General features: G+C 33.5%; 9 protein-coding genes and 1 long non-coding RNA gene across 12 annotated transcripts; 5 read left to right on the top strand and 5 right to left on the bottom strand.

The window, feature by feature from the left end:
- The first annotated feature begins 425 nt into the window (after nt 1–425).
- Nucleotides 426–8,579, top strand: LOC107491803 (protein HASTY 1). The gene is made up of 22 exons (XM_021126253.2): nt 426–463; nt 1,603–1,704; nt 1,823–1,966; nt 2,068–2,148; nt 2,256–2,325; nt 2,759–2,829; nt 2,909–3,072; nt 3,183–3,254; nt 3,361–3,598; nt 3,933–3,995; nt 4,093–4,362; nt 4,930–5,043; nt 5,177–5,303; nt 5,384–5,553; nt 5,634–5,735; nt 5,884–5,987; nt 6,094–6,388; nt 6,514–6,743; nt 7,001–7,504; nt 7,616–7,907; nt 8,007–8,190; nt 8,279–8,579. The coding sequence occupies exons 2-22, from the start codon at nt 1,696–1,698 to the stop codon at nt 8,356–8,358; spliced, it is 3,384 nt and encodes a 1,127-aa protein (XP_020981912.1). The 5' UTR covers nt 426–463; nt 1,603–1,695; the 3' UTR covers nt 8,359–8,579.
- Nucleotides 8,580–13,208: 4,629 nt separating this feature from the next.
- LOC107491856 (uncharacterized) lies at nt 13,209–14,012 on the top strand. The gene is made up of 2 exons (XR_001592680.3): nt 13,209–13,467; nt 13,550–14,012. It is a non-coding gene; the product is annotated as an uncharacterized LOC107491856 (long non-coding RNA).
- Nucleotides 14,013–14,907: 895 nt separating this feature from the next.
- On the bottom strand, nt 14,908–21,191 carry LOC107492080 (uncharacterized). Its single transcript, XM_016113050.3, has 14 exons — nt 20,762–21,191; nt 20,358–20,672; nt 20,049–20,156; nt 19,616–19,805; nt 19,240–19,502; nt 18,909–19,020; nt 18,436–18,515; nt 17,505–17,747; nt 17,351–17,427; nt 16,648–16,739; nt 16,065–16,147; nt 15,804–15,875; nt 15,454–15,579; nt 14,908–15,369 (listed from the first exon to the last, which is right to left on the bottom strand). Exons 1-14 carry the CDS (start codon nt 21,137–21,139, stop codon nt 15,337–15,339), a joined length of 2,172 nt encoding a protein of 723 aa, XP_015968536.1. The 5' UTR covers nt 21,140–21,191; the 3' UTR covers nt 14,908–15,336.
- A 1,140-nt stretch (nt 21,192–22,331) lies between these two features.
- Nucleotides 22,332–25,660, top strand: LOC107492081 (sodium/hydrogen exchanger 1). The gene is made up of 12 exons (XM_016113051.3): nt 22,332–22,508; nt 22,792–22,910; nt 23,303–23,400; nt 23,616–23,675; nt 23,763–24,025; nt 24,127–24,173; nt 24,290–24,356; nt 24,475–24,575; nt 24,674–24,775; nt 25,110–25,248; nt 25,330–25,392; nt 25,490–25,660. The coding sequence occupies exons 1-12, from the start codon at nt 22,332–22,334 to the stop codon at nt 25,634–25,636; spliced, it is 1,383 nt and encodes a 460-aa protein (XP_015968537.2). The 3' UTR covers nt 25,637–25,660.
- A 1,726-nt stretch (nt 25,661–27,386) lies between these two features.
- On the bottom strand, nt 27,387–29,799 carry LOC107492082 (superoxide dismutase [Cu-Zn]). Of its 2 annotated transcripts, none has more exons than XM_016113052.3 (8): nt 29,673–29,799; nt 29,130–29,220; nt 28,924–29,025; nt 28,697–28,792; nt 28,520–28,551; nt 28,216–28,291; nt 27,976–28,029; nt 27,387–27,612 (listed from the first exon to the last, which is right to left on the bottom strand). In XM_016113052.3, exons 2-8 carry the CDS (start codon nt 29,203–29,205, stop codon nt 27,590–27,592), a joined length of 459 nt encoding a protein of 152 aa, XP_015968538.1. In that variant the 5' UTR covers nt 29,206–29,220; nt 29,673–29,799; the 3' UTR covers nt 27,387–27,589. The 2 variants fall into 2 exon arrangements, with proteins under 2 accessions (XP_015968538.1, XP_015968539.1); XM_016113053.3 differs by lacking the exon at nt 29,673–29,799 and adding an exon at nt 29,599–29,633.
- Nucleotides 29,800–30,925: 1,126 nt separating this feature from the next.
- On the bottom strand, nt 30,926–36,443 carry LOC107491804 (coiled-coil domain-containing protein SCD2-like). The gene is made up of 16 exons (XM_021126255.2): nt 36,031–36,443; nt 35,195–35,273; nt 34,903–34,944; nt 34,757–34,819; nt 34,245–34,300; nt 33,773–33,800; nt 33,366–33,434; nt 33,152–33,232; nt 33,008–33,068; nt 32,604–32,714; nt 32,367–32,482; nt 32,101–32,170; nt 31,949–31,990; nt 31,753–31,793; nt 31,476–31,602; nt 30,926–31,171 (listed from the first exon to the last, which is right to left on the bottom strand). The coding sequence occupies exons 1-16, from the start codon at nt 36,282–36,284 to the stop codon at nt 31,044–31,046; spliced, it is 1,368 nt and encodes a 455-aa protein (XP_020981914.1). The 5' UTR covers nt 36,285–36,443; the 3' UTR covers nt 30,926–31,043.
- On the bottom strand, nt 36,319–37,146 carry LOC110272925 (coiled-coil domain-containing protein SCD2-like). The gene is made up of 4 exons (XM_021125670.2): nt 36,725–37,146; nt 36,555–36,608; nt 36,401–36,452; nt 36,319–36,350 (listed from the first exon to the last, which is right to left on the bottom strand). The coding sequence occupies exons 1-4, from the start codon at nt 37,031–37,033 to the stop codon at nt 36,319–36,321; spliced, it is 447 nt and encodes a 148-aa protein (XP_020981329.1). The 5' UTR covers nt 37,034–37,146.
- A 7,839-nt stretch (nt 37,147–44,985) lies between these two features.
- Nucleotides 44,986–46,982, bottom strand: LOC107492083 (acyl carrier protein 1, chloroplastic). Its single transcript, XM_016113055.3, has 4 exons — nt 46,788–46,982; nt 46,066–46,176; nt 45,406–45,528; nt 44,986–45,277 (listed from the first exon to the last, which is right to left on the bottom strand). The coding sequence occupies exons 1-4, from the start codon at nt 46,857–46,859 to the stop codon at nt 45,155–45,157; spliced, it is 429 nt and encodes a 142-aa protein (XP_015968541.1). The 5' UTR covers nt 46,860–46,982; the 3' UTR covers nt 44,986–45,154.
- Nucleotides 46,983–47,162: 180 nt separating this feature from the next.
- Nucleotides 47,163–49,384, top strand: LOC107492084 (uncharacterized). Its single transcript, XM_016113056.3, has 4 exons — nt 47,163–47,454; nt 47,720–47,837; nt 47,937–48,168; nt 49,070–49,384. The coding sequence occupies exons 1-4, from the start codon at nt 47,303–47,305 to the stop codon at nt 49,096–49,098; spliced, it is 531 nt and encodes a 176-aa protein (XP_015968542.1). The 5' UTR covers nt 47,163–47,302; the 3' UTR covers nt 49,099–49,384.
- A 3,618-nt stretch (nt 49,385–53,002) lies between these two features.
- Nucleotides 53,003–57,079, top strand: LOC107492085 (bifunctional 3-dehydroquinate dehydratase/shikimate dehydrogenase, chloroplastic). 2 transcript variants are annotated; one of them, XM_016113057.3, is made up of 10 exons: nt 53,009–53,300; nt 54,334–54,439; nt 54,515–54,742; nt 54,829–55,169; nt 55,249–55,312; nt 55,473–55,581; nt 55,765–55,914; nt 56,010–56,161; nt 56,594–56,756; nt 56,902–57,079. In XM_016113057.3, the coding sequence occupies exons 1-10, from the start codon at nt 53,086–53,088 to the stop codon at nt 56,943–56,945; spliced, it is 1,572 nt and encodes a 523-aa protein (XP_015968543.1). In that variant the 5' UTR covers nt 53,009–53,085; the 3' UTR covers nt 56,946–57,079. The 2 variants fall into 2 exon arrangements, with proteins under 2 accessions (XP_020981916.1, XP_015968543.1); XM_021126257.2 differs by lacking the exon at nt 56,902–57,079 and having other exon boundaries at nt 53,003–53,300; nt 56,014–56,161; nt 56,594–56,731.
- Nucleotides 57,080–66,016: the final 8,937 nt, after the last annotated feature.

The raw sequence follows: 66,016 nt of genomic DNA on the forward strand, positions 1-66,016 counted from the left end.
GCTTAAAAGTTATAACTTGTTAAAGGGGAAAATTTAGGCGCAAATACAGTTGATTTCACGTGAAATTAATAGGTGTGAGCTGTTAGATAATTTACGACTCTCAAGTAACGTGAAGTCAGTGTACCTAAATTTCCACATTTTTTAAAACATTTGATGAGGAGTGTAGTAGGGGCATCAGAATTTCCGAATTTCAAGTGGTCACTAAAACCCAACACCCACCTCTCTCCAATTCTCCATCTCCCCACTCACTCGTATAAAACGGAATCCCCCCCTCTCTTTCTTTGCCTCTTACTGTGATTGACTCACTAAGAAGAGTGTCGCTTTGAGTTTCTCTCAACATTCAACAAAAGCAAAACCAAAAAGAAAAAGGAAGGAAGGAAAGAGGAAGAAGGCTATTGCCACTGCCCTTGATTGGTCCTCCACTCCCGACGCTCGCAAAGCCGCCGTCTCTTTTCTCGATTCTGTAACGCCCCTTTCTCTCTTTCTCTCTCTTTAGGGCATCGCTGCTCAATTCCATTCTCCTTTCATCATGCCGATCGTCATGCATTGCATACATTCACTGTTATGCATAATCTCGCTGTTCCATTTTCCATTGTTCTGCGTTTTGTATCTGTTAACCACCGTAAAATCTCATGATTATCTCTGTTCATTTCTTTGCTTGTTTGTTTTCATTTTCACTGCAAAGGAATAACCCTAGTCATATATTCTATGCTGCGTTTGTAATTTTGTATACTGTATCAGAAGAGATAGAAATAAATTTGTTTATGAAGATGGAGTCAGAGATAGAAAACAAAACCGACCTTATATATTGATTCATTTGCCTTTGGAAAGCTTGGCAATCGTTCCTTGTAGACAAATCAACATTATGAAGCCCTAGTATATATATAACACACTCCTTAGAAAAACAGTTAGAGATTGTGCGGTGTTTGATTCAAAGGAATGGCACAGGCTCCCAGCTGCAATTATTAATCTATAGTTTGAAATCATCCAGCTTCTCAAGTTTTCTGGCATAAGTTGCTATGTAATTATTGGTTACTGTTGGGTGTATCTCTAAGTTATACTTTCCGTTGCCGATTAAAACAATTCATTAAGCATCAAAATTAAGATTTCAAGTGGCAACTCAAAATACAAATACCAAAAATACAAAAGGGAAATGAATTAAGGAAACCGAGCTTTGGGAAGAAACGAGTGCAGCTAACGCGCATCTAAGGGGAATCATTTTGTTGATTGAAATTAGAGAATGATAGATGGCAGGAATCACATTACTTTTATATATGTCTGTGTTTGATATTTTTGGGATGTAGTAATTGATTGCTTCATTTGATATTCTTTTAGAACAGGTTTATTTTATTTTATTTGCAATTTAAAATACAAATAAAGGATAACCTTAGCCTAATTGATTACAATTTTTTTAGGTAGCTTGTGTCGTCAATAACTTATGTTTCATTGCATTGTTGATGTAAATTTAATTTCTTTCTACCATTCTTGCTGGTACTAGTAGTGCTATTAGCCTATTAGAACTGCTACTCAAGGGTGATTAATATTTGTAGTTTGTTATTAGGCATTAACTATCGAATTCTAATCTATTTAACACTTCTTCAGATCAAGGCTGGTGATATTCGGATATTGGCAAACACGTCGTTCCTTTTGGTAAAAAGGAACTGGTCCTCTGAAATCCGTTTACATGCTTTTAAAATGCTGCAGGTTCGAGCTCAAATCCTGTTGCTCCTTCCTTTTCTAGGGGTTTTATCTTGCTTTTTAATAATAATAATTTTATTTTAGTCGTTACCCTTGTGCTTATAAAACCCATGTATCTTTACAGCATTTGGTGCGATTAAGGTGGGATGAATTAAGCCTCGCAGAGCACAAGAACTTTGCAAATCTCGCCATTGATTTAATGTCTGAGACTGCCGATCCCTCTGAAGATTGGGCTCTTAAAAGCCAGACGGCTGCCCTCGTGGCTGAGGTATTTATCATGATGCTCTTCATGTTCATTTATGTTGCTTGTTACTCTTTCACAGTCGCAATTGGGCATTGCATAATCTATAATTGGTGGCTCTTTCACAGATAATTAGAAGAGAGGGGCTTAATTTATGGAAGGAAATGTTTCCATCATTGGTTTCTCTATCCAGCAAGGGTCCAATACAAGTAATTTTCATTTTACCCCACTTGCAGTATTTTTATTGCCTCACTGCCGGAGTTCATTCTGTTTCAAATGCTTACTTTGCTTCTTACATTTTGTGATTATGTATCAGGCTGAATTAGTTTCAATGATTCTTCGGTGGCTTCCTGAAGATATTACAGTTCATAATGAAGACTTAGAAGGTTAACAATGCCTTCATTTTTCTAACCTAGGGGGTTGTGTGTGTGAAAGAATGTAATACACAGTTTTCTAGTTAAAACTTTGTACAGCCACTCTATCAATTAGGGGTTTTCCCCGTTAATTAATAATTGACTAAACATTATTTTGTATTTGTGAAATTTTTTCCATTTCTCTCACCAACACTCAACCCTCTACCATCCATGTGGGCGAACGACGAAAAAATAAAAGGAGTCAATGATGTGGCCATGTGGGAAGGGGCTGTTTTTAATGGGGTACATTAAAGTGGTGATTTTGGATCTTGGAGTGTGAGTAAACTAGGTGATGTAAAGGAGAGTATCGCATATACGATCCCAACCCAACACATGTGGTCTTGAGTGACTTCCCTTTCTGTGAAGTGCTAGGTGCCCTTCTTACTTGCAATTTTTATGTACTCAGGTGATCGCCGAAGGCTACTCTTGCGTGGGCTAACTGAATCACTGCCTGAAATTTTGCCACTCCTATACACTGTAAATCTCTTCCCCAAATCGTGTTAGAAGTTGTTGCCAAATGCAAGTACTATTGTTAATGTTGTGAGGCTTCCTGCAGTTACTGGAAACACACTTTGCAGCTGCACTAAATGAAGCTGGTAGAAACCAGATGGAAATTGCCAAACTGCATGCTGCTACTGTAACAGCTACACTAAATGCAATAAATGCATATGCTGAGTGGGCTCCATTGTCCGATCTTGCCGATGCTGGCATCATTAATGGGTAGATATCTTTATTTATAATCAAGCTCAGTGTAATAATAATAATCTTGGTATATAACCTTTTGTGCTTTTTGCTTTTCCTCCCAATTGGTTTCTGCCAACTCTCAACAGATGTGGTTTCCTACTATCTGCTCCTGATTTTCGGCTTCATGCTTGTGAGTTTTTCAAACTTGTCTCCCCAAGGTATGTATTGTTGTTATGTAATAGCTGAAATATTCTAGTTATATTATTCTTTTTTTCATGGTCACTGATCAACAGTATCATGGTTTACCCTAAATTGTCATTGTAGGAAGAGGCCCATCGATGCTTCTGCTTCTAAATTTGACCAAGCTATGATTATTATCTTTCAAATCTTGATGAACATATCTAGAGAGTTTTTGTACAGATCTGGCTCAAATCCAGGATCTATAGATGAGGGTGAATATGAATTTGTGGAGTTTATATGTGAAAATATGGTGTCACTAGGCGCTTCTAACTTGCAAAGTATTGCTGGAGATAGCAGCATACTTCCTTTCTATCTTGAACAGGTAGTTAGTTATTAGTTATAAAATATTGAATTAGATGTTCGGTTGGTTTCTCTTTGACAAATTTGTCATATATTCTTGTTTTTAATCTTAACATCATTCACATATCTGTTTGACTTTAGTTCTTGTGAAACTCGACTGAAAGGATAATTGCATCTTAACAGAATATCCTGACTTTCTAATACATTTACAAAATTTTGTCTAACAAATTTCTTTCCATGTGTTATATTTTTCAAGAGAAAATTTCCCCATATCATTTTACTACTATTTTACTGGAAATGTGCTTAATGTGGATTTTGATTTAACATTCATTTTGTTTCCATGTATTTCTCTCTAGATGCTGGGGTTTTTCCGACATTTCAAGTTTGCCATTCATTTCCAATCTGTGCACTTCTGGCTGGTATGTTGAATTGTTGTACAAAATCGCCTCTCTGGCTTTTTTAGCCAAAGCTGTGTACCAAATATTCATCACTGCTATTTCTTGCCCCAACTTGCAGGTGCTAATGAGGGATTTAATGTCAAAACCAAAAAGTTCCTCGCATTCAGCCATTAGTAGTTCAGGTTCTGGAGATGTTGAAAATGTAAAGAAAAAGATTCTAAGCTTTGTGAATGATGATTTCTGTGGTGCAATTTTGGAAACATCTTTCCCTCACATGCTCAAGAGAGAGAAAATCCTACCTGAGACTGCACTGTCTTTAGGGGTGTTGGAGTTGTGGAGTGATGACTTTGAGGGGAAGGGTGAATTCAGCCAATATCGCTCTAGGCTGGTATGTTTAACATTTGTACATTACGTTAAATAATACAGTCTGCTACAGTATGTTTTTTTTTTTTTCATTTTTAAGATATGCTTTATGTTTACCATAAAAATTTCAATTAGTGATTGTATTTGTTATATTCCTATGTTGCTGAATCTGGATGTATATATGGAAGTTCCACTAGCAACTTATTACTTTGAAAGTTCCCATTGACTTTATGTGAATCTCCGGGAAACTTTTTTATTCAGCATAGATTCAAGGAATTCTCACTTTGCGAGTTTCTAGTATAGAATACTTGTGGTCTATTGATATTCCTTGAAGCTTAAATGTTACTGTTTTTAGTTTTCCTTTTACAAAACTATTTTTTTGTTTTGTTTTTTAGTTTTGCATATGTACAGGAAACTTGTAAGTTTAGTTTCAGTGAACTCAAATTTTCCTTTATTGTTATTTCAATTTTACTTTATTTTCTGCTGTTATAGTTCTTTTTCTACCCATCGTTTTTTTTTCATATATATAGAACTTCAAGTCAGCTTAACCTTTTCAATAAAAATTTTGACCCCTGATTGGTTCTCAAAACAGTTGGAGTTGATTAGGTTCGTTTCCTCTTGCAAACCCTTGGTGGCAGCTGCTAAAGTTTCCGAAAAAATTGATGCAATCATCAAGAGTCTCTTGGTTTCACCAACTCAAACTCAGGTTTAAAGACATTCTATTTGGATTTTGAATGGACTGTAATATTGTTTAACATTTTATAATTTCTAATTGTCTTCTCAACTTCATTTCATGCTTGTGTAACTGACCATCAAGAATTGTGCTTTTCTCACTTTAGGACTTAGCATTGATGGAAAGCATGCAGTTGATTTTAGAGAATATTGTGAGTACAGTTTTTGATGAAGCCAATGATTTTGCCAAGGCAAATGCTGAAATGCAGTTTGCATTACGAAGAACATTTGATGGTTAGTTAATTCTTATTTATGCTGTTTTTAGGTATGTGTAGTTGGACCGCCTTAATATCTTTGGTTGCTGTGTCTTGAAGGTTTACTTCAGCAATTTCTTTCGTTGAAATGGACGGAACCTGCACTTGTGGAAGTACTTGGTCACTATTTGGATGCAATGGGCCCTTTCTTGAAGTATTCCTCAGATGCAGTTGGCAGTGTTATCAATAAACTTTTTGAACTTCTCACATCCCTTCCCATTGCAGTCAAGGTTCCCTCTATAACCCCTTTTCTTTATTTCCAACTACTGGGAAACTCTGGAGAGTTTAATATTGTATATTCTCATGTTAGGATACTTCGACTTCTAGTGCACGGCGTGCAAGATTGCAGATTTGTACATCATTTATTCGGATAGCCAAAACAGCTGATAAAAGTATCCTGCCTCATATGAAGGTGTATTCTTTAAACATCAGTTGTTCAACAATTCAAGTAGCTGATCTTATGGACAATTCATATAATCTTAAGTTGAAAGTGCTCTGATGTCCAGAGCATAGTTTGGGAGATCTAGTGTGTTTATTTACTCTTGCAATGTTATATGCAGGGCATTGCCAATACCATTGGATGTTTGCAAAGGGAAGGTTGTTTGCTTCGAGGAGAGCATAATCTTCTAGGTGAAGCTTTTCTTGTGATGGCTTCTGTTGCTGGGTAATGATTGTATATAACAGATAATTCTGTCAATATTCCTTCATTTTGGTGTATACTCAGTTAAGATATCTAATTAACCTTTTCTTGTTATTCCTTAACTGCACAGGATTCAACAGCAGCAAGAAGTTTTAGCATGGTTATTGGAACCTTTGAGCCAAGAGTGGACACATTCGGAATGGCAGGATAAGTATTTATCTGAACCATATGGCCTGGTTTACTTGTTCTCAGAAGCACAAGTTATGTGGTCAAGTTTCCACAGTGTGACATTCTTTGAGAAGGCACTTAAGAGGAGTGGAATCAAGAAAGCTAATTGGAATCCTGAAAACAGCTCAACACCGGATTCAACTCCTATAAATCCAATAGCTCCCCATGTATCATGGATGCTGACTCCTCTGTTGAAAGTATGCATTCTTCCCTTAAGAGGCTTGCCGTACTGTGTTTCCTCTATATTCTTCTGTAAAAGGTTCAATATCTTGCATGTTCACTAAGTACTTTGTATTAAGTGGTTTTTGTTCTTATTTCCCAGCTACTTCGCACTATACATTCCCTTTGGTCTCCATCTGTACGTCAAACTTTACCTGGAGAGATCCAAGCTGCAATGATCATGAGTGATGTTGAAAGGTTCACTCTTCTTGGAGAAGGGAACCCCAAGGTTCCAAAGGGTTCATTGGCTAATGTTGACAAGAGTAAGGAAGGATATGCTGAACCTAATGAATCAGATATACGAAATTGGCTAAAAGGAATCAGAGACAGTGGGTAAGCACACATATACATATTTACAAGAAAGGAAAAAAAATCTTTCTTTTCATTACAATTCATAATTTATGAGGAAAGACTTCAATGGTATTCCCCCTTCATTGTGTTGTTTTTGCAATAAGTGTCTAAAAAGACCAAAAGATAAAAATTTCCTGGTGAATAGAAGAAAGTTCTGTATCTGAGAGACTATGACGTCTTTATTATTGTATATATACTTTTTCTTTTTAACAATTGATCCTTGGGTTATACATGGACAGATATAATGTATTGGGCTTGTCCACAACAATTGGGGATTCCTTTTTCAAAACTTTGGATGTGCATTCTGTTGCGTTTGCACTAATGGAGAACATACAGTCGATGGAGTTCAGGCATATAAGGCAGCTTGTTCATTCCGTTTTGATACCTTTGGTTAAGCATTGCCCTTTGAATATGTGGGAGACTTGGCTAGAAAAGCTTCTGCACCCATTATTTGTCCATGCTCAGCAGGCGCTCAGCTGTTCATGGTCATGTCTTCTACAAGACGGTAGAGCAAAGGTTCCAGATGTTATTGAAATTGTTAGTGGATCAGACCTAAAAGTGGAGGTCATGGAGGAAAAGCTTCTGAGAGATCTCACACGAGAGATATGTTCACTTCTCTCTGCAATTGCTTCTCCTCCCCTTAATCCTGGAATCCCTTCTTTGGAACAGTCTGGGCACGTTAGTCGATTAGACACGTCTTCACTGAAAAGCTTGGACACATTTGCATCAAGCTCTATGGTTGGGTATGCTTTCTGCTTGTCATGTAATGTGTTTCATTTATGGAAGTTCTTTTGTATTTAGTAACTTAAGATTGAGATTCTATATTCTTTTCCTTACAATTTCTTGTGCGACAGTTTCCTTCTGAAGCATGGTTTGGCTCTTCCAACACTACGTATGTGTTTAGAGGCTTTTACATGGACGGATGGTGAAGCTGTGACAAAGATTTCTTCTTATTGCTCTGTGTTGGTATCCCTTTCAATTGTAACAAATCATTCAGAACTAGTGGAATTTGTCTCCAGAGATCTCTTTTCTTCAATTATTCAAGGCTTAGCCCTTGAATCAAATGCAATAATTAGTGCTGATCTAATTGGCCTTTGCCGTGAAATATTTGTGTATCTTTGTGATAGACACCCGGCTCCCCGGCAGGTAAGTTGATTTTCCAATGCTGCATTTGGTATACCCTTGCAGAGTATTTGACCCCGGAAAATTGCTATTGAGTAATGTTTCTTTCAAACTCGTTTTTAGGTTTTAATGTCTCTGCCCTCTATTACCCCTCACGACTTGCTTGCTTTCGAGGAATCTCTAACAAAAACATTGAGTCCAAAGGAGCAAAAGCAGCACATGAAAAGCTTGCTTATCTTAGCAACTGGTAACAAATTGAAAGCACTTGCAGCTCAGAAAAGTGTGAACATCATTACAAACGTTTCAAGTAAGCAATGGCTTTTTGTGCGTTAGTTTTTCAATCCTGTTTTGTTGGTATTATGTTTTTTTTTACATCTGGTACTTCTGCTTTTCAGCAAGACCACGCAGCTCAGGCAATGCTTCTGAATCCAGAGTTGATGATGGAGAACCTTTGGGATTGGCTGCCATAATGTAAAATATTCCGAGCTCAAGGAAGGTTTTGTGTACAGGGTGAGCTAATCATAATATTTTGGGTTTTTTTCTTATTTACTGCTAACAAGGGGTGACAGGAACATTTTCGCACCTGCAACCTTAGAAAGTGGGAACTGAGTGGAAGTAGTAGATTTTATGCGCTTCCTCTCTTGTTATAGCAAACACAACACATGAATCAGATATGTTATCGGAAAATCTTTTATATTTTGTATTATTTGGTTTTAGTCAGCATACATAACTGAAGCACAGTGGGGGTCATTGCAGCATGCCTTTTATTCTTTGGCATGCAGAGTCTTGTTAAATGTTAATAACTTAACATCAATTTGTCATATCTATCAAACAAAAAAAAATATCAATTTGCCATAACTCAGTTTGGCTGTATTTTATGATCCTTTTGTTCCCTTTTTTTTTTTTTTACTTTTTTTTATATATAATCTTTTCCCCCTTTACCCCATTTTTGAAGCAAAATTACAATAAATACTTGTTGCCGGTTGCAACATGAAAAATGTAAAATAATAATTAGGATAATTTACGCTAATAAAATGAATGAGTTTAAAATTATGTAGATGTCCTAAATTAAAATTAGTTACATGTTTTGTCTTGAATATTTCTATATAAACCAAAATTATGAAATGACCACCTAATATCATAATTTGGGCTTATATTATTTAATATTTAAATGTATATTCATTTAAAGTATTTATATTTATCATTTCTTTCAGGCATGATCGTGAAGAAATGAAACCCGTCATTAGGGAGTGTCCTATTTTCTGATATTGGGGAGGGAAACATAGCCAATATGATAATGCATATAATTTCATATAGTGCAACAATTTACTTTTTGTTTAAATCATTCAAAGCCAAACTTTTCGAAATATCAAAAATTGTAATTATTGTTGAGTAATAACCTTCAACTTAAGTATATGATAAACAAGATGGGGAGGGAGAAGCTGGTTTGAATTTTGAAAGTAAGGTAGAACTGAAGTTGAATATTAGGTGCGGGAACAAGTAGATAAATAGGTGCTTCGAGGCTAAGCTAACTAATTTAGTGTTCTATAAAAATCCCAAAGGAATCCTCTCTCCCTTGCAAGTTGCAACTCTGCCTCTTCGTTTCATACATCTTTTCATAGACTTTTCTTCTTTTTGTTGGTGTTGATCGTTTCAGAGTCTTGATTCTTGAAGGCTCTCAAAATCAAAGCCTTGCCCTTTTTCTTAGGTTCAGAGTCTTGCATTTTATTTGATTTAAGACAAATTCCCGCATAGAAATATGGGGCCAGGCGGTCCAGGCCCAGGAGGCCCAGGTCCTCCTGGTTGGGGTCCACCAGGCCCGCCAGGCCCAGGACTCTTCGGTGGCTTTTGCGATATTATTGGTTCTTGGTAAGTATGATTTGGACCTTTTTTGAGTTTCGAAAATGTAAATTGTATGCGAGGAGCAATGCATTATTTAAAACAAAAAAATGTTATATGCATTACATTTATGTACATTTTTTTTATATATTTTATACTTTTGATATTAAAAGTGATTAATAAAAAGAAGATAAAACGACTCTTTTATAGTACAAAAAAGGTATATAAAGAATGCGTATAAAAAAAGTGGTGTAAAAACATCATTTTTCTTATTTAAATAAAAAGCAGTGAACTAACTTGAGTTGATCGAGTATTAGTTTATTTATCTGTTTAAATAAGTATAGAAGTTTGAATTCTATTTTATGTATGTAACAACCAATTGTCCGATAATGAAAAGTAGTGATAAGAACTTTCACAAATTAAGAATCATAAGTTGACATTAAATGTTTATATAGAGATGATGTAGCTAAAAGAAAATTCTCTGCTTTATAACTAGTGAAGTTAATTTGCTTCTATCGTTATGTCATTTTGAATTTTGTGATTCCATTTGATGATGGATATTGGATATGGACAGCCTGAGCTGTTTGTGCTGCTGCTGGTTGTTTCAAGATTGCTTTGGGGGTCCATTTGGCCCACCTGGGCCTGCTGGGCCTCCCGGTCCACCCGGCCCTCCATGAGCTTCCCAGGTTCAAGACGCCGCCGCCTTCTTTTCGTTACCAGAAACGATCTTGAAATGTTCTTGTATTAGATCGAGTTTGCTCTCTCTGGGTCTCAACGGAGGAAGAACAAGAATAATTATTATTTAGCTTGTGTTATGTTATGTAATAACTAATTTCGGTTCTGCCATATTATACGAATGCATATTCACTTGATATTGTATTATGTTACACAGATATTTGAATAAATAAATCTGATTATATATTTAATTATTTATTGTGCCATAAGCTACAAACGAATCACCTTCATTTGCCTTGGTGTTCGTGTCAAATTGCAATTATAACACTGCCAGGGGAAGTGGGGACTGTCGCATTTGTTATTACAATAAATTTCATCTGTTCGATTTTAATATGAGGTCCTCGTATTAAACCTTTAGGAAAAAAAAACTACAATTTCAATTCATAGATGTTCAAAATGCTCATCGAATTATTTATAAAAAAACAAAATTAATTTTGTACACATTAAAAATAAGTTTCGTCTTGACAAAAATATTTAACCGTTAAAATTTGAGTTAACTCTATTAAAAATAACCTAAATTTTCTATATAATCCTACTACTCTACTAAATAATGAGTAAACATTCAATCCGGTTCTTATTCATTTTCATGAAGGATAAAATGATTTTTGTCTAAAAAAAAGGACACTTCGACCTTCAACCCTTTTATTTTGGGATAATACGGTTTCTCTATTAAAAAATTTGTTAAATAATAACAAAAATTAGTTTTGTGGAGATTTTATTTGTATTTTGTAGGAGTCTTAAATCTCTACAAAATTTTTTTTTAACAATATAACTAATTATTACCACTACTATCACTAACTTCTTTATTTTCATTATTATCACTCCTACCTCTATTATTTTTATTACTTTATCATTATCATTATCTCCTGTACCGTCATCATCACTAATACCAATATTATCAACATTAAAATTTTTTTCTTTCATTTCTTATTTGATGTTTTTTTTAAGATATTTGTACTATAGTTACTTTTTTTTACGACATCATTTTCATCAATAGTTTTTCTTCACTTAATCACTATTAATGAAGGAATTTTTAAAAACAAATTGATTAATAGTTTGTGAAGGTTTAAAACCCCCACAAAATACAAATAAAACCCCCCACAAGACTAACTTTTGTTATTATTTAATGAATTTTTTAATAGAAAGACCGTATTGTCCCAAAATAAAAAGGTTGATGATCGAATATTAAACTGCTCGGCTCGGCCATTTTAACTACCATGTCGTCAATGTAGACTTCTACCAACCTACCTATGTGGTCCTTGAAGACCTTATTCATCAATCTTTGGTAGGTTACTCCCGAATTTTTCAAGCCAAACGGCATAACTTTGTAACAGTACGCGGGCGTTATGAACACCATCTTCTCCTCGTCAAGTTAATGCATTGGAATCTAGTTGTATTTCGAGTAAATGTCTATGAAACTTAAAAACTTGTACCTTACTCCTGCATCCATTAAAGTATCAATGTTGAAAAGGGAAAATAAGTCTTTTAGACATGTTTTATTAAAGTTCGAGTAATCCACACACATTCTCTATTTTCATTTTTCTTTTTCACAAGAATCACATTCAATAGCCATGTAGAATAGTCATGTTCTCTGATAAAATCGATTTCTAACAAGTTAGTTATTTGCTTTTTTTTTGGTGGATTGAACAACCCCCAATTCTAGGTACTCCAATGAATTGGACAACCTCCAATCCTAGGTACACAACACACCCACACACTTCTCACACATTTTATCACATTTTTTCTCAATTGCATTTTCTAGAATTTGAATCCTAGACTTTTAAAGTAGAAAAGGGGAGATATGCCATTAGAACCAAAACTCATTGGCAGTTAGTTATTTGCTTGACTACTTCGTTTGCCCTTTTTGACGACATCTTTCTCCTCTTCTATGCAACAGAATGTACCTCTGGTCTAATGCCCAGACAGTGAGATATGAAGCAGCTCTATGAAAATTTCATGCAAGAATCGATAAGAATTGATCAAGATATTATTATAGAAGCTCTATGAAATATTAAATTGTGACTAGCTTTCATATGAAAAAATTTTTTTCAATATCACAACTCATAAACAAGTTTGACAAGTCAAAGATAAAAGCAAGATGAATTTAACTTTTGCAAATTACCTTGTCACTTGGTCATTAAAATATTAGTTTATTAACAATTCAGTCTATATAAAGAAAGATATGTATATTATTGTTCTACAAGTGAAATTTATGAAAAATATAGTTAGATTGAGACTTTTCATTTTCTCTCTATTACAAGAGTATAATAGAGAGTAAATAACTAAATATACATTATTAATAATTTTGTTTTTGTTCTTAGTATATTATTAAGGTAATTCAGACATATAAAAAATTCAATTCAAAATTATACTAATGTTCTAAACTAAATTGGATTATACGTATGTCATTATAATTCTATGTAGTATTAATTTGATTTATATTGTGTATATATCAATAGTAAATCGAATAAATTTGATTTAATTTATTATTGTACAACACATATATAGTAAATCGAATTAGTTTAATTCGATTTACTACTAATACAGATTATTAACAATATAAAAATACTCTGCATCAATTAAATTCAAATAATATAGAGTCAAACGAGATATGCATGTAACAAAATTTAATTTAGGATATTTGTGTAAATTTTTTTCTCATTCAATTTATCTATGAAGAAAGAATAATGGTAGTTGATTAATATATAGTTAATGAAGGTTAGCGAATGGTAGTTGGTGTGTTGATGAGAGTATAGAAACAACGCCATCTTTCAGTCACTAGTCACTCCTGCAAGAAACTTAATCACCCAATCTCTCTCTGCCTCTTATAATACTCTGTTATACATTCACACTACAAGCTAAGTAACGACATTTTATTCAACAAAGGAATTGAGAAAGTAAAGAACGGAAAGAAAAGGAGAGGAAATATGCCACCACCTTGGGGACCACCGGGAGGGCCTCCTGCTGGCGGCGGTTTCTGCAATTGTATATGTAGCCTTCTATCCTCTTGGTCAGTATCTATCTATCTATCTATCTATGTGATTCAGAATGTGAACTCTTTAATTGAAATTGTTGTATGTATTTGATGGCAGCTTATACTTACTGTGCTGCTGCTGTCTCTTGGAGAGTTGTTGTGGACCAATGTTTGGTGGACCTCCAGGACCCCCTCACTTCTGATGAACCATATAAAATGGTTGTTCCAAACCAAAGAGTGAAATAAAACAAGCATCATCACCAACTGAAAATGGCTTCGTTTGCTTGCTCTTTTGTTTGTTGGATTGGTATATATATTAGGGAAGGGAATGCCAATCATAAAATGCCACTTTCCGCATACTTGCAATGTGTCATTTCTATCCTCCTGAAGAGTGTAGTTTAAGTATTTTATTAATGTTTATTATGCAAACATATATGTTAAGGTTGATTTTACATAGAAGTGTAGAACTGCCTGCCTCATGGGTTCAGTGTGCAGTAAAGCTGCTTGCATTATGCCATAAAAAGGGGGTGCTAAGGTTTCGAACCAGAAAAGAAAACCATGATTTTACCGACGTATAAAAAGATATATATTTAACTATAAGAAGATAATTAATGTTGTATTTAATTGAGATTCATTGTGAATATAAAATAACAAATTACAATTAATAACAGGGTTAAGTATACTTTTACTGAATTATACAATTAGATATATGCACAGAGCGTATTCAAATTAAATTTCAAGATAATTATTACCATTATTATTGCTGTTGTTGAACTAAAATTCTTCTACTAAGAGATATTCTTTTTTCAAGTCATTTTTTTTGACCCATAACTAGTCTTCAGAATAAACTCAATTAACATTCAGCTCAAACACATCTAAAATTGGCAACCAAGAAATTTTAAAAAATAAAAACAAAATCATAAACAAAAACTGGTTCCAAAACTGAATGCTCCCTTAATACATTCAGAGAAAACACACCCAAAATGCCAGACAAAACCAGAAAACACAAGACAAAACCAAATTGAGCTAGGTTTCGAAATAAACTCATATATTAACATTCAACATAAGCAAACCCAAAATTGGCAACCACAAAATAAATAAATAAATAAATAAATAAAAACTGAAACCTCCCTTATTAACATTCAGCTCAAATACACCCAACATTGGCAACCAAGAAGAAACCTCTTTTTTTTTTAATTAAAAAGAAAACCCTGAAACCTCCCTCATTAACACTAAAACACCCAAAATTGGCAACCAAAAGTTAAAAAGAATAAAATAAAATAAAAATTCCAAAACTGAAAGATCATGTACTATCATTGAGCTTAAACACACCCAAACTTGAACTAGACTTCGAAATAAACTCCGTATTACATTCAGGTCAAATACCCAAAATTCAATTATCCTACATTCAACACGAAAATTAAAGTACATGATAAACTACACGAATCTATTGTATTTGTCGTAAGATGACTAGAGAAGGAAAATATGCAGAACAATTTATTTGCGTTTTGCAATTACTATTTTACATTTCAATCTTGATTATATCATTTTAACAAAGATTTCAATATCAAATAGCCTTACTAATAACAATACTACAGATAACTCGTGTCTTTCAAAATCCTAGTCCAACAGTGATCAGGCTACCATCCCCTTTCTTTTTCTTTAAGAACAAGGTCTCAAAATTCCAATTTGAGAATTTCATTAACATGTGTGGACAAAATTGACATTAGTAATCACAGAATTCAACACACTTGAGACTTGAGGAGTTACATTCTTCTGAAGCATTTGAACTTCATTAGATTAAAATCCTCAAGATCATATACGCCGAAAACATGTCACAAAATAAAAACCTGGCATTATCATATACGGAGCATCTTTAGCCACACGAAATCCTTCCTATACTTTCTATTCATCTTCTTCTTCAGCCACTTTTAGCCACTGCACATAAGATATTGATGCATCTCATCAGGATGGTAAAAAGATAAACAGGTATCATGATTCGTGACCTAGTTTTAAACTTACTTGGATCAAATCTTGAGCCTTGTTAACAAATACTTTATCTGCCTCATCTGCGTCTCTCTTCTCATCTTCCCAACTTAAAATAGCATCTTCTTCAATAATATCCTCAGTATACATGTAGAGCAAAATCTGAAAACATTTTATGAATCCATTTCATAACAATATAGTAGGGTACGAAGAGATAACAAATCTAGCGTGAAAAATATGAATCCATTTCATAACATTGTTAACTCAAGGCTTTAGACAGAATGTACAGTGCATAACTATGTAATATAGTTCAATGCATATTTATGATGAGTATACTGACAGATGAAAACACATCAATAAGGCTAACTCGTGAAAGAGCAGCATACCTTACTGAATAATGGAGCAAACTCCTTAGCAGATTCTAAACAAATTTCTTCGAATTTCAGTATGATCTCAATCTGGAGTTAAATAATAAAAACAAATTAATAGAGGGCAGAACATGAAGAACTGGGAATCAAATTTGGCAGCATGTGCTAAATGGCTGCATTCTTATTGAAACTGACAAAAGCATAACACAATGCATATCCATTAATCACAACAAATGAGCATGAATCACTACACAGATGTTAAAGTAATGAGAGAGACACCTGCTCATCTATGTCTGTCAGATAGGATGTAAGAGCCTTTTTCCATTTTGATAGAACAGCCTTAACATTCTGCATCAAGCCATCTGGGGAAATTCATAAATCAAACAAGTAAACAGTAAGCAACCTTTGAGAATAATACAAAACAGAGTTCTAAAAGTAAAATTAGTCAAGCCAGACATGCACCATCTAGCATTATCCCACTAGGAGGAGTCAACTCTGGATCAACCAATACTGTTGGCCTTGGGTGGTGGGGATTCAATAAAAAGAATATGTTTTCTTAATTATTCCACCGAGTATTTTCTTAGTTTTCCTAAGTCTTTCAATTGCCCTGCCTTACATTTGATTTGCTATTCAAACTGAATAATCCAGTTGATTCATTATATCCCATCATTCTGCAGATTTTGTATCTGGTATCTCTAAGCAGGGCAAGATAACAAGTTTTCCAAGCAAGTTTACATCCTTAAACTAAACTCTGGAAATATTTTGACCTAACAGGAAAGCAACAACTTGTAAAAAAAAAAAAAAAAAAAAGGAAAAGTCTAAAAGGATCAGGTAGATGTAGAAAGAAGGAAGGAAGGCTTACCAAGTGAACTATGGGGAGTGTCTACTGCATACTTCATCATAGCATAAAACACAGCTCCCGCACAATCAGCAGTCAGCTTATTGCATGACAACCTGCCACAGAGAAAGGCAGTGTTTGTATAAGTTGATGCCCATAAAACAATTAATGCATATATTGCAAACATTAGTGGTTAAAAAATAAAATATAAAAATCATAAAGATCCAATTGGTAAAAAGTCCAAATATATTCCATGAAGATATCATGTCCTGTAGACAAAAATAGAGTGCCAATTATTTGACATATATAATATTTAAAATAAGAGCAGTTTACAGTTGTATGGTCAAGCAAAATGCATGCTAGTACTTAGTCCTATCCTTTGATTCCTCCCACAAGATTTAAGACATAAAAACTCCTTGCAATAGCAAAAACATGTCAACCTACTTCATTTCAAAGTTCTCATGCATATCAGCTAATGATCAACTTCGGCCAAGAAAAATACCACAAAACAAATACTTAAATTTGAGAGACCGACAGGTTAAACTATCAAGAGGCTGTAAGAGGAAAGCAGGGGGAAGTAACTTATGAACAAGAGACTAGGCAGAAGGAAACAAAAAAGTCATACAATGAAAACAAAAGAAACATGCAAAAATAACTCCAAAGCATAGGTCTCCGACAATCTACATTCAACTTTGAACAATATACATAACCACAATTATATGCATACTTCAAAGAGTTAACTTCTAAGATCAAGTGGTCTTCTTGTATGTTTTCATTCACAGCCCTGAGGAATGTCGCTTCAACCTGCAATTAATAAAGTAAATGGAAAACTTCAAAATCTGAATCTACAACCTGCATCTGAAGAAGTTTCAAGTTTGTACCTCTCTCTCAAAGAAATCATCCCTGGAGTCTTCATTATCTTCATCTGAGTCATTAGAATCAGGTATCAGCTCTCCAGAAGGTGGGAGAATACTGCCATCATGAGTTAACTCCAGATCATCTTCCATGGTTTTCATTGCCTCAGAAATTTTATCTGCAGGAATAGGTGCCACTGAATGCCTCCACTCTTCTTCCTGGCTTCCTTCACATTTTTGCCAAATGTAACCAACCCCACCCATACCTAGCTGATCAATAAAAAGAACGTGTAATGAGACAATAAATTCCATGTCCTATAAAACATTATATCAAACAATCTTGGTATCTAAAAAGACTTGCAAAATAATAATAATAATAATAATAATAATAATAATAATAATAATAATAATAATAATAATAATATGTTTCTGCCAGATATACAGCAAAAGTTGCTTCATTTCTTCCCACATGCAAACTTATGGAACATTTGAACAAGGAACTCAAATTGTGTGAACTAGGCAAGATAGAAATAATTTACAATAATGTGGCAGCCTGACATTTTCATTGACTTTCATTCTGTGAGAGATAAGATAATATATAGAAATTTTCACCAGATAGATGGTCCTCAGTACAATTTATATATGACCAGCTTGGAGCATATGATTTATAGGCTCCAGCATAAGTGGGATTGTAGAATATTCCTAGGTATCTTTAATTTGCCTTTTATGATTTGGTTTAATAATCACCTGTTTAGTGTGTAGCATAACATATAGATTTGATATTACTCATACTTAAGTGGTCTTTTATTCACATTACTTCATGTGTATAATTAATCCAGCAGAGAGCTATACTAGCATGCAACTCAGCCACATTGAGTTATTCTATCAAGCATTATTGCATCTGGCACAACAGCAAATAATGTATGAGTCATAAATTGCGAAGCCTTCTGAAACCAACCTCTGAAACAGAGCTAATACGTGCCTCTGGTACTTCAGATGCATCCTCTTCATCCGACTTATCCACTTTGCTTGTGATGACTGTACCAGAAATTGGCAATTGAAAGGTTTAAAATGTGCATTTAACTTATTAAAGCTTTCAGAAAATTGGCAATTGAAAGTTTTACGATGCGCATTTAATTTATGAAAGCACTTCATAATAATAAGAATAGTTAGTTTATTGTTCAATCAAATTATTCTGGAATATTAGCTTCTCGAACCAAGTGTAACAATATGCTTTTAACAATCAATCAGCACTAGTTTGAAAAGATCAATATCTTAGGTACAAACAATTGTTTTCAGAGTTGTTACTGAAGTAATGACAGTATTAAGGCAGACATCATAATCATAATCAGATTGACTGCCAAACAGTGACAGTAGGACCCATGATAAAGCACGTCAAATAAAAGTGTTTTATGAGAAATGAAGCAATACCGCTAGTACTGTCAGCATATTCAAGCTCCTCATCACTGTCTTCCTCAACAGGCTGTTGTAATAGTGATACATATGAATAAGGAGGGACAACAAACTCTGGCCCAACTACAACCTGGAAGCATAAAATTCCTGATCGGATCAGATATGTATACATAATAAATAAAAGATAAAAAATAAAGTCCTAAACTTTCAATCTTGAAATGAGTGACAGACAAATCACATACTATTGTGTTTGAGCACAACCAGTGTTGAAACATGCCCAAACATATGACAAACATGAAAGACAGAATTCAGGCAACTGAAGAAATGGTACAGATACAACCATACAAACCTTGAATGACAAAATAACACCAGGTTCCAGAACAGCTCCTGACTTCAAAGTCACCTCATTACAAACAATAGCATGGTTAAGTTTACAGCCATCTTCTATGGTGACATGGTCCCATATGTAGCAACCTTTAATCTGAACGTTTGATCCAATTTTACATCCTTTTCCAATAACGGAATCCGAAATTATAGTGTTATTCCCAATTTTGGTGCCAAATCCTAGAACAGTGAAGGGACCAATAACAGCGGTTTGTGATTGTGATATTTCTGAAAACGGAGAAACGAATTCATCAAAATAAATACTAAATAGAGTGCAACAGCAATATTATCAGGTATGCATGAAATTCTTCACCAGCAAACACAGAAACTTTTATTCATACCTGAAGCACGATACATTCCCTGTCGTTCAAGTTTAGTAGCTGTGTTGCCATAATTCATAACATCTGGCACCATTGGATACGTCCATCTATGGATTATATCCCTGCTAACAGTGTCATAGCTCCGGAAATTATCAATCCGTGAAGCATAGTTTGAGTGGATTTCATGCACGAAAATTTTGTACCCCATTATCTGAAAGCAATACACAGTTAATTTTGAAGCAAGGAATGCATCCGTTATAGAATGCAAAAAACAAGAGACTATGTGTCCATCAAACATATCAACTTTGAGGGAAGATAAGTGATGGAATTTGGTTGTTCTCTTACAATAAGAAAGAAATTCATGGGGAAAAGCTTTTATCTTTCCATTAAGGACTTAAAGAAAAACTTCATAAATAATAGCACGACTCAATTTAGCACACAGCAGAGAAATTACATCATCAACAAGCAATCCCTTCACAAAATGACGCCGCAGATGTTGGTAATCAAAATTGTCCGTAAACAGGCTAAGGACTTCAGGCGAGCAGATGTCAATGTAACAATCCTGCAGAAAATATATCACTGAGAAATATAACCAAACAAGGTAATAATAAATAAAACATCAGTAACAACAGTAGATAATTAATTAATGAATTAATTGAGAGACTCCTTAACTACAGCTAATCCGGTACCGAAATTTCGTTTCACACACTTCGATAGGCATAATCACCAGTAATCCAATTCCTTCAGAAAGTATGTAATTCACCTGCTTGTCATGGTGCAAGGTGAGGGAAGGGTTATCAGCAAGAAATGACTTGTCAAGATGCATAACCCCTTTGGAAAGGTCAGTCCTCTCCTCATAATACAAAAGCTGCTTGGTATCCGGATTAATGGCCATGAAAAGCTCATCGGTACCAAGCCGAGACTGATGAATAGCGGGGTTAGTTTTTGAGCGTTTGATAACCATTGTCATGACGGCATTACTATCCCTCTTCTTCCTTTCTTTGTGCTCTGCAAGTGCCTGAGTAAGCGACATGTTGCTCACAGTATCACCACTGATGAGGACAAAGTCTCCATGAATCTTACAAAGTATCCAAAAAAAAGTGCACTGGTCACTACAAGAACAATAACAAATGGATAGCAAGGAAGGGCAAAAACGTAAATGGATACCACGTTACGCTCGTAGATTAGGCGGAGGGCGTCACCGGCGCTGACGGAATTGTGCGATTCAATGGTGGTTACGGAGAAATTAGGCTGAGAGAGCCAACCGGATTTGTCCAAATAGTCGATGACTTGCTTGGAATGGGCGCAGCAGAAAACGAAAACGTCTTCGACGCCGGCAGATTCGAGCCAGGTCAAGGTGTAATTGATCATCGGAACATTGACAAGAGGCAAGAGGACCTTCGGGCATTCGAGGGTGATAGGTCTGAACTTGGTGTTGAAGCTATCAGCTAAGAGGATGGCCTGCAACGGAACACGAACCAGTTCGTCGGAATCCTCTGTGACGGAAACCCTGCCTCCGCCGCCGCTCTTCTTCGGCGCACCCATCCTCTTAAGATTCTTCCGACTAGTTGAGCGAGTGTCCAAGTCTATGGAGTATGGAGAAAAAGTATTGAATGTGTCACAGACACACTGAAGGAGTTGGATTGGGCTGTTTTGGACTCACTTTGGGTAGGCCCACATAGTTATCGGAACCCAATAGTGTTTTTTACGGAACATTTTGTTTTCTTTGACCGGAGGACTTTTTGGTCAATGGGAAGTCTACCAAAGTAACTACTCTGTTTATTGCATGAGAATCACATTATCATTGTCAGCTACGTCGCTAGCTATACCCATTTAATTCCATTTATTTTAAGGTTTTAATTATGTTGGTCTTCTCAAACACCAAATAACTAATTTAACATATATAAGGTAGAGGAAATCTCCCCGCCTCATAACTCACGAAACCAATGATGAACGGCGAATATTGTATTCATGATTGAGCTTAACGTGATCGCGGTTGTAGGGTAGCAGAACTCATTACTATTCTGGTTTGTGTGCTCACGCTTGTTTTATTCTGAATTCAACGTTTGTCTTCCATTTTTCTCAGAGCTTTCGTCGCTTGCGTGATTTTCTCTTCTAATGTCATCAAATTCGAACAATTATTATTATCGCTTTCTCCTCATTTTCTTAACTGATTCTTCTATCTTTCCATTTCTCGTTTCGTTTTTCTGTTACAACTTACAACAACCTTTCCAATTGCATTCTCTCTCATTTTTATTAGCTAGTTGTGATGAGCTTGCTTTCTGTAAGGAATCATTGAAAAATTGACCGAAAAATAAAAAAGAAAATAAAAAAGAGAGGAAATTAAAGAAACCTTCAAGTGATTCTAACACTGCTACGTTAGCATATGCTTGCTGGAATCGCATTGGTGAGTTTTCCTCCGTTCAAGTCTCTGCGTTTCGGTGATTATTTGATGATTATGAAACACTAAATCGTGATTCAAAGATTCTAATTATATTCCATTGCATTATTTTCTACATGTTTTTTATTCTGTCAAAATCTTATATGCATGTTTCATGCTCTAATTGCAGAAACTCTATTAGCCTTATTGATAAGATCCAACGGTTTTTGAATATGATGAGCATGGCAGCTCCGATTCCGAGGCATAAATTTGGCTTGTAAATGTGGCGTTGAATTTGGTTCCTAAGCAATAATCTAATTGGTTCTGCGATTATTTATTTCTAGAGAATTTGAGAAAATGGCTATTGATCATATAAGTTCTCTGTTTGCGAAATTGCAAGCATTATCGACTTCAGATCATGGCTCCGTTGTGTCCATGAACATATTTGTGGCACTTCTGTGTGCTTGTATTGTCATTGGACATCTTCTTGAGGAAAATCGCTGGATGAATGAGTCCATCACTGCCCTTGTCATAGTAAGTAACCTCACTTTTCGAATGAGTTGCCTGATTCATACCCGCGCCTATTTCCACGTTGTACGGACATACACACTCTCTTCGTTGGATAAGATGTTCATCCTATTTGGGTTATAATTCTGTGCTAATTTAATAATAAAGAAATGTGTATCAAACTATCAATTCGATTTACGGGATAAAATGAGTACCAGAATATTTCTCTTTTTTTCTTTTAACAGCTTGTTTGCCAATGAAGTATTGCATACAGTAATTATGACTCAACTTCCATGTGGATTGGTCTCAGGGAATATGCACCGGCATACTCATTTTGATGCTTAGCGGTGGTAGAAGCTCTCATATTCTTGTTTTCAGTGAGGACCTTTTCTTCATATACCTTCTGCCACCTATCATATTTAATGCCGGGTAACTTTTGTTCTTTTGTTTTTTTTTTTTTCGTTTTTAAATTTTTTTACACCAACTAGAGTATTTGTCCAATGAGCTAAATTAAAAATGTTTGACCCTGTATTTATCAATCAAGATTCGATGACGCATCTCATGATAACTTGAAAGAGGTCTAGTGGCATATTTGATGAACAATTCACATCTTAGTTTTCTAAAAATTTGGTAAAAATTTTCCTTTTGCTCTAAGTGAATGTGTCTTCTTGTCTCTTGGCCACAGTTGGCCAATTTGATATCTTGATTATTATTCATGCTACTAAATAGTTGAAAATTTTTATTCTGCTAATCAAAATTTGGAACATCCGAACATGAAATAGAGATCTGAATCATGAACAACTTATGTTGCACTGTCTCAGGTTTCAGGTGAAAAAGAAGCAGTTTTTTGTTAACTTTATCACCATCATGATGTTTGGTGCTATTGGTACATTGATAAGTTGTGCCATCATAACTTACGGTATGCCTATGGATTTCTTTTGTTCTTCTCTAAGATTTAACATAATGTACTAAATAGTTGGCATCTCTCACATTATTATTGTAATTTGAGTATTTGACACATGGAGTAGTTCTTTATGGTATCAAAATAGAAAAACTAGCCAATCACATTAAAGGAAACTGTACTTAATTGGAAATTGTCTAGTTCTTATTGAACTCTTTGAAGCATCGTTTCAGGTGTCGCAAAAACTTTTAAGAAGATTGGAATTCGTTCACTGGAGATTGCGGATTATCTAGGTATTATGGTGTTTGCTTTTTCAATCTCATATTGTTGGCTACTTGCCATTCTATTTGTGTGGCTCATTATTTTCCAAACATTTCCAGCAATTGGTGCAATATTTTCTGCTACGGATTCTGTGTGCACCTTACAGGTTTGGAACTGTATGATACAGGTGCTAAATCAGGATGAGACACCTTTATTGTACAGTCTTGTATTTGGAGAGGGTGTTGTAAATGATGCTACATCAGTGGTGCTTTTCAATGCGATCCAAAGTTTTGACATCAACCAAATTAATCCATCAATAGGGTTGCATTTCTTTGGCAACTTCTTGTATCTATTTACCACAAGCACTCTTCTTGGGGTTTTTGTAATTATCTTGCACCCTCTAATTCCCTCTTGTACACATAGCACGCACGCACACACACAGTGCATGTTTATGGCTTTTATCTAATATGTCTCCACATGCAGACTGGTCTACTCAGTGCTTACATTATTAAGAAGCTTTACATTGGCAGGTATCATTTTGAATTGAATTTTTCTAATTTCCAATTCCATATTTTGGGCAATATATGCAATTAAATTAGTTCGTATCAAAATTAAGTAGTACACAACTTAATGATACTCATTGCAGGCACTCAACAAATCGTGAGTTTGCTCTGATGATGCTAATGGCATACCTTTCCTACATGATGGCTGAAGTAAGTTTTAAAGATAACTTTACAGGAGGTCTTTTTTATTTTAAATGTTATTTATGTTTCTGATTCATATATTACATAAATCATTAGCATTGTGCTGCTATATCTACATGTTCTCCAGTTATGCTATCTGAGTGGAATTCTCACTGTGTTCTTTTGTGGGATTACAATGTCTCACTATACTTGGCATAATGTGTCTGAAAGCTCAAGAATCACTACCAAGTATGTCTTCCAAAGAGACTTCGTTAATCAATGCATTTCTTTGTATGATGTAGCAACATTATCCAATTCAATGAACATTTAACTTAACTTTTTTACAGACATGCGTTTGCTACTTTGTCATTTGTTGCCGAGACTTTTATCTTCCTTTATGTTGGTATGGATGCCTTGGACATTGATAAATGGAGGTTTGCTAGCGATAGGTACGCACTGCAGCAACGCAATATATGTTTTTCAAGTACCGAAACACGTCTCTACTGCTGCCTTCTTTTTCGAAGATGTAAAAATTTGCTTAGAAATTGTCTCATGATAACAATAACATCTAAAAGATTGTCTGAAAAAGGAACATTTTTTTTCTCTCTCTCTTTTTCTAGACAGATTTTTGCCTCTGGTCTCCTTTTTACCAGTGACCAATACCATTCGATTGTTAAAATGAATGAATGTATCTTATTCACTCTTGTCGAATGTTTTCTCTCAAGACTAACATTTTTTTTATAATAAAAAACCTTTCATGTGCCACACTTGTTTGCTCTGCAGGCCTGCAACTTCTCTTGCTGTGAGCTCAGTATTGTTGGGTCTAGTACTTGCTGGAAGAGCAGCATTTGTTTTCCTCTTATCATTCATATCCAACATCACTAGGAAGTCATCAAAAGAGGGCATAAGCTTCAGGCAGCAGGTGTGACTCATGTGACAACAATACAGAATCTCTTGGGACCTTTTTTTTTTGTGACAAGTCTTTTCATTATTTCTCTTTTAGGTGATTATTTGGTGGGCTGGTCTTATGAGAGGAGCTGTTTCAATGGCACTTGCTTATAATCAGGTTGGAATTAGGACTCTTTTTTAATGTGTTGGTTATCTCTGTAACAAAAGGTCGTTTCAGTTTGATATGTTAAACACTAACACTGGTATTAATGCAGTTCACCTTGTTAGGGCATACTGCAAAGCGAGCGAATGCCATTATGATCACCAGCACCATCACTGTTGTGTTAGTCAGTACAGTGGTAAGACCCTTTGTCTACTATTTCTATTTTCCACCAAAAATTACCAGTGATCATTACGGTTAAAATAAAACCATGCATATGTTAAAAAAAAACCCCTACTAATGGATTGTCTAGATAAAATATATATTAGAATATAAAATATATATTGATAGTAAATTATATTTATTTATATACAAATATATAATGACTACATGTATCTATAATATGTTACTTTGTTAGGAATAACCTCAACTATTTGAAATACTAGTTCATATATTAAAGGAAATCTTTCATAAAATACAAAATATATTCAAAATAAACATTCATAAATTTCGATAAATTTTAGATAGAATATTTTAAATCTTAATAAATTTTTATTAGTTTAAAATTTTCAAGATAGATTAATTCCTCAAAATTAATTTGTTTGATATTTTTTAGAAATCTAATTTATTTATAATAAAATTTATTAAAAATTTATTTATTTAACACATATATTAAAAAATTCATTCAACCTGGCAAAAGGACCAATTTATTTTACTATAAATATATACTTTTATAATTATAAGCTAAAGTTATCCCGAATATAATCAACCTCTTTAATATTATAAATTGGGTTTATCAACTCTGTAATATTTTAAATTTTTATAAGATAGTCACCAAAAAAAAATTTATAAAATAATTATAAGCTTAAGTTATCCCGAATACAAATTGAGTGTTTAACTATAAAGTACAAACACTTCATTGAATTATCCTGTATTCGTATCATACTCATTTTGGATACAACACATTAACATTCATCCATACAATACTTATTAACATTCATCCAACACACCTGTCTATTTGAATATATATTTTTAAAATAAATTTAAAAATAATATATATTATTATTTGTTAAAATAAAATATTTTATATAATTAAAAAAATTAAAAATAGTTAAAAAATTAATTTATATTTAATATTAATAAAATATCATTAATATTTATCTAAAAATATTTTATATGTATCTTATAAAATTTTAACATTATGTTAGCAACGTCGAGTCCCATGTCTAGGGTTTAGTGTTTAAATTTATTTAAAAATTTAAAATAAATATCAATATTTTAAATTTTTATGAATAACATGAAAATTTATTCTGAACTTACGGTCATTTTTGAAGTACCTAAACACAAGACAGTGGGCTCTCTATTTACAACCTGTTATCTGTTTCAGTTTTACATCATGACATTTCCGCTAATTAAAACGGCAAATACTCCTTTATGTTTTTAATGTCTTTTTAACCGTTTTTTTGCTAGTAAAGCCCAAGTAGTAAGTACTAACAATAATTTGTCACTTGTCAGGTGTTCGGTTTGATGACAAAGCCATTAATAAGGTTTTTGCTGCCTGTGCCCAGCGGCCTTACGCCGAAACGGAAAAACAGCACCGCGAACATAGTAGATTCAGCTTCTCCAAAAGCCATCACAGTACCATTTCTCTCGAATGGCGCAGACTCTGAAGCAAATCTTGAACCCCAAGAAAGTTCTTACGGTCGAACTCCAAGGAGCATTCGTGACTTACTATCCACTCCCACACACTCTGTTCATCGCTTATGGCGCAAATTCGATAACTCATTTATGCGTCCAGTTTTTGGTGGCAGGGGCTTTGTTCCAGTAGAACGCAGTACACCAACCGAACGCAACACCCAAAATCAGTGGCATTGATGGAGAATAACCACAGGGGAACACGAGTATTGTAAACTATGTAAATGTAAACTTGTAATTTTTCTTTAAATTCGCGGTCAATCTATTTTATTAGCAGCGCTTTCAGATAGAGACAATAATTTTAACCCTGACGCAACTTGAGGCAATGTATTATGATTATCAGTATTTAAGAAGCGAATACCAGCACATAGCCCATCAGATAACACAGCAGCATAATAGAGAATTCAGAAGTACAGACCAGAACTAACCAAACAACGGAAAGGGGTAAAAGTTTTATTCCACGACTAGAAAAGCTTGGCCACGCGAAAAAGCATGATAATCCAGGGGCTGAAAGGAGTATCTAGCCTTGCAAACCAATAACCCCTACACAACAAGAGGAATGGCAGAGTCAATATTAGCAGACAACAACACTAATCTCTTGTATAAAGAAATTGAAACGAGACATCAGATTATAAGAAATAAACAAACTTGACAAACACGAGCGTTTGTTTGGGAATAACACGAGGAAAAGATAACAAGATGTGTCTAAAGGGAAAGGGAAAGGGAAAGGAAAGAGGAGGGATAGAAGTATGGGGTTTCACATGCCTTTGCAATTTTAAAACCCCTCATTTTGTTATAGAGAACCTTCCTTTCCCTTTCCCTCACAATAAAAAAGGGAGGAAATTGAAATTAAATCTGTAATTTTGAATGTCAACATAAACATTTACTGCGGTGAAACATGCTTACCGCAAGCTACTCTGCCACCAGCATTTCCAGTGGATTTGCTAAGCTCATGCCCACCTACACAACATAACAAATAATATCCATAAGTTGTCGGCCACGGCCACAATACATAGAAAGCATTTGCAAAACAAAAAAATGAATCAAAATATTTCATTTACGCATGAAACAACATGAAGGACGGTACTAAATGGATTATCAATGAAGGAGATACCACCAAATAAGAAATAGATTATTGGTGAATACCTTTCCCAAGATCATCAGGATCAGCATGGACAACAACAGCCCTTCCAACAATGGAGTTTGGTCCGCTAAGAGGGATCTGCGAATATTACACAACTAATCAAAAACTGAAACTTGCAAGTCAGGATTCTCTTATGTTTCATGTTTATATCTAAAGCATAATGACAAAAGAGAGAGAAATGGGCACAATTATTCAAATTGAGTCCTACATGTTTTAATAAGAGACCACTTATTTAAAGAGTTAATCACTCTCTTAACATGATCATGTCCAACACAATCACGTTAAACTAGGAGATGAATAGCATACCTGACTGTCGGAAATGGAGAAGCTAACAGTTCCTGAAGCACAATGAAAGAAACCAATTTTAGAACAAAGACCAAACAAGCACGTCAAATGCCAAGTCAAAATAGAGAAATGCATGTAAAGCAAAAGGAACCAACAACTAAACTTGATAAGGAGGGTACTAAAGGAACAAAGTCATACCATCATCTCCAACATTAACATTTCCTAAATCACCAGCATGGCGGTTCTCATCTTCAGGGGCACCATGCTCCTTGTTGTTAGGATTGAAATGCGGTCCTAGAATATAAAAAAGCATAGAAATTAAGCATTTCAATACTATCTCACACGATGAAAGTTTCAATATTATTTCAACCGAAACTACAGGTTCACAATCAGTTCGAACTCATTATAATGGGTAACGGGCATACCAGTTGACATGCAACCATTTGTGGTGTCTCCAAGGGCATGGACATGGAACCCATGAAGACCAGGCTTAAGGCCAGCAAGATTTCCAGTCACAGTGGTTGGACCTATACAACAATAATTCACAATAATAACAATTCATTTTATTGCAAACTTTTATAGTAAGTACAAGCAAACAGAAACAGAAATATTCCGCTAATTGGAAACTTACCATTTCCTTCCTGAGAGAAGTGAATAGTTCCACTGACACCCTCACTGCTGCTAAGAACTGCCACAGCCTTCACCATTTTTTCAGTTGTGATCTGAAAAATTAATTAATTAATTAATTAAACAAATAAAATAAAAAAGAATTCATTTCAGATTTAGAAAAAACTAACATCTGCCTAGAAAAGCTAAATCGATCATCAATAACTAAAGAGACTAACAAATTTACATAGCGATTCTAAAACCTAAAAAATCAAAAATCAAAATCATGAAGTAATATGTTAAATCACTCAAGTTAAATGAAGAAAAAAACACAAGCGACGGAATTCAATTAGTTGATTATCAACTTAAATTAGCTGCCAGTTGAGTTGATCGGTCCATTAATAGCGTACAGAGGCATTCGGATATGATGAATCGAAGAAAAACAGCACAAAAAGCGAGATTCAGCGAGAACAATAAGAAAAAGAAAAAACTACCAGAGAGAAGAGAGAAGATTGAAGAAATGAATGTCAGAGATCGAAGAGATATTGAAAATAGGAGGTAATGTTACCTCAGGGAACCCCTTGACTGAGAAGGGAAAGAAGAATCTAGAATAAGGAGATGTGTCTATTTGAAGAGGAATAGCCGAATAGGTGTGGTTTTTTGGTTATATAGAATTATAGTGACTGAGAGTGTAAGACCACGAGCTTCACGGACCAATATGCCACCAGCATTTGCTGCCACGTTCACCTACCCAACTGCCACCTCATCTCCATCATTATTATTTCTTAATTTCTATTTAATTTTCTAAATTTAAATATTTTTTAATTAATTTAAATTGGTAGAGTCTAAATTAATTATTTAATTAATTAATTTTTTTAATTCAGATCCTGTCTCATCTTATCAAGAACAAAATTTTGTAAAAATAAAAACAATGATAAAATAAAAGTTTTTTTTTTAAATTAAAAGTGAGATTCAAACTCAAGATTTTTAAGTAAGTATAAAAAAATTATATTGTTTAAACTATAGTTGATGTGTAATCCTAGTTAATTGATGTATTTTTTATATAAATTTAAATTTTTTTATAATATATAAATTAGAGTGTTAGATTTTCATAGTGTATAAATTAGAGGATTCGATTTATATTTTGTAGTAAGCTAAATTTTTTTTCGATTTCAAATAAATCAAAAGATTCAATTTGTATGCTAAAAATTTTTTTATTTGTAAAATATAAATTTGACCCTCAGATTTATATTTTTAAAAAAATAAAAATAAAAAATTATAAATTTAACCTTCAGATTTATAGTATAAAAAAAATTAAAAACTACAAATATGACCTTAGATCTGTGGCATCCACACAAAACAAAAACACAATAACTTTTCACATTATTTTAAAACACCGTCAAAGTCCAACACAAAAGAATAAAAGTCCTCTCGACCTCTACTCTACACAACAACTCTACCTTATGTTCATGTGAAAAATCGCTTGAGAAACAAAATTTCACATACTCTAGATTGGGGTTCCGTATTTTGCTTTTTTAATCCTCCTCAAAACTTAAGAGTTCTTTATTTGGGCATACAAATAATGTAACTTGCCAAGAACTATCTTTTTAATGTCTAGAAAAAACTAGCCAGTAATAAATTTAGATTTTTTTTGTTTCCAAATTAGCTTTATTCTAAAGTATTATGTGTACTTCTAAAATTCTTACAGAATATCAATAATGTATTGATACATACACAATTTAGAAAAACAGAAAATTAAACTATAATCTATAAATAATTTAGTACTTTTTACACTCTCACAACAAATTCATGACATTAGCTTATAAATATAATAATCGTTCACTTAAAATACAGCCTATCATACTTTTTTGGGAATTTGTGTGAAAGGAATAATTTGGTGAAGAATCTATTTCAATTCAATTCAATTCAATTGTATATATCAAAAGTCAGCACGACTGGGTGTTTTGGTATTCTCATCTTCTAGCTCTTCCAGCAACTCTCTGCGTGATTCATCCCACAGCTGAATTTCAATACCCAACTTCTTGATCTCAGCAAGTCCACGCTCAACTGCACAGAGGGATAATGTACTACAAAATCTTATTCCAAAAGGCAGCCTTAATATTTGCTAAGAGGTTAATCAGCATTGTTTACTACTGTGTTACTCAGTTTCTCTACTTGCTTGTAAAGTGGTAAATCCGAGTCTATTATATTCCCAAGTCATGCAACCACTAGAGTTGGAAGATTTATAATAGTGTGTTTCTCTCAATCTTCAAAGCAGAAGACAGTAGCATACCAACCACTGAAATGGACAATGAAACGTAAACGCGATACGACACGGACACAGAAACAAGTAATTAAGGTTGGACTGTACCGTCAACCGCATCTTGTGAGCTAGGTGTCTTAGAAGTATGGTTGATCCAGAAATGCAAACGATCGTCTGCTATGTCTGCTTCAATTTCATGCGTTTTTGCTCTCCTCCAAATATATGTAAGCCAGGCCTGAACAAACATAATGAAGGAGAAGAAACGAATATAATCAAATGAAGCTGATATTGAGACAACTTATCAAGAAAATTCCAAGTTAAATCTAAAATCCATCATAATAAAAAGATGTGTAAAGATTTCACTGGGTTTTCTTTCTTGAAGTACCTGCTTAAAAGACACATCTTCGGCCTCTTCCTGGGTCAATTCTGAATGCCAAAATAAATAAATAAATAAAAATCTTTAAGGTCATATAAAAAGTATAGAACATAGATGTTAACTTTCAAGTGTTTTATAGACATCTGCATTCAAGTTGTGACTTGTGAGAATGATTCTCAAGGTTAGTATGACATTGAAAACTTACCAAATGCGTCACATTGCCCTTCAATTGGCAGTTTCAAATCGTCTGCATAAAAAAAAGGAGTCAGACGTATAATATAGAAATTTTTTAGAAAAAGAACATTTGAATAACCTCAATAATAGGACATTTAGTGCGTGCTTTATAGAATTTTACACCTGTAAAACCTGCTTTCAGTGAATTTGGTCGCCTATGTTGAGCCATTGCAACTGCCAATGCTTCTTCAACCTTCAAACCATTCAAAGAATAAGCAAGTGAAAAAGTTTTCTGTGGTAACTAGTAATTGCCATTGAATAAGTTCATACTAATTTGGAGCAAATTTTTAGAGGCTCTCCTTTCACTGCATATTGCATAGACAAACCATTAAACTAAACTCAAAGAAGGGCATGCCTGAACAGTTTTAAACTAAATACATAAAAGACACCTTTAGTGAAGCTAATTCCCGCAACCCTTGCTCGACAAAAAGCATGCTCTCAATATTTCCCTCCCCTGTAAGGTCCTTCAAGTCACGTTTATTTTCCTCCTCATCTACACTGCGACCTATGTGTAGCAGAAAAGAAAAGAGACAATTGAGAGAAGTCAATCAATGCAACTAATTGTCGAGAGTTGAATAAGGCAAATGAGAAAAGTTAGAAATAAAAATCCTAAGTAATGTCACCACCTCCTCCTGGTAGTTTCGCTTTCTTTCCCGCAGCTAATACAACTTCAAAAGGATTAGGCGCGAAGATAGACCAGTAATTGTATTTTGCTTCAGCAATATCAGCGTGAATACCTGAAATATATTTCGGAGCCATCAATTGCAACAAAATGGAAGTTTCTTCTAATACAAAACTAATACTTTCTAAATATTTTATGAAACAGGAAGATGAAATTGCATTGCATTTTATATAAAAAATATTCAAGGACCCATGTATTGGTTTCTATTTTGCTTTCCTTTTTTAGAATTAAATATTGAGATTAGCTTAACATATTTTTATTGATTGGTCAACAATTAACTAAATACATGTATCAATAACGATGGAGTTTAGGCTTAGAAAGTCAAAACGAATTGCAAGATGATTTTACCATAGTGAACGCATAAACCCCAATATCTTGCCAGCCAACACCTCTTTAAAGTAACCTCTTCCTACACGAAACAAAGCAGAAAATTCACTCAACTAAGAAAAAGATTATAAATAAAGTTAAAAATTTGTAATAAATGAACCAAACCATTTCTTCTGCCGTAAGTATCATTCGTTGAGTCACAAGCCGTAGCTTTTCCAATGCAGACACCACCTCCTCGTTTTCAACCTAATGCAAAAGAATAAAAGAAATTCCAATTAAATTTCATACGCACGAGATGTTACCTTTTATAACCTATTAGAATTTGCAAAAAAGAATTTGAAACAAAACCATAAAACGTACAAGGTAAAATGCTGGATACCTCAGCATCTGCCCTCTGCGCTGCAGCTTCCAAACTTCCACGACCCTTAGAAGCAATTCTCAGAGCAGCCTGAAAATGGAAACGATATGATTTTCGTCGTTCAATTTGCTAATCACATGCATGTTCTTTCCTTTTAAGAACACATTTGCGTTTCGCGTGAGTTCCCTTGGCCATGCGATGAGGCTACAATTAACTACTGTTTAATTAAACAGACCGTTTCATGATGGAAGGGGAAAAAAAATTGGCAGATATAATATGATTTAACTCTTTTTTTTTTAATTATTTATATATCAGATTGCCATCAGTGATAGGATAAGGGTAACTACTTGTAATATAACCTATCCAAGCAGAAGGACTTAAAAATGTATGCAGAAAAAAAGATCAAGAGAAATGAAAAGAAGAGGAACCTCTCTTTGCTGCATTGCTGCTTCCTTCCTGAACAAATAGAATGAACATTTTTTCAGAATGCAAAATTTGTAGTTGATTTGTTTATATAAAATGAAAAGAAGACGAACCTACTCGCTAAAATTTACGATGTCATATAAGGTACCAAGATTCCTTTAGTGGAGTTGTTTATCTTCTTGTGTATGAAAATTTTTTTGTGAAAAACATTGTAAAACTAGAAAATGAACAAAGGAGAACACCAAATAAAAACAAGTTCTTAATTTATTGGCTAATGATTTCATAACTAATTAAAGTCACAATATTTTGAGATTACTAATTATTTGTTCCAACCTCCAGTTTATGCCAAACGACCAAACCACACCGAGTGTGTTATCTGCATGCATGTGACAGAGTTTTTTTTTTTTTAATTTTATTTTTATCATCATACCATCTGGATTCTGGTCTCAAACTCTCAAGTCTCAATGCTAAACTTGCCTGTTTAAAAGGCGAGCCTCCAAAGTTGTACCTTCTGCAAGATTGGCAAAAGCAAGCTACAAAAAAAGGTATGTGAAAGTCAGAAGTAGTCAAATGTCAACATATCCCATCGTGTGATTTTTAATTGATATAGTAGTTAGGAATGTAAAGTGAATTAGGTGAATTGATTTTACTTACATCATATCTTATGTTAATTTATCTTTTATGATAATTGTTAGCCGATTAAAAAGTAGTGTCTAACTTGTTAAAAATTATTAAAAATTAATGTTTAATTTAAAAAATATAAAAATAAATTATTTTTAAATATTTAATATTTATTACAAAAAATAAGTTCAACAAAATTTAGACACCAAATAATAAATATCACAGAAGTCATCATCTATTATTTACCATTAAAAATATTTTTTATTTTATTAAAAAATTGCTATTATTTGCACAATTTATCAGCTAATTAATGTACATCTTTAATTTCAACTCTTGAATATATCATTTAATTTTCCAATTGAAAGTACCTGTTGCTCTAGTTGCCTAATCCTGGATTCAGCTTCCTCCCACTTCTCCTCTGTAAGCCGAAGCTGTGGAAACACATATCAAATGTTGTGCCCAAAACCGGTGTTTATATATAAGAAACAAAATTAGTCAATCCGTTGGGTTTTACCTTTTCATGCAAACTCTCGTTTTCTTCTTGTAGGATATCAAGCTACATTGAAATTTACATCTCGTCAGTAGATTGCAGAAAAGAAGCAACAGCCATGCACTCATGCAACTCCACCGCTCCACGGCAGTTGAAGAATATGAAATGCACGCAGGAGCAGCAGATCAGAATTAAAAGATGATAGAAGATAGGAATAAATAGAAATTGAAGTGAAACAAAGTAACAAACAACTAACAAAATAGGTCATCCATAGGTATGAGTATAGTAACTAGACATGGACCAGACAGTACAATACCTCATCCTCAAGCTCCGTAGGAGGACGCTGATTGGTAGGTTCTGATCTTACTTTCATGCTCCCCAAATCGAATGACATTCTACATGTTCATCAGAAACATGCAGCAGAAACTTGAAGGTAAATTTTCAATAATGATACTTGCCAAAACTATACATATCACATCTTTTAACCATTATGCCATAAATTTGAAAACGAACTAACTGTAATAATGCAATAAAAAACATCACACAGAAATTTTGTTACACTTTTTTTTGTGTGTGTGAATAATTTTTTTATTACACTAAAAATTAAGCAAAACCAAAATTGCATTGCATCAATAAAGTCATCCCACAAAAACATATTATCATGTTAATTAACGTGTTAAGCATAATCATGCTAAAGTCCCAGAACTTATTAGTCTCACAATATGAATTTAATCATTGAACATGTGATGTCTATAAATTGAATCTAAAAGTTTTGAATCTCAAACTCAACCCATAGTTTAGGTAGCGGTTGTTTTAAAATATTGGAATGGAAAATGAGAGACTGAGATTTGGTGTTGTATTTGTTAATAAAAAGATTAGTACTAAATTTTAATTTTTATCTCCAAAATTTTAGTATTTCAATACTTTTAAAACATAAAGACAATATGAACTAAAATGTTTGGAAATAAAAACTAAAATTTTAGTAATATTTTATACCTAAAATATTTTTATTTTAATTAATTAATTCTAATTTTATTTTTTATATAAATTAAATTAAAACTTCATTTTTATTTCAAAGTCTATCTTTCACTTTATAAGTACGATGCATTTCGAATACAATACTAACTTGTTGACCTGAGTGTAAGAGAGTACCTTCTGTCTTTCTTGAAATCTAAGGTAGTTGTATCCAAGGGAGGAATATTTGCAAAAGAATCACGCCTGAGTGTGATGGGTACACTAGACGGCACCATAACCACCTTATTGACCGGAGTTGGACGGATCGCCGATGCACGAGCAGACGGAGGCTGATCGCCAGTGGTGCTACTGGGAAGTGGCGGCTGAGGTGTCCGATTAATCATCATAGACCGAGCAGTAGGCGACTGATCCGGTCCTCTGTTCGACATCATTGAACGAGCAGAAGTTGGCTGCTCTGCCGCCACACTATTCAGCGGCGTCGATGGTCGCACCGGTTGCTGGTCAACAGCAGCAACAGCATTATTTGCAGAAGTTACCAGCGTTCTACCACTCGATATGCTTCTCAAAGATTGCGGTCGTTCTTGAACGATACGAACTGACTAATATAGAAAAACAAAATTAAAAAAAAAAATCATAAAATCTTTTCAAATATTAAGCCCAACTCTAACAATTCAAATATCGCAGGATTGAGATTATATTACCAATGGTGAACGCGATCTTGAGGATGAAGGTTGCTCCGGAATAGCTGGAACTCTCTTATAGAAGCAGCAACAACAATAACATGGAATTGGAAGCAGATTCAGAAGGCATTGTAACTATGAATGAATATGTACGTATGTATGTATGTAAATATGGATAGATATATGGTTACCATTGGAGAGTGAGGTCGAGCAGGTCTTGCAGCTCCGAGGCCAATGCCGACACTGAGCGTGGAATAGTCGAGAGAAACTTCCTCTTCGTCTTCGTCGTCGACGTCTACCGTTGAATGCGACATCACCTGTGCCAATCTCTGAGCGGCCGCTTTGGTGGCGGCGATGTTCTGCACTCTCCGGGGGTTCGCCATGACGGAGCCCGTGGAACCAGCGCGTGCGTGGAGGTTCTGCGGCGTACCCGACGACGGTGACGTCGGCGTCGTCGGCGTTGAACTCTGCTGCCTCTCGTAAGATCTCCGCCGATCCATCTTCAAAATTCAAAAGAAAGATAAAAATGAGTGAGTGATCACATTGTTATGGAACGGCAAGGATTGTAAACATTTGGTGAAACTTGCCTGAGAAACTTTATGGTTCAGAAAGATTAGAAGTTATTAGGAGGTGAATAGAACAAAGAGAGAATTGGCAACTGAATTCATGGATCTCTAAGGCCTAGTGGTTGCTAGGCGTGACGTGGATTCTCCCCCGAACCCTTCCATTTTGTAACTGTCTCCGAACTTCATGTCAATAATACGACCATTATTGCCTTATATATCATCTTTTTCAACTGTTAATACCACCAAGATTTCTGGAAATATCATAGTGTAAAATAATGTCAAGATCTTAGAACAAAGGTACGGAAAATATGGGTAAAGAAAAATATTGTTTAGTTATTTAATATAAAAAGATGTGAAAAATATTTTTTTTAAAGATATTTTTTAATAATTAAAATTTAACATATATAATTGATTAAATTATGACATTTTTATTAAAATTAGACCAGATAAATTAGTTTAGTCAAAAACTAATAAATTAAATCTTGAACTGGTCTAAATTAATATTTTTTATAAAAAATAACTATAATATTTTTATTATAAAAAAATAACTAAAATACCACTATTATATATATTAATTTTTTAAAATCTAAATTCTAACAATATGATGACAAAGTATACAAATATTAGAATTTAAGATTCTCAAAATTAATATATATAATAGAAGTATTTTAATTATTTTCTATAATAAATATATTGTAATTATTCTCTATAAAAAATAATATTAATTTAGACTAATTTAAAATTTAATTTACTATTTTTTTAATTAAATTAATTTATCTAATTAAAATAACATAATTTAATCGATTAAAATGATAGGTACACACCAAAAAAGCATGCATGTTTCAAAAAAAGAAAAAAAAAGTATAAATGTGCATCGAAGTTCGCACATTTGACACCCTCTAAGTCAGCGTCTAAAATTTTTTAACTAGTAATTTTTGACGAAAACAAATGTACGTGAGTCTTTACCTATTATTATATATTATAAGTATTTATTGAAAAAATAATATTAATAGATATCATATAATCATAAAAAAATAAATTATGATTAATAATTTTTTGTTTATCTTTTTTATTTGATATATATGTACTGGGTTTGAATCTTTTCTAAAGTATTTTAGAAAATTTTTCACATATCACAATCCTGACACTTGACAGCACTAGAGCATATGGAGTACTGTAGAGAGTTGGAACATCCTAAATTCGTATTCAACTCATTGAATCATCAAATGTAGGGGTGGCAATGGATAGGGTAGGGTAGGGTTTGAACCCAACCCTAACCCTACCCGTGAGTTGAGTTTTTAACTAATACTCAACCCTACCCTACCTGCGGGTTGAGAAATACCCAATCCTAACCCTACCCGCGCTCAACCCGCGGATATCCGACCCTACCTGCGGGTTGACAAAAAAAAACATTATAATGACACAAATATCTCATAAATAACACAAGTATCCTTAGTTCAGTGGTTAGAAACTTTTTGCACAAGTATCCTCTTCCTATAGATTAGTCAACTTTTAGTCACTCTTAACTATTACTTTTCATGCTACCATAGAACTTTTTATATTAATAATGTTAGATGCCATAAAAAAATATTATGTATGGGTAAAGTCTTTTGATCATGGTTATGGTTTAATTAAGTAAAGTCGAGGTACCTATAAATCATACAAACACTTGCACATGAATGCATATTGTATATCACATTTGTCCCTTCAAGTGTTTTTAAATATGTTTGTCAACGCGCAAAATCATGTTATAAATCAACCAATAAAGTTGGGCAAGGAGCTCCTCCACTTTTTCACTATGCCTATTGATAGAGGTTTTGAAAAGTTAAAGATGTAATATATTATCAAGCAACCTCCTGATGAAAGAGTTTCCAATTAACTCCAAAAATCTCAAAATAGAAGATGTCGCCGATGAAAGAAATCAAGAAAGTTATCATTCTTTACTTTCCCCAATATGATTTTAATACTTTTTCTGAAGTAAATAACAATTTCAATTTTTAAATTCTGTACTATTATAAGAATATTTGTTCCAAAAACACCTCCATAAAGAACATCATATCAAAAGACACCAACTCAAAATAAAAAAGAGAAAATGCAAAACACTCAACGTCAATCTTTGCTCAATTCATAAAGGCACATTCTCAAAAATCTTCAACTATGTATCAACAACTATAATGAATTAAAAGAAAATAACATTGGAGCATTTAAATACCTCACTCTTTTGAAAGCAATATTCAAAAAGCCAAAGAACATTGCAAGTTAAAGGGATATCAATCATGGAACAAATATTCGCGAATGATATAATCAAAATGTCTCCTCCCTAAGGGGATATCAATCATGATATAATTTGTAAATTCGCGAATGATGATATTTTTTTTCCTCTCTGAAGATTTTTTTCTCAAAAGACATGGATTTTATTCGGAGAGGATTTTAACGAGGCCGGACACCACAAATTACCACACCGGTGTACTTCACATTACAAATCAAAATGTTTTGTATCTTAATCGTTAGTAAACGTACAACATAATCCGAGCTTCATACTCAGAATTCAAAATGCGCATACCGAGCATAATACTCGGAAAAAATACAACAAACATCAAGTTATCCAAGCGAATCCTAAGGAACCACTCTACCATAACCCTTATATTAGAGCTACTGCTCTCTTTATCAACAATCCGAGAAAACGAGAAACAATTGCGACTGCCACCAACACACACACGCAATTGTAATGCAAATACAACACATCATTCTCATGACTTTGCTAAAGCAGTCATCGACAAAGCCGAGCTACATGCTCGGAAGCCAAAATATCATTACCAAGGGTAAAACTTAAAATTGTTCAAAGCTAAAACATTCACAAGTCTAAAACATACTACACCGAACACAGAGCTTACAAAACAAAGCACAAACTAAAGGCCTAATCAGCCTTATCACCAATGCTAGACTCCCCGCTATCATCTGAAGCAGTAGCCTCATCATCCACAAGCTGCCCATTCACAACTACTTTAGTCGCATCAAGCATATCCGCATCTGACCCAGGAAACAACACCCACACTTGAGAAACAGCACGCTCAAAGCCCTGCGCATATGCCTCATAGACCTCAGTCTGCAACTCCTTCACCCTTGACCCCAAGCGATCATTTTCAGCCTTAACAGTCTTCACCTCCTCTGCAGAAGAGAGTTGAAGACGTTTCTCCTCAGCAAGCTCGGACTCTTTCAACCTCAACGAGGAGGACAACTCCATAATAATCTTCTCCTTTTTCTCCACAGCTAAGGACAGCTCGGCAACGTCTAGAGCAGACTTATTTTCTTTTTCAAAAACTAGCTCTTGAGCACGACCAACAGCTACAATACGTGCACCAATTACCTAAAACAAAAACAAGAACATCAACACAATATAATAACACATGTATACTAGACAAAGTACAACCTTTACCTGCAGAAAACGGCTCACTCCTACACGTCCGACATCCTCAATCATCTTCATATCATCTGGGAAGCAACAAAGCTCATCAGCCATGACAGAAAAAGGGTATAGTTTTCCCCATAAAGACCGACTATGCACATCCTCCGAATAACCATGCAGCCTTTTTTGAGATTCATAAGCTGACTCCACCCTTTGAAGCTCCATAGAAGACTCTCCTTTCTCCAGAAAAGCTTCAGCAATTTTCTCCTTTGCAATACCCCTTTTTCGTTTAACCTTAAGGGCAGGTTCGGGCTGAATCACAAGACCTTTGTCAGCATTGGTAGCCGAGCTCTCCTTTTCAGCCTTCTTTCGCTGACTGAAGAATGACTTCAATCCAGCAGTAGTAATTGTAGGCGCCTTGTCACCTGCACGGAAGGCCAACAGAATAAGAACAAACAAGGACAAAACAACAACAAATCAAAAACAACTAATTTACCTAGATATCTCAGAACTGCCAGTCTATCAGAATCCCATTTTAACAACTCGGACACAGATAATAATCCCTTTGGACCCAACTTCTCAAACAGAAACTCCATCATAAGTTGATCATCAACCGACCTATCATCCACGTCTAAAGCTTGCATAGGTTCGGAACACGAAGATAGAGGGAACTTCTCAACAAGAAACTCATTCAGATAGAAAGGAAACTCCTCGGGCACACTCCTCACCTTAACATACATGGTTTTAAAATCCTTAAAAGAAGACTTGTAAAGACCAAAAATAGCACGACGAGGGTAACTACTAAGATTAACCCAAAGACCTCGGTTAACCCCTTTAGCCTGAAACAAAGAGAAGAACAACCTAAGAGAGGGCGGCTGCTCAAGAAATTCCATTAACACCTCAAAGGCCCTTACAAACCCTCAGAAATTTGGGTGAAGTTGACTAGGAGCACAGTTCAACCAGTAAAGCACACCACACTCAAAATCAGTAAAAGGAACCCTAACCCCCAACTCAGTAAAAAGGCAGCTATACATATAGAAGTAAGCCCAGTCATCACGGCAATGGAAAACCCGGTCACCAACATCACAAGGAAGTATTTCTATCCTTATATCACTACCGCTCCTGACCCAAACATTCGAACCCAGCATGTCAACAGACTCCTTATCACTAAACTAAGACACATATTCCTTAACCCTAGAGTCAACCCAGCCATACAAATCCTCTTCACCCTCATCAGGCATTTTACCTTCGATAAAACAAGGAACAGAGAATCAAAATTAAGAAAAAGGAAGCAACGAAGAACACGAATCAGCACTCACCTTTCTTGCTCATTTCTCCAAAAACGCAGAAACACCTAATACAAAAAACTAGGGAAAGCAAGCATGTTTATTACATAGTGAAAACGCAGTTACATATGAAACGTTTTCCTTTGATCCACACCCTCAGAAAACCCATGATCAAAACTCAGCAAATCAAACGGTCAGGGGCTCCTTGAAACTCGCAACACAATCAAATTAATCATTCATTAATGCACGAAGAACAACGCAGGCATTAAATTCTACAAACAGTTTCAAAACACAAACGCGCCAAAACTAAGACGAGCTCGGGGGCTGTAAGGAACACACACAACAAATAAAGCGACCGAGGATTTCGCCATCTAAGGTGTACAAGCTCGCCTTAGTCCTGTCCAAACCAAGGCAAGCTTGGGGCTATGATACGTCACCCACATCCTCGGTCGCCCGGAATACTCGGCACGCGAATATCTGAGGCTGGCGTCACATCAACCAAGTTCGGAACGTGAGAAGATAAGCTCGGCCTCACCCATTCGAATAATAAGACACGTGCTCAACAAAACCTACTCACCTAAACAGAATATCATAACCAACCTACAAACCAGGACTTATCCACAGAAAACGGTAAAACAATCCCTATAAAGCCGAACTAATACTCTCGGCTAAGGATCAGGTTCCATTACCAGTTTTCATATTCACTTATTCACTCTCACTTAATTACTCTCTTTCTCTCGAGATTATCACTAACTTGAGCGTCGGAGTATCTTTTGCAGGTATTCCTGCCGCGGTGTTTGATCTTGGCCGACGTAAAGCTCTTCCTCTTGGTTGACGATTTACTCGGAAGCGCTTAAGCTCGGCCTCCCCAGTGTTCGGACGAATCAAGAGGTATGAAAATTATTTATGATATTCTTTACGTGATAAAACCATTGAGTCCATACCCTTGCAATCTCATATTCTATTTGGTGAAGTATATGAATGTAATGTATGATATTCTAAGTTTACAGTTTTAAGAAAATACAAATGTTGAACATTCCATTAGTAAATTGCTCTAATTGAAAAAAAAAAAAAACATCAAATTTTTTAAGATTATGTTAGACAAATATTTTTTTTAATATGTTTAAAATTTTATTTTCTTGTTACAAATGAGTATTGCTCATAATATCTAATTCATTTTTTGTTTATTTGTATTGTCATTGGAAACATGTATAAATGAAGATATGACATTTTTTGTATAGTTGATTTCAAAAATAACAATTCAATATACATGAAGTTGAGATGGGTTACATGAGAACAAAAAAAATTATATTCAGATGCAAAGACAAAGAACATCTGATATCTTAAGACACCCTAACAAGTATGGTGCTGAAAGATCAAGACACCCTAACAAGTATGGTGATACAAAATATGCAATCTGAAAGAACATTTTATACCCTCAGACTTAATGGACATTTATGATTGTGCATAAAAAATATGAATTTTTTTGTATAAAAATAATTTTAAAATGACCCAAAAACATGACAAAAAAGAACCAAGTTCTTCTTAGAGGTGTTTGGGATAAAACCTAAAAGAACATCATGAAGAGTTAAAATTTTTTTTAATGGAAATTAAATTAGTGGAAGTGGATTGGTTAAATTTGAAGTGTAGAGAGTGTTATCTAGTTAAAAAGAAGCCAAACTAGTTGTTCTTTTACTAATGTCACGTGTCATAAACACTGTTTTAGATAAAAAGACTTGAAATGATAAGAAAGTCTAAAAATATTTTCTGCCAACTACCCTATTTAGTAATAAGTTTTGGGATAAAAAGGATATGCTAAATATTACATTATAATTATTGGACAATGTACTCCTCACTCAAGATGGCTTTAGCACTATAAAAAGAGCTCAACTCATTTTTCTAAAAAGACTTTTTATTTTTGAAAAACCAGAGAGCTTCTATCAATTTCTCTTCTCTAATTCTTTTTCATTGTTTTTCATTTTGTTCATTAACTTCAAACAAAAATTCAAAAAATTAGCATTTGGGTGTTCCAACAACAAGATTAATTAACGATTGTCCACTCTAAAAGAACTCATTCATCCTTTTGTGACATTAGTGAAGGTCTTAACACTTGTTCTTTACCTCTATTTCTTATCTTTAGTTTTTGTGTTACATATTTGCCATTAATAAAAGTATTTTTCTCATAAATTTATTTACCCTTAATCTCTCATCTTAATCTTTTTTCACTTAATCTATTTTTACAAAACTCACCCGAATCAAACGGTTTATGGGTTTTTATTGCTGCTCATAATTCCCGACAAGGTTTCACGGGTTTACGTATAAATTCAAAAACCAAAACCATGGTAGCTTATAGCAACTTCTATAGAATAGAGTTAGGACTCAAATATAATGTATTTTAGAATGTTGTATTTGCATAAATTTCTCATTCAGTTATTTTATACATGCCAGTTGCCCTTATATAAATTTTTAGTGTATTGATAGTATAAGAAATTTTACACCATCATTCAATCATATTTATACATTTAGATGACTTTTGAGTAGGAAATTTAAAAATTAGTTTATGCGTTTCTATTACATATGATCCGTTTTTATTCTACATAAGCTTTGTTTATATAATTGTTGCGTCAAACATGCAGTGGACATTGAATAGTTTTAACTTTAAGGCAAGATATATGACAAGCTTCAGTGATTTTGGAAATGCACGATAGTTCATTATCCTTGGTTAAGAAATGCATGAGGAACTGGAAAGCTTGATGCGTCTTTTTTTCTTTTACTGGCACACGATGACTTATTTTGCTTCATGGAATAAACTATTCAATGACTTGAATAAACTATATAATCTATTGATTTGGTATTTAATACAAACGGCTTACAAGCAATCAATGACTTGAATAAACTATATAATCTATTCTTGGTATTTAAGCGCGCATTTTTAGTTCGGAACCGACTTTTAATGAGTCTGAATCTCCTTCAAATTATGGTTTCATAAGCTGGCCAAATCTAACCGAAAATGAACATGTTTAATTTTCTCAAGCCAGGCCATATCATCATTGTTATTCTTGGAAGCAGACGGAAAAAACATGAATTGCAGCAACGGCCAATTGAAATTGCTATTACAACACATCAATATATGAGATTACAACCGTTGCTCCAATGAAGAAAACATGAAATAGCACTAATTATAACCCACTTGATGAAATATAAAGGTTCCATATCATTTCGACAAACAATAGGGTTGACAAATTTGTTTTCGCAGCTTCACACAGCTACAACACGACACACAAAATTATCCCACACCATAGATATTGAACAATTCTGATAATGAGTCAATGTGTACCAAGATCTTCCGGTATACATGGTTTATCACTTTTTCTGAATGATCTCTTCAATAAGGTCTGCAGCTTCCTGAACAGTAGTGATGCTCTGTGCACTATCCTCTTCAACGCTAATACCAAATTCCTCCTCAAGACCCATCACAATCTCAACCTAAAAGGCATGATATCATCAATTAAGTCAAGTTTCAAGACCCATGGTTCTTAATTTATGAGCAAAGTGGTGAATGTAATGTAAGAAATGAGCATTCAACAATAGCATGTTAAGGATTACTTGATTACCGTGTCAAGAGAATCAGCTCCTAGAGCTGAAAATTTTGACTCCCCAGTAACTGGAGAACTATCAGGTAGAGCAAGCTGCTTCTTTACTATTGCGCACACCTTGTCTACTGTCTCTTGTTTAGCCTGGTTATGGCGTTCAATAGCAGTATACTCAATGAAAAAATAAATAAAAGGAAAACAAAAATTCTTGGATAACGAACTATCATAGGCAAGTGACATAGTGTCAGACTAAATCTTCATCTGATAAACAAAGTGGAGACTTCAGATAACATGTTCCCAGAACCCATTATATTATTTAGTTCACATATTCTAAGAAAACGGTTACGGCTATTGGCTAGTTTACTCACGTTTCTTCAGTCCAAACCATATCTTATGTGCTCAGTATTTAATTCAATGAAAAAACTATCCCTAGTTTAATAGAAAAGCATACTTGATATTTGTGATCACAGGTTATAAACCGTGTATCATTTTATTTTTCCAATCACAACTTCTATCAATTTAATTAGCTCCAAACAGATAATATAACTTGTTAAAGGTGCAACCCAGTGACAAAGTCCTTTTTAAAGCTTCAAGCAGTCTAACATATGGTGATTTGATGTTCATGCAAATGATGGTTAATCTCTGAAAAATAAACGCTGAAACACTTCACTAGCTACATACCGCACAGGAAACTGTGAGGCGAATTGAGCGTGGCCGCAAGCTAAAAGAAACATTCCTCCGCCCAAAGCTGGAAGTTAAAACCGAACTTGAGCTGGAAATTAAACTACATGCCTGTTCAACAAATTTATTCAGATAGTCAATTTTAAAAGAAATGACACCAAAATAAACTAAAATAAATACATTCCTAAGAAAACTGCTTCAGTTTAATTTAGTGGGGAAATTATAAGCTATTACTGAGCGATCTTAGTGCATGCCAAAATTTTCAGCTTTACATCAACTCTATATTCATTTCGTACATTTCCATTTCTCAATCCTAAGAAGCTCAGGGAGTTCAATCAAAGCCTATGTGGTCCCGCGTTAGAGAGGCCGACGCTAACGCAGGGTTTCACAAGTAGCAACACTACTAGTATAAACCTCAATCACGTCACGTTCTACAAGCATGCTACTAAATTGCACAACTACGAACTACCAAAAGATAATAGATAAATGATATTATAAATCTCAGAAATTTTCGACAAATCAATTAGTAAAAAACTAAATCAAAGGAAAACAGCACAGAACTGAATCACAGCCATAAGAATAAGCACTAGAGAAAGAAAACGGCAGCGAAATCAGTAACAGATTCTCACTACACAAGGAATAAAGTTAAGTTTGTGGTAGTAGTTACGACTGATTAAAGAGGAGAGATCGATTGGAAATGAAAATGAATATGAAAACGATACCGGTATTTGATTCAGCTGAGAGAGGAGAGGGCGCATAGAGATGGAGTTTCCGGTAAGTGCATTTGCCGCCATCGCGATACTGCGTGCGTTGAAGCGAAAGAGCGCAGAAGAAAAAGAAAATGAATAGAGAGAGGAGAGAAGGTGGCGGAGAATGCGAAGAGTGTGAACGAGAGAAGAACGCTGAGAATAAGTAGGTGCGTGAAATTGGACCCGTCATTCCTGAGTGTACGAAAGAGTCCTCTCGTCCGACTCGGAGCTAACTACTTTTTTTTTTTTTTGAGAACCAACTTTATTTGGGATAACTTCAATAAACTCAAGCCCAATTGATATGGGCCTAGGCCCATTTTAAACTCAAAGTCATGAAAGAGTTGATTCTTCTCTGACCAAAACCGAAAAGAGAAAGCGTTGATTCCTGCTCCAGTGATGTCGTGGATCGGAGCTAGTGAACAGTGATTCTGCTTCTTCCATCTTCTGCGAGAGAGAGAGAGAGAGAGAGAGAGAGAGAGAGAGAGAAAATGGTGAGGGAAGTTGCAGAGAGTTGCGTTGATAGCTTGTTGACGGAGATGGTTGCGAGCTATTGCAACCGATTCTACGCGAACAAGCCTGAGCTCGCCGCCCGCAGAATCGAGGCCATTGGATACCAGGTCGGTCATCAACTCTCCGAAAGGTAAACCCTAATTTTCACCATTGCGTCGTTTCAGCTTCTGGATGTAGATCTGTTGCCAAATTCATTAACACTAGTTGGACCGATCTAGAAAGTTAACTTGCAAATTAAGATGCACCACAATAAATTAAGCTTTTTAACTATGATTCATGATTCTGCTTCTCTATATAGTTTTACTTAATGACTATTTATAATGGTTTGATCATGAAATTTTAATGAATTGGAGGAAAGTGTTGGTGTGTTTAAACATACTCTGGTGACTGGTCAGGTACACCATGGAGCGACCGCGATTCAGTGATCATCTGGAAGCCATAAAGTTCATCTGCAAGGATTTTTGGACTGAGCTCTTTAAGAAGCAAATAGACAACTTGAAAACAAACCATAGAGTGAGTTCAGATTAGAGCTGTATTTATTTGGTGGTATGTTTGTTATATGGTTTTAGATTGGAATGGATGGTCATGGTATTCGTTTGCTACTTGCTGCAGGGTACCTTTGTATTGCAAGATAATAAGTTCCCCTGGCTTGAGCGGATATCAATTGATCCATCAACTGATAAAGTTAATTCAGCCGAGGACGATTCTTTCACTACAGCTGAAAACAAGGCTGCAAGCACAATAAGCATGCATCTTTATTACCCATGTGGCATCATTAGAGGAGCTCTTTCAAATTTGGGAATTACTTGTGCAGTTACTGCAGATATATCAAATCTTCCAGCATGTGAGTACTTCTCTTTAGTTTGCATTTGTTAGTGAAGAGATTGTAAGGAATAGTTTGCATTCACTATGAATGTTTTCTTCTGAGTACAGATTATAATATAACCTTGTATAAGTTGAGTGATGATTATCTCTTCTTGGGTGTGAGAGTTATTGTGTGAAATTATCGGAACTGTTTGAAAAAGGTTTGAAAAGGGTCCAGTCTATAGACTATAAGTATCATTTTTACATGTTGATTGTGTACCATGCGACCAGCCTTATGCCATCACAGACAGGCTGCTGTATTTGCCTTTGCACCAAGGGATACCATCCAGCTGTAGGCAAAAACAATTCTGGAATTTTCAAAAATGTTATAGTTTCTTAATGTCCTGCTTGATGATGATTGTATGACTTAGCTTTCAAATTTCATGACTTCCGAATCTTTCCCATGTGGAATAAATCCAGCAACCCTTGCAATAATTGATTGTTCCAAGTTAGGAAGTTTTATTTTGTACCCTTGTTAGTAGAAAATTTTCACACATATTGAATACCGAAATCAAAATTGAGGTTTAATTTGAATTTTCCCTTTTTGTTTATACCTGTTAATAGAGTTGGTTATTGTTCTTACTATCCATTATAGTATTATACCCTGAGAATGAGATAACTGTTGTAGGGTCAAGACTCAAGATATTAATAATTTAACTTGATAGAGATATTGACATTATTGGCTTAATTTGTTTATAATTTTATATCTGGAATACTTGATGCTGTTAATTTCATTAATAGTGACGAATGGTTTGCTATATTTTGTTATGACAAACTATTGTCTTTGTACACAATGTGAAATGGCAAAGTAATATGCAATGTTTGTGTCTGAAACATTTTCCTTGTTTATAACCAATCTCCTTTTGTACATAATCGTGCAGGCTCATTTGTGGTACGTGTAAAAGCGTGATGAGTTCACAGTTATGTCAATGATGGAAGTGAGAACAATGTTACGATGTCTGCAAGTTCTTTTGCATAATTTGCTGACTGGGAATTGTTACTATGCCATCTTTACACTATCAAATGTTATTGAATTTGTTGTATAGAAAGGGCTCCTGAGGAACTTGTTGGTTCGGATGCAAACTGTATGGAGATTACGATAGTATAATTTTATTGTACCGATCACCATTTGGTAGAGGGTGATTTCTTTAATGACGATCTTAAACTAATCCATTGCTTACAAGGAACTTCCAATATTCCATACAATCTTTTTTGAGGTTCTGACCCTTAAAAAAAAAAATTACGGGTCGGGTTGAAACGAAAAACAAACAATAAACATTCTTCAACTCATGCCCACCCCCATCCCTAAGAATTGGGCATGGGTTAACTCGTCATCTATTCTTTTTTTTTTTCTCCCTACCATTCGTTTGTCCAATTATACATGTAGCGTATGTAAGATCCCAAATTTTGCATCATATAGTTAGCTTGATGATCTGAATGATTAGTTTATTAAATGAATTATTTACCTGCCAAAATGTCGGTTTAATTTTACATTATAAAAATATTACGTAATCAACAAATATTATCATTTTATAAACAACACTTGATTAATAATAGTTTGTATTTATAATTACAGGAGTTTACACACAAGAAGTACATAGTTTGTATTTATATTTATTATTGTACACATATAAATTAATATAGTTTATATTTATATTGATCAAAATTTGTATACATGAATTAATAAAATTTATTTGTTGAAAATAATTTGATAATTGTATTAATTAAATGTTAATAAAAATATTAAAAAATATTGGCCCTCAAGAGTTTCTGTTTAGACTAATTGTACGAAATTGTTTTTATTAACTCTTTTTATCCTATACTTCTTTTTCTTTTATTTAACATGATTATTAGTGAAAAAAATTAATGTTATCTAATTCTTTTAAATAAATAATTATTTTGAACAAATTAAGATATTAAAATGAACATATGTTTTGGATTCGGAGATTATCATTTATCACCATTCACAACCGGATAAATAATGGTTCATTTTACGCGGTTATGAATTTTTTGCAATATTTAAAAAATGTAGTTAAAATTAAGATTACACATTTTATTATTTAATAATACTCTTTAATTTGAAAAAATAAAAAAAGTGTGGTTAAATTAAAAAGTGATGTAAAATAATTAAAAAATGTATTTTAATTTTAGTTACACCTTTTTAAGTGTTATAAAAGTTTTTGTGGTTTATTTTTTAAGGGATGAAAATTTTCAATTAGTCGTAATTTGTAGGCAGTAATACTAGGAAAACAAAAAACAATCAGAATTTATCTTATTTAATATTTATAAATTGTCATGACAATTAATTAAGACTAAATAAAATAAGTTTTAACTATTTTTTACTCATTTATTTTAATTACCAAATATTTCTGTTTGCTGGAGTAGCACTTGTAAAGAAATCTGACAATAAAGAATTTAAATTCTTTAAAAAATTAGTAAAATAATAAAGTGGATAATTAATTATTATTAAATTTATAATTTTTATCATATCTGAGTCTGATTATTTTAATTTAAAAATAACTATTTTTTATTTTATCACTTTATTAATTCTTTTATTTTAAAAAAATTAATTCAATGATAAAATTGCTTGTTTAAGAGGTACAAAGATAGAAAAAAAATTTGTGAATATTTTACCTTTTATCTCTCTCTATATATATCAGAAATTTTTTGCCCAATATGGCAGAATACGATTTGAATTGAATATTTTATAGTGAAATTATGCCTTAAATCATTAGCAGAACCGGACCGGACCGGTCGGTTCAACCGAAAACTGGTGAACCAAACCTTATACCAATTCGGTTTGATATTTGGATCGTACAAGGAGTTGAACCGGTGTGGACCGGTCAAATCCGGAAAGAACTAGTGCAAATCAGTCAAACTCGATGAAACCGGTCCGATCGAATCGTTTGGGAGTGAAAATTTTTTAAAATGTTTGAGGTGGGTTCGAATCCCTACCCTCAAGGGAACTAAAAAACTCCACAACCACCAAGCTAGCATGTTTTCTATTAAAGTTAATGCAAATTATAATACATATAGATATCTTTTATCAAATAGTTTACTTTTATTTAATTTATTTTAATTTTAATTATAAACTCACTCATTTTTAAATAAAAATATTTGTGATAGAGTAAAAATAACAAAGTATTTATTATTTATGTTCCATATTGTTTTAAAATAACTTTATGTTTTTAAAATATTAGTAAAAATATGTATTTTAAATTTTAATTTTAAACTTTTGACTATTTTTTATTTTTTATTTATATAAGACCGAATCAAACAATTCAACCAATAACTCATCAATTAACTTAGTGATTCAGTGACCCAGTCACTTGACTAGTTCGATTACCGATTCTATTCCGACAAGTGACAACTATGCCTTAAATAGAGCAGAAGATGCTGCGGCTAACAATTTTTTTAGAGAAAAAAACCCTAAATGGATAAGAGAGATCTGTGTCTTAAGTCTTAACCACTTGTCCTTTTCTGGTCAATACAGAGATTGAGTACAAGGATCCAACTCATGCTGACTACACCATCTAATCAGTAACTCTCACCTACCCCCTCCTTATTTTTGTTCACTTTGCTGACCTACTACTTCAACAGTAAAATTCTCAATATTTTCATTTCCTACGTCCAATTTCTCTAATTTTTCTTTTAAGGTAAGTTTTTAATATTTTAAAATTATTTATTTTTATTTTAATTATTTTTAATAAATTAAGTATCAAAATTTAAGTATTATAGTTATCACCTTACTAAAAATATATTCATAATAAGAACAATGTGCTGTTTCATTTACAATTACATTTTTGGGTGCATGCCTTTACTCTTGCATCCTCTGTGCTCCAACCTGCTTAGCGTTATATATCATGCAAATATTTCTTTGTCATCTTATCCAAGTTGCTTGAATTGAACCTCCCTCAGGTAATGATGTCCAAATTCCATTTTGTCATCCTCATCCTTTGCTTGTGGTTGTTTACCCTCTTCACCTCTTGGATGGAACTTCACGACTGTGACAATTAGTTTTTATTTAAATTTTGTATAATTAACTTTTAATTAATTAATATTAATTAATTTGTCATGATAAAATAACTAGGGTTTTTTAATATTTAAAATTTAAAGTAAAAATAATTTTTAAAAAATTAATTAATCTTGAATAGTCAAGTTCGTTTTTATCTTATTAACTTTTTTATCTGTAGTTTAAAAATATGTGACTGAAAAAAAAAAGTGAAAATTTTTTAACAGAAAACATCAGATGTAGCGGATGTCGTTCACAAATTCATCATGAACTATAAAAAGTGATAACGTTTATTGTTGATGATAATATTAGAATGAAAAAGTATAGATAGACAATGAAAATATTAAATAATGTGAATAATAGATATTTCGAATGTTCATTTTATCAGGTGTATAGATAGTTATTTTAATATTAAAATATAAATAGTTAATTTAGAGGTATAATGTATTTTTATTTGATTGATGGTTATTTATATTGTTCAATATGATCATTGTTTATCTAACATTCCTATGCTAGAATAACAACCTTAGATTTGTTTAATTTGAATAAAAACAAAAGTTTGATCCTCAGATTTTTTAAGAAATAATTACAAAATTTGTTAATAAAACTGAATTTTATGATGATTAGTACACAACTACACATACTTGCCATCGTTAGAGTCACCAAATGTCCTATGTGGCATAAATAATAAAAAAATGATATTGGATCAACATAACTCTTTCCATTTCAATTTGATTGGATGGTAGAAAAGGACTTGTACCAACTACAACTTCACCTCCCTCCCTCTGATTCTATATATATACACACTTTTATGCAACATTTGACTTCAGTTCTCTTCATTCTTTATTTTTTGTTGAAGGGGTGTTTGTGCAGTTCCTTCAGAAAATGGGTAGCAACGAAGTTTCAGCAGAGGCACTTATGATTTGTGCCCCAATCAGAAGCCAATGTGTTGAGCAAATTTTGAAGGAAATGCATGAAGCAAAGGCACAAGGTGCTGATGTTGTTGAGGTTAGCCTTGACCATATCACCAACTTCCACCCTCACAATGACCTTCAAACCATCCTCACCAATAAGCTTCTCCCTATCCTCTTTTCTTATAGGTAATTACATCTCATTTTCATAGATTGTATCAAGATAGAGTTATGGATATCAAAAATGCTATTCTTACACTAAAATCAGCTTCTAATGCATTTGTGCATAAATATATGTATGGTTTAATTTATTTTCAATGTGTATTTATATTTGTATTTTATATTTGTGACTAACTTTAGTAGCTGATCTTAGTATTCACGTAATATAGTCATATAGACATATATAAAAAAGGGATTTGTATCCTCTAAATTTTGAATGTTCTCTCATCATTTTTTTTATAGGTGGGAGTGTGAGACCAAGAGAAAATATGAGAGAGAAACTATTTAAGGATGAGAGATCACACTTTATTCTTTAGAGTAAAATTCAAAATTTAGAGGATGCAAATCCATAAAAAAGAGGAGTGTTAGGGACCAGCAAGTTTTGTGATTTGTAGCCATTAATTAGTCATTATTGATGTTTTTAATAGTGTGAGATTTCATCCAATGATGTAGAATTACTCATTTTTCTTTTGCTGATTAAGTATTGGCTAGATTTTAATAAAAGTATTGGCTCCTAGACTTTTTCTATTAAAAGAAAAGAGAGAAATACAAATTCTCATCGTCTCTTTATTTTCTGTCTTTTACACAATTATGAAATAGTGCCTCCTATATGCACAGAAATAGTTGTTCCTTATATTCTAGAGTAATAATTGCGAGACCTAATTTATTTTTTAATTATTTTTCTAATATTTAAATGAGTAAAATGAGTTTAATTTTTTATGTATTGTAAAAGGTTTTATGGTGTCATTCAATCAGATTTATATGGTGTCATTCCTATTTTTTAAGTAATGAATTTAAAAATGAGTTATTCTTACTAACATGACATTACTTATTTATCTGTATAAAACTGTTTTATATCATAGTACATGAAAATTAAATGACGTAAAAATTTAATATATATGTTATTTTTTGAAAACATTGATAAGATACAAATTCAAAATTTTCTGTTGTATACATTTGTTACTCCATGATGGTTAATACTGTGCTTGATATGTTATTGAAGGCCAAAATGGGAGGGTGGTTTATACGAAGGAGATGAGAATATTCGGTTGGAAGCATTACAACTTGCTATGGAATTGGGAGCTGATTTCATAGACATTGAGCTTAAGGTGTGTTTGGTTTCTTGGAGAAAAACATGTTAGTACCACCATGTATCTTCATTTATGTCTTAAATGTTTTCTCAGGCAGCTTCTTCTTGTCTTAAGACCATGATGGAATATAAGAAAAAGCATAGCAATCATGGAAAAATAATTGTTTCGTCCTATGTGGATGGAGTGACCCCTCCAAAATCAGAACTCCTTAAGCTTGTTACACTTATGAAAGCAACTGGAGCAGATATCATCAAGCTTGTCACAAATGCACAAGACATTACAGAAATTGAAAGAATATTTAGTATACTTCCCTATTCTCAGGCATGTGATTTTCATATTGGTTTAATTCACATGGATGTAAGAATTTTCATAGTAATTGTTTCTTCTTTGTGGTAACAATTTTGTAGGTACCATTAATTGCTTATTCTGTTGGAGACAGAGGGTTAATAAGCCAGGTTCTGTGTCCGAAATTCGGAGGGTTCTTTGTCTATGGATCTTTGGATGGAAATCCAATCCCTGGTATGCCTTCTTTGGAAACTCTCCGGGAAGCATATAAATTGGAACATGTAAATGAGGATACCAAAGTTTTTGGCCTAATTTCAAAACCAGTTGGCCACAGCAAAGGCCCTTTGCTGCATAATCCTACTTTCAGACATGCAAATTTTAATGGAATGTATGTCCCCATGTTTGTTGATGATCTTAAAGAATTCTTTAGCACTTACACAAGCCCCGATTTCGCGGGTTATAGGTATGCCATATTTATATGTTTGTGTCACCCATTTTCTTATTTTGTGATTTCTGACCTGCTTCTTTCTTCTGTTCTTCAGTGTTGGCTTTCCATACAAGGAGAAAGTTCTAACCTTTTGTGATGAAGTCCATCCTCTTGCTCAGGTTTGCATGTCCTTTTGTGATGAAGTCCATCTTCTATGAAATGATCTGATCGTATTTGTTAGATACATAATCATTCGTATACCTCTTCCTATCAGCTTAAATTTTTGTGATTTCGTGAAAATATTAAGTGATAAAATCGTCTCGGTTCGTGCTTCACCAGTCTATAGGAGCTGTTAATACTATTGTAAGAAGATCAATTGATGGGAAGCTAGTTGGCTACAATACAGATTGTGAGGGTGCAATCACTGCTATTGAGGATGCTCTCATAGGTTATACTCCTCAAATGCTATGTTTATAACTGCTTTGAACTTGTCAAATGTTTTTGTATGATCCTTAAAAGTGAAATCTATTAAACGTATGCGCATTTTGCGCTTTTTGATCAGATTATAATAGGTGTAATTTTATCTGATATGATATAATGATATTGATATATATCTATGAACCAATTCTAGAGCATGGTTGCAATGATGGTGGAGCATGCTTAAGTTCACCTCTTGCTGGAAGATTGTTCGTGCTAGTTGGTGCCGGTGGCGCTGGAAGAGCACTGGGATTTGGTGCTAAGAGTAGAGGAGCTCGCGTAGTCATTTTCGACATTGATTTTGGTATTAAAAGCATGTTATTATGCCTTTCACAAATTGAACTGTTATTTGAACTTCTTTAAGGATATTGTTTCCTAAGTCTCATTTTGTTGAATCAGACAGAGCAAAATCTCTTGCAAGTGCTGTATTTGGTGAAGCTCTGCATTACAAAGACTTGGCCAATTTTCAGCCAGAGAAAGGAGCAATTCTTGCAAATGCAACACCAATAGGAATGCATCCTAATATTGCAGACATAATTTCAGTATCAGAGGTTCTACATTCTTACTTTAAATTCTTTTAGATAATGAAATGATGTTTAATGGGAGTCTAGTTTAGAAAATATAATTACACTGAACTAACTAAATGCCTTCTCCAGTCCCTCAATATTTGTCCGAAGGACAAAGCGATCCTCCACATTTGTAAATCTCTAACCGGTCCTCAATCATTCAAGTAACTGGTCTAAACAGTCTCTGTTGGTGGTCTAAAGGCTCCCGACACATCAGCATGTCACTTTTTACAAGGGCCGCTTAGACAAATTACTTGAATGGTTGAGGACAATTTTAAATTGTAGAGAGTCGTTTTCTCCTTTGGACAAATGGTCAGATATGGCAAAGGTTATTTACTCCTCAACTAAAACTATAAATCAAAGGGTAGGTGGTGTTGTTTGCTGAGTTTGGTTTATTAATTGATATGTTTTTAAAAGGAAACTTTGGAAGATTATGAGTTGGTGTTTGATGCTGTGTATACACCAAGAAAAACAAGACTATTGAAAGCAGCAGAAGCAGTTGGAGCAATAACAGTGAGTGGGGTAGAAATGTTCCTACGCCAGGCTAGAGGGCAATTCAATCTCTTCACGGGTCTTCAAGGTACAATTCTCAATTGCAACATGTGATTCTTAGTATTCTATGCTGCATGTCCTGCAACAACTCAACTAGGTTTGGTAGGTTAGTATTCTGTGTTATATAGTTTATGATGTGTATCTCATTGCTGGTTTTTGTTTTATTTGTGCAGCACCTGATCAATTTATGCGGGAAATTGTTCTATCCAAGTTTTGATTTGGTTCAGCTATCAAGAAATTCAAACAAAATTAAAAGTCCATCATCAAATTAGATCACAATTTACCCTTATGCACTCTAAATAATGACGGCTACTTCCTCAGTTCTAGTTGTAAAGATATGACAAGTGAAAACCATCTCCACCTCATTCTACTATTTCTACATAAATACTTAGACTTGCTTTTGAATTATTAATAAACAAAATAAAGCATGGTACATATTCTTTGTGAGCAATACTCACATATAGAGTAAATATATACATAAAGTACTGAGTTAATACGAGTCCCTGAATTTGTATACGAGTTTTTTTAGTCTTTAATATTTCAATTGTTTTTATTTAGTCTTTAAACTTTGTAAACGTAACTCACATTGGTCCTTGAAATCATTTTCGGAACACAAACACTAATAGAACGCGGATATAGGCAGTCAGATGTCATATTAGAATTTGTAAAACGATGTCATTTGATTTTGACGTTCAAATAGTTGAAAAATAATGTTGTATCACTTATTTTGGGAGGAAAAGTTTCAATAAACATCACTTATGATGTTATTTTGGACTATTTGAGTGCCAAAATAAAAACGATGTCGTTTTACAGAATACAGCGTGACATCCGATTGCCTATGCTAGTGTTCTATTAACGTCTACGTTGAAAATTATTTTAGAAACTAATATGAGTCACACTAGCAATGTTTGAGGATTAAACAGAGAAAATTGATACTTCAGAGATTAAATTGAGATTCGCTTGTAAATTTAGGAATTAAATTGAATATTATCTGGTATAGTATATTTGATAGTGAAATTATTTTTTATTTAAAAAAGTGGTGGGTTACACAATTCATCATACATTGTTATTCTTCTTCTGTATGTTCCACACAATTTCATTATGTACCAGAGTAGCCACAGTTATTTGTTACATTCAAGTAGCACTAGTGCGTTGCCCACGTTGGAAATAAATATGAGAACCATGGTTTTTTTAATTTTTAGTATGCTTATTACGTTATTGTCTTCCAGGCTCCAGCTGCTTTTGCTTTAGCTAAACCGGGTTGGTGAGAAATGGCTATGAGAACATCTTAGGTGCGTTTGAAAAAAAGGCATGATTCTTGGTCCAGTAAAATAATTTCAATAATAAAGCTCATGGGCCTGGCCCATGTAAGGGAACTAAACTCGTCGGGTTTTTGCTTTTTATTGTTGTTATTTGGTTATTTGGGTATTTGATTGTAATAATAATAATAAACTAAAATTAGTTGTTGCATTTGAATATACGAAGTAGGTCGAAAGAAACGTGTCATGTACAAAAGTATTTTTTGGTAGGGGTGTATATGGGTTGGGTAAAACCAAGTTTGATGTGATCTAGATCCGGTCCGAAATATATATCGGGCCTATTTATTATACCCGAATCTGGTCCTAGACCCGATGAAATCTATACACTTTCGGGCCACGATTATACTGGGTAAAAACCGGGTGAAAACCGGACCATTAACACTACATTACCTTGATACCTTCTTATAAGCTAGCATGTGAAAATATCCAAATTTCCAAGACTCCAACTATTATTTGACATGGTAAAATTCACTTAGAAAAACAAGAACCGACTCTTCTCTAAAATTAAAGCATAATCATAATCAATACTAATATTGTATAATAACACCAAATATTTAAAGAAATACAAATAACACAACATTATGCATTAATCTAAAATCTTATGCATTTTAAACATAAAACATTAACTTATAGTCGTATAATAACTAATAACACAAAATATTAAGGTTTACAATATTTAAATTCCACATAAGAATAGCCATCATCCATCACTAATAACACAAAATATTAATTGTGTATGATAACCGAGCTACCGGACCGACTTCGGGTGACCCGAGTCATAGCCCGGATCCGGCCCGAAATAATGACCGGGTCTATTTTTGAGACCCTTATCCGGCTCTAGACCCGATGAAATCACACCAAATTAGGCCCTAAAGTACTCGGGACCGGGCCGGATCTTCGGGTCGGGTCGGGCCATGCACACCTCTATTTTTTTGTATTGTGAATTAATGAATGTAGAATTTTGTTTTTTATTTGTTATCCCAAATTTTTTTTATTTCCTTCCATAGTTGTTAAAATCGGTGAACGAGATCTATATCCATTCAGTTCAATGTTTGAACAGTATAAAATGAAGAATTAGAATAAATCGGTCAAATTTAAAATGAACCAGTAATGACTATGGTTGTACAACATCCTTAACAGTAATAAATTGTTATTAGGTTTGAAAATTGTTTATTTATTGAAAATAAATATATTTGAATCATATCATCATCATACCAATCAATTAGCAAATTTGTTTTAACATAAGAATTTATCATATTTTGTTTGTACATTTTCATCTATGTACTTTGCCTAGTTAGTCTTTTCGTAACAATACTTATAACATGGAGTGAATGTTGTCATTTTTATAACGCGATATGTTTCTTCAAATCCTATCTATACTATGCATGAATGTGCTCAGTGCTCCCAATGTGTTTTACTTCTAGGTAAATCTCACTATTAATATTGTGCATGCTATTGCACCCTGTGTAAAATACGTAATTCTCTACACGTGTTATTGACAGCTACATCTAATGGGATGAATTTGTATAAAGGCTAAAAATTATATCAATGATGGGTATGACTGTGCAATGCTATTAATTATTCTAATCACGTTTGATCATTCTAGAGTATACTTCATGAGAAGGATCAACAAAAATCCAAAAAACGAAGAATTTCAGAGGTAATACATCCTTTTATTAATGTAACAACTAAACATTTTATTATATTTTCATTCAGATCAAGTTAATTTAGAAGAAAAATATTTTTGTGTGGTTTTGCTAACATCTACATTGTATTATCAATGCACTCCTTTGTTTTGGTATTAAAGAGGTATATTTCTATTAGAATTTTTTCCTATAAATAGAAATATGTGCATTTAGTTTGTGTTTTTAATTTTATTTTCATATTTTCAGTTTTTAGAATTTTGTGAAAGAAAAAAATTAATGATATGAATGTATTTGGTTTACATGTTTATTTTCTGTTTTTATTTTTTATATTTTTTTAGACATTTATAAAGAAAAATGGAAAAAATGATAAAAACAGAAAATAAAATGTTATTGTTATCTTTTTTTCTTGAGAACATTGAAAAAAAAACAAAAAATAAAAATACAAACCAAACGCATTGTCTTTATATTTTTACTTCAAATACTTACTAATAAATATAGCTTTAACATAAGTACTTAACATAGGTAAAAGAGAGATAAGGGCACTAAGTCAACTAACCAAGCTATATATATAATTACGGTATAGATTATACATGTGTACCTATCGGATAAAATTGTGCTTGGGTTATACCCTTGAAGCATTGAATGTTGGCTAAGATTATATATATTTCTATCTCCAGTACCCATAAGACTACTCCTATGATGGAATCTCAATACTATGATATATATATATAAACAGTTGAGAATATGAGAAAATAAGCGACGAATCATTAAATCATGCTAATGATGAGTTAGCTACTTAGGATATGTTAAGAAAATATATAGATTCAACTATGTTATTATTTTTAATAAAAAATTAAATGAGTTGAACAACATAAATTCATGATATATGCAGAGTGCAATGGTACAAAGTATAGTCACATCAGTGGATATATGTCATTTGATGTTTGTAATTTTAGCCAGTGGTTACCTTGGATTTACATCTGGATGGGCTGGATATGAACTTCCTACAGGGTACTTTAAATCCTTATTTCGGTCTTCGACTTGCATTTTGGTATCTTATAGTTATTGATTACTTCTTCGTTGCTCTTTCTGTAATAGGTACTTTTTGTTCGGGGTAGCTGGGATGCTTGCTGGTTCTGCAACAATTTTTTTTATAAAGGTTTTGATGCAGTAGCCAGCACTACCTAAAAGGTAGTATAAATGATTATACAGTGAAAATTGTTTATTCAGGTTTGAAAATGCCATTTATGTGCTGTATACATACATAATTGAGGAGCTTCTTCTAGCTACTTACTATTGTGTTAGTTTGATCAACAGGTAAAAAAATCCTCATTGCGATTTTCCATTGGATATTGGTGGTTCCCTGTTTCTATGTTGTGGATCGTATATGATGGTCTTCGTTGTTATTGTCGGTTTAGTACTTTATCCTGCTATTGATCCTAACACTCCTATATTGTCAGCATTTGCTACCATAGGATTCAATGGGCAGCGTGAGTGAATAATTAAGCTATGCTATAGTACTTATGATACCTTGGTCGGCTATGTTCAGGTTTCTTTATTCATTTGATTCCTGTCAGGTTAGGGCTGAGATATGTCTGCTAAAAATTCACGTGAATATAATACCTAATTTAACTCCTATTTTCTGTTCTAAACATCATGCGGTATAGTACTACTACATAAGCTAACAATCCTCTTCAATATAGAAGAAACTTTTGCATCATGAATTTAACATTTTTGCTCTAGAATATAGTTGCTACTGAAGTCATAATTTCTTACATGATTGTAGGTATCATTTTTCTTACATAATTTCTTAATGCAAATAAAATATACAGAGATAGTGATCAATAGTAAATTTCTTATTTGTGCTTTTTTAATGAGTTTTTGATAGAAAAAGATAATAATGTTGTGCAATAAAGTTGTGTCGTCTTCCTTTTTTATCATAAAAGAATATAGTTTTTCTAATTATTTGACTGCTAGCTTACCTGTTTATGTTAATAACACGCATGCTCTATCTTTAGTGGATTATGATAATAATATGTATAGAAATACAATAAGTCTACATCAAAATGCTATTTTGTAGAAAATAACTTTCCTTCCATTTTTTTCGCTGTCAAGACCGAATGTTTTGCTATTTTGTTTCTCTTGTACCCACTGAAACCTTTGTCTATAAATAAAAGATTTACAATTCTCTGATATAGGATCTACTTCGATATTTTAAACATAAAAATGAAAGATTTGTGGCAAACACTGTATATGGTGTGAAATTATTTTATAACTAATAATTTTGACTAATATATATTATCTCTATAAGGAACATATACACTTTATATGCCAATCTTTATTTTTTGTTCTGATTAGTTCTAGCTAGTAATGTTGCGTATTTTCTTCGATGAAAACAATTCTAAAACTACATGTGTTATTGACATGAGGAGCTGATTCAACGAAGACATATAACGATATAATTCATTAGCATTATTGAGGGGAGAAGTGGCAGGAAAAATTTTCAAATACTTTAATATTCTACCAAAGCATGGTTTGCATCCAACAAAAAAATCGATATGTTAACTACTACTATAATATTTTGTCTCTTTCAACAAAGTATACTTTTTAAAGTATAAACTAATTATGCTATTAGTTCGAGTGATACACTCTGTTATCAACATATATTTTGCCGCTAGTGTTAATGAGGAAATCGAAAGAATGCATATCCTAAATTATCATCTGGTGTTTTTTTTTAACTTTTATATACTTTTACAATATTTAGGTTTTTAGTAATGGCAAAAAATCTGTTTTCCATTTTCTTTTCCCATGTGTTGTCAAGCGAGACTATTGCGTACATTATTCATACGTGAGAGAAATGTATTTTTTCGCGATAGTTGATGATCTGCTTAGTTAATTAAAAACACTTGTAGTCCATATAATCATTCATGCTAGAATAAGTTGCCATACAACATTTTTTGGCCTAGTGTTTGTTTAGTTTTCTAACCAACATCCCTAAACACTTTTTTATATACCACGTTGTTGGTTTCTATGTTGTTATCCTTATCGTGGCATATCAATATTTTTAACCCTTTTTTATATACCACTTTTTTATTTATAACTCTGAATACTGTAACATATAACTAACCATGTGTAAAGACTAATTTTTTTAGGATCAGCCCAACTTTAGACAACGATTGGCCTTGACTTATTAATGGCCATCGTATATGATACCATTATAAAAAATTGTCTACGTTAAAACTTGAAAGGTATCCTATGATCAGATAGAGTTAAAGTCATTCTTGGGATGAAAGTCTTTTGGCCACTATTTGCTCCTGTTAGGCTCCTTACTTCTATTATGTGTTTACCAAGTTTGGTTATGACTAAGCGAGTGTCATTGCATAACTTAGCTGAGTAGTCAATGTTACGAATAACATTATAGGTGTCCCAACCTTGAGCGTCAATTCATGGTTTGGCTGGAAGTTGATACTGCGAACCCAGAAAATTCTACAGCAACCACTAAAGTTCAAAAATTCACATCTTTCAAACCACTTGGCCAAATTCCTTGAAATTTTTATGGGAAAATCTTGACCTCTTGAAGTTTATTAAAAAATTAATTTCGCTTGTAAAAATTGGCCAGATTGCTCCCAGAATTTATTTTAAGTTGCTGTCCAATCTGTTTCAGAATTTCTGCAACAAGATTTCCTAATTTTTCCATAACCAAATTTGATCCTCTAAGTTTCTAACTCATACCAATCAATAATCTTCATTACCCATTACCATATCTATATGAATTATGCCATAACTCTACCCAAGAGCCTCAGTTCCATATACATCAAGAATTTACACAATAAACATAACACGATCACACTTTCACAACATTAAAAATCTGCATTACATCCAACAACAATTATTCAACCAATTAACATAATTTTCAGCAACATCATGTTAGCTTATCATCATCAATCAAGATTACATCTAACAATCACCCATAGCTAATCTACAATCTTAACCCTTACCTCTTTTGAAGTTAAAAATTATATTTCTGCTTCTTTTCTGAATCAAAACCCTAGCCAAATGGAATTGAAGCTTCAGCCTCTCTTCCAAGGACAAACGGTCGACCTCAGCTTGAGCAAAAGAAGAGTTCTTGCTTATGGTTACCACTGTTCTAGCAAGAATTGAAATTAGAATGGCAGAGGTGGAATAAGGGGAAGAACAAGATTTCTTTCTTTGAATTTGAAGTGGAAAAAGGAAAGTTGCATGTTCTCACCCAACAATGATGCTTTGAAGATTCAGAGTGACGAGAGGTGGTGCGCCTATCTTTTTGCTGCGGATAGCTCCTTCCTTCCTCTTTAGCTTCGTTTTGTTCTTTTCTCTATTCGTTTCCTTTGTTTGTGCATGACTTTGATTTGAAGAGAATGAGGAGCATTAGATTCATTAGGTGGAAGAAAAGGAAGTGGAGTTAGGTGGTGCATTAGATTCATTAGATTCATAGGAATTTCATCATATGTATATCAACCTCATAGCTATCAAGATTGCGATTCTCAATAAGGATTATATTATTTATTTATTCTTTAAAAAAATATTTTCATTGCGATAAGTTATTTATATGTGGGCTTAAAACATGCTACTCCCGCACCTCTGCATAATAAAACACGCTGGCTGCATTGTAAACTAAGGGTGTAATTGGCTCGGTTCGGTTCGGTTTTGGACCAAAAACCAACCGAACCGACCTGATCGATTCTACAAAGAGGCCAACCATCCGGTTGGCTGCTGTTTGAACAACCAAACCGATCCGAACCGAACCAACAGCGGTTTGGTTCGATCAGTTTTTTCGGTTTTTTTACACCTAATTATCAGAATTTAAAATACCATAAAATGAAGTTTAAAACCTTCAATAAACTAGAATAACAAGAGTATATCACATCCAAATTCAATACAAATTCAACTTAATTAAACATAAAACAAAGACAATTAAAAATGTCTAGCAAAACAACAAAAATAAACACAGTTTAAACCGAAACATTCACTTTAAAATAAATAAAAACCAAACAGCCACCATGTTTAATCTGAATCCACACCTGACTCATCCTCATCTTCACCAGACTCATTGGGCACCTCATTGCTTGTTGGCTGCATACATATAAACAGAATAATGAAAAAGTAGCATTTTTAACTCATGAACAGCACCAACAGTTTTGTTTCCAGCAACAAAACCACAACAGCTCATAAGCAGCCAATCAACAATTAATTATATATTAACAAAGAAAATAAATTTGGTTGATAACAATACTGAAGTCAAAATGATATTTGTTATAAGAGTATATGCATAGTGTTTTTTTTTTTCAAAGTAAGCATGTTCATTAATAAACAAGATGAAACTAGACTACTATGAAAAAGGTGCAGACAACCTGTATATAAAATAAACCAATAGCTAGTATATTAATCCTTTAAAGCATGGATACAAGCACATTACACTATAAAATTTCAAAATCAACCATTGTTAGTGGACAATTTTGATTCTCTCTTCATTTCTCTCTGTGATCATTCATATATGTATATTGTGTTATAATGCAGCACAGCAGCACTGTTGCTTACAAAGTTGCCCACACTAAAATCTTTCACTATTGAGCAACAATAATGAATTGATGACTTAAACGCATAAGAACGCACTCAATAATAAGAAAGAATAGCAATGACATTTAATATCAATAACACAATAAAGTGCAGTACATGATTTAATGGATGAGATTAATTAATTGAAGTTAAAATAACTTCTATCTTTTAATACTATTTGATCCGTCACCTTATAACTCAGTCTTTATTATGCATTATGAGTTATAACTCGGCGTTAACTATCATTCATTCTTTTGCTTGTAACTGACACCTTCATTACCGACTTAATGACCATTATTTCTATCTTAATGACCAAACGGTTATAACATCAATTCTATTAATCAATTTTATGCCTATAAAAAGAACCTTTTATATCTAATCTCAACAATACAGAATACATTCTATATTCATAGAATTATTATAAACACAACATAACACATGATAACTTTCATTTTATGTCTTACATTCTATATTCATAGAATTATTATAAACACAACATAACACATGATAACTTTCATTTTATGTCTTACATTCTATATTCATAGAATTATTATATACCTCTTAAACACTTACTGACATGAGCGTCGGAGTGTCTTTTGCAGGTACCCACCCCCTTGTTCTCTCCTTGCCGATGTATAACTCATCCTGACGAGAAGCTTGAAGACATTCATCGACGAACGAGCTATACATCGGCCAAACTCAGCAAGAACAATTGGCGCCGTCTGTGG

Source organism: Arachis duranensis, chromosome 6 (assembly GCF_000817695.3).
Source record: "Arachis duranensis cultivar V14167 chromosome 6, aradu.V14167.gnm2.J7QH, whole genome shotgun sequence".
Lineage (NCBI taxonomy): Eukaryota > Viridiplantae > Streptophyta > Magnoliopsida > Fabales > Fabaceae > Arachis > Arachis duranensis.

What these genes read in the sequence shown, in the direction of transcription:
- LOC107492082 (XM_016113052.3), bottom strand. Translation starts at nt 29,205, where the DNA reads ATGGTGAAGGCTGTGGCAGTTCTTAGCAGCAGTGAGGGTGTCAGTGGA. An exon ending in CTTCTCTCAGGAAGGAAATG is followed by an intron (nt 29,026 to 29,129) that starts GTAAGTTTCCAA and finishes ATTGTTGTATAG; the next exon opens with GTCCAACCACTGTGACTGGA. An exon ending in AAATGGTTGCATGTCAACTG is followed by an intron (nt 28,793 to 28,923) that starts GTATGCCCGTTA and finishes TTTATATTCTAG; the next exon opens with GACCGCATTTCAATCCTAAC.
- LOC107492083 (XM_016113055.3), bottom strand. Translation starts at nt 46,859, where the DNA reads ATGGCGGCAAATGCACTTACCGGAAACTCCATCTCTATGCGCCCTCTC. An exon ending in GCCTCACAGTTTCCTGTGCG is followed by an intron (nt 45,529 to 46,065) that starts GTATGTAGCTAG and finishes CGCCATAACCAG; the next exon opens with GCTAAACAAGAGACAGTAGA. An exon ending in GAGCTGATTCTCTTGACACG is followed by an intron (nt 45,278 to 45,405) that starts GTAATCAAGTAA and finishes CATGCCTTTTAG; the next exon opens with GTTGAGATTGTGATGGGTCT.
- LOC107492085 (XM_016113057.3), top strand. Translation starts at nt 53,086, where the DNA reads ATGGGTAGCAACGAAGTTTCAGCAGAGGCACTTATGATTTGTGCCCCA. An exon ending in GTATACTTCCCTATTCTCAG is followed by an intron (nt 54,743 to 54,828) that starts GCATGTGATTTT and finishes ACAATTTTGTAG; the next exon opens with GTACCATTAATTGCTTATTC. An exon ending in ACATAATTTCAGTATCAGAG is followed by an intron (nt 56,162 to 56,593) that starts GTTCTACATTCT and finishes TGTTTTTAAAAG; the next exon opens with GAAACTTTGGAAGATTATGA.
- LOC107491803 (XM_021126253.2), top strand. An exon ending in GCCAATATCGCTCTAGGCTG is followed by an intron (nt 4,363 to 4,929) that starts GTATGTTTAACA and finishes TTCTCAAAACAG; the next exon opens with TTGGAGTTGATTAGGTTCGT. An exon ending in CCCTTCCCATTGCAGTCAAG is followed by an intron (nt 5,554 to 5,633) that starts GTTCCCTCTATA and finishes TTCTCATGTTAG; the next exon opens with GATACTTCGACTTCTAGTGC.
- LOC107491804 (XM_021126255.2), bottom strand. Translation starts at nt 36,284, where the DNA reads ATGATGTCGAACAGAGGACCGGATCAGTCGCCTACTGCTCGGTCTATG. An exon ending in TTAGGCAACTAGAGCAACAG is followed by an intron (nt 34,301 to 34,756) that starts GTACTTTCAATT and finishes CTTTTTTTGTAG; the next exon opens with CTTGCTTTTGCCAATCTTGC. An exon ending in CAGCAATGCAGCAAAGAGAG is followed by an intron (nt 33,435 to 33,772) that starts GTTCCTCTTCTT and finishes TTCCATTTTCAG; the next exon opens with GCTGCTCTGAGAATTGCTTC.
- LOC107492080 (XM_016113050.3), bottom strand. Translation starts at nt 21,139, where the DNA reads ATGGGTGCGCCGAAGAAGAGCGGCGGCGGAGGCAGGGTTTCCGTCACA. An exon ending in CACTCCCCATAGTTCACTTG is followed by an intron (nt 16,148 to 16,647) that starts GTAAGCCTTCCT and finishes GAATTTCCCCAG; the next exon opens with ATGGCTTGATGCAGAATGTT. An exon ending in AGGCTCAAGATTTGATCCAA is followed by an intron (nt 15,370 to 15,453) that starts GTAAGTTTAAAA and finishes TCTTATGTGCAG; the next exon opens with TGGCTAAAAGTGGCTGAAGA.
- LOC110272925 (XM_021125670.2), bottom strand. Translation starts at nt 37,033, where the DNA reads ATGGATCGGCGGAGATCTTACGAGAGGCAGCAGAGTTCAACGCCGACG. An exon ending in CTCGACCTCACTCTCCAATG is followed by an intron (nt 36,609 to 36,724) that starts GTAACCATATAT and finishes TGCTTCTATAAG; the next exon opens with AGAGTTCCAGCTATTCCGGA. An exon ending in CAAGATCGCGTTCACCATTG is followed by an intron (nt 36,453 to 36,554) that starts GTAATATAATCT and finishes TTTCTATATTAG; the next exon opens with TCAGTTCGTATCGTTCAAGA.
- LOC107492081 (XM_016113051.3), top strand. Translation starts at nt 22,332, where the DNA reads ATGGCTATTGATCATATAAGTTCTCTGTTTGCGAAATTGCAAGCATTA. An exon ending in TGGAGGTTTGCTAGCGATAG is followed by an intron (nt 24,776 to 25,109) that starts GTACGCACTGCA and finishes TTTGCTCTGCAG; the next exon opens with GCCTGCAACTTCTCTTGCTG. An exon ending in GCATAAGCTTCAGGCAGCAG is followed by an intron (nt 25,249 to 25,329) that starts GTGTGACTCATG and finishes TTTCTCTTTTAG; the next exon opens with GTGATTATTTGGTGGGCTGG.
- LOC107492084 (XM_016113056.3), top strand. Translation starts at nt 47,303, where the DNA reads ATGGTGAGGGAAGTTGCAGAGAGTTGCGTTGATAGCTTGTTGACGGAG. An exon ending in ACTTGAAAACAAACCATAGA is followed by an intron (nt 47,838 to 47,936) that starts GTGAGTTCAGAT and finishes TACTTGCTGCAG; the next exon opens with GGTACCTTTGTATTGCAAGA. An exon ending in TATATCAAATCTTCCAGCAT is followed by an intron (nt 48,169 to 49,069) that starts GTGAGTACTTCT and finishes ATAATCGTGCAG; the next exon opens with GCTCATTTGTGGTACGTGTA.